The following is a 71,115-nucleotide window of genomic DNA, read 5'->3' as shown; positions in this document are numbered from 1 at the left end:
AAATGTGTGTTTTAGTGTGCTTATGTGCAACAATAACTCAGTACCCTAGTACAGAGAAATTAAATCAGTTTTAGCAAGCCACAAATACCAAACAGCTACACGTAGTGCAACACTGAAAACAGGAAACAGGAAACGCCTTACCGCCAGGGAGCGTCAGCAGTTAGCAAGAGGGCTCCTGCTTATTTGCAAATGGGTGAACTGTATTAGATATGTATATAAATACTGTAACTCACTACCAGCAGATGTTAATGTTAATTACTATGTATGATGCAGTCTTAGGGTACCTGAATGGCAGATAATAGAGAATAATGTGTTTTGTGTGTGTCGATTAATGAAATAACCAAAAAGACAGAAATCTGGAGCAAAGGGGAGGAAGAAAGAACACTAGAAGAAGGAAGATGGGAGATAAAGTGTGACAGCATTGGCTCCTCTTTGATGTTTTAAAAAATCACAAAGGAGAAGTCTATTTTCTGCCTAGCAACAGCAGCAACAGGCTAATTAAGGTTTTATCTTTAGTTGTAATGCCCTTCTCATTAGGTGTTAGTGTTCCTGCAGGACAGAGGGAGAGAGAGAGAGAGAGAGAGAGAGAGAGAGAGAGAGAGAGAGAGAGAGAGAGAGAGAGAGAGAGATGCTGCTATCTGATGGTTTATGGGTGTAACCTGCAGTTATGGTGGACACACACACACACACACACACACACACACACACACACACACAATGTGGATGTTTAAACTCACAAAGAGCAACTATTTTTATAGAGACTCGGACTGATTAAAGGTTTCAGCAGAAATAGGATGAATAAAGCACGCTCTGAATCAACTCATCTGGCCGGAAGGAGAATGACAAATTACAGACAGGAGCATGGGACAATAGACAGGCAAAGTGGTAGGGATGGAGGTTAAATAAATCATGAAGGAGGATACATAAAACGAAAACAGTAAATAAAATATAAGAACAGAGAACTATTGGGATAAACTAAGAAAAATAAATGTTTATCTTTATAAGGAGTCACTTTTATGCTTCTGCAACAGTAACTGGTTAGTGACAGCGTCAGATGTGAACACAAAATCAGTAAAAACAAATATCGCCTTTCTCAGTAATTGCAGCACTTAAAACAACAGAAGTCACGGTCTAATCAAATGAAATGGTTTAAAAATATTTGGTGAAGAACAAAAGATTAGAACCACTTAAACCAGTTCTGGGAATCTGGGCTGTAATCGGAACCAATGCGCGTGGGAAAAAAAGTGTGCCCAGAAAAACAAAGAAGGTTCTTTAATTAAGGAGTGGAACAGAATGCGTTCATGTTTATGCGTTGGTTATTTTGTCCTCATCAAGGCTGCTTTAGTGCTGCTTTTCTCACATGTAACAAAAAATTCCTAAGAATTAAATAAAAATCATCCTCTGTGTGGCAAATAAACCCGAATTGTGTCATTTTGAACATTAAATGTGTTGTTTCAAAAAACAAAATGTTAGTGCTGCAATGTCTGAGGTATACGTACCCACACAGCAGTAGCAGCAGCAGATATGTCCTTCTAGGGTGGGGGGAAAGGGTCTCACGTTGATGAAACACAGTTTCTTTCCCTTTTGGCAGATAAAAAGCAACTATTTTCTTTGTGTGTACCCATTTTTGTCTGCAAGTATGTGAAAGTCAGATATACAGGAGTTTGCTTCTCTTATTTCTCCTCTCCCCAAAACATGCTTTTGGGTCTTTTAGGTTCTTTCACGTTACAGTAAAGCAGCATAAATGAAACCAGAGACCAAACAGGAGACAGAATACACTCTGTACACATTCACATTCATGGGTTTGATTAAATGAGTGGATGAGGTAAGGGGAGTTCATGTGTGTCAATGGCAAACATGTTTTTATTCTGTTTCCTCACTGGTTCACAGAGAAGATGAGAACATTTCTACAAATAGAAGTCTTATTTCACAACGCTGCAAAACTCAAACCGAACAGAAAGAAATTCAGAGCAGCTGAGTGGAGCCACCAGGAAAACAAATCTGGTTTTGTTGCTCAAGGAGAGACTAAATGTAAAAAACACTCATTCTGAAGTTTAACTGCTGGATTTTTAAACGAGGGATTGTCTTTCACCTTTTTCACTCTTTTGGAATCAACTTATATGATTTTTATTAAAAGAAAGATGGCTTCTTTGTTTCATCTATAGTCGACACAAAACACCTTGTTGTTTTCGAAGTACCTTTCATCGAGCCGTTTCAGGGCTCTGTCTCTTTACAAAATCAAGATGGAGCTGGCCATGCCCAACAATCCCCTGCTTGGGCTACTATAGGCTGAGAAGCTCAGATAAATGATAAATGGCCCGCACTTGTATAGTGCCTTTCAGAGGACTCCAAAGCGCTTTACACTACAGTGTATCATTCATTCATTCACACACTGGTGGTGATGAGATACATTGTAGCCACAGCTGCCCTGGGGCACACTAACAGAGATAACTGGGAGGGTCTCAGAAGAGTTGTTACTCCTTCAGCGGCAGCTCTCTCTTGCACATGATATGTAGCTGTATGCTAAATTCCAAATTCGTGACATCGCAAACGGGGACTTTTTGAAACAGCTTGTTTTAGGCACACAATTCCTAAAACCAAAAACTGACAAACAAATGAAGGGTTTTTAATCACATTTGAAGTGTTTATGGGGACATTATAGAACTGCGTGGAATCACAAAAGGATGCAAAATTTGAGATTTGTATATGCTCCCTTTAACATTTTCTCACACTGCGTGATCCCAGCTGTGTTACCTATAATAAGGAATTCCCATCCTCATTTATTTCTGCACAGATCATCAAGCAGATTAATAAAAACCTTCAGGGGAGTGAGCTGCATGTCCTGCATGAAACAGTTGCTCTTCTGTTCCAGTTGCAGAGCAGACATTTGAAGGATCAGTTCAGTGCACAACATCAAAGACCTCACCTGATTTGACTTCAGTGGTTCAGCAAAATTAGGCTCAGGCTGCAATGTGAGTGTCTTAATAACTATTCTAAAGACAAGGGAAGAGCCTGAACCGTGTCTTAAGCCACAACTTTAAATCCCCATCGCTGATGTTCTGACCATCCAGGAATTCACCCTGCTCATGAGCAATTAGAGAGGATATTTATACGCACAAGCCTCATGCAGTCCTTACATAATTTGTAGTTTCCATCCTCTCATTACTATTTTTCCTTCTCAAGTCTGTTTTATTCTCTCATTGTCTTGTCAATTTTTCCCCTCTCCAAAGATTGCACCACTGTTTAGTGCAAATCCAGATGGGCTGTAAATTGAATACCACTTTTCACAGCCAGTTTCGAATATATGAGGCCCAATTTAACCACACTTATCAGTAAATTCACTCACTTTGTGAGTGAGGGTTTGTTAGTCCAGGATTAACACAGATTATGTTTCACTACCTTGCACTCCTGCCAATGAAACAGATGTTTTTCTAATGCTACTGGAGTGGCCGCTGTGAGCATCTGGTGCATGTCCACATGCATTTCCCAGTCTGGTTCAGTCTCTGGTTTCCACTCAGACCCAATGGAGTCTCACAGGTTATGATGTAACTCTCAAATTCAGAAACAGCAAGAAGGGAAACAAAGCTGCTTTTACATTTTATGCACTTTCACACAAAATCCTCACAGGAAAGAAGTTTCTGAACCACAGCTAGGCTAAGACCAAGGGACACTGAATAAACCCAGACCTATAACTTTATAAATGATTGAAGTATCAGCTCCCTCATTTTACACAGCATAACTTATTCTGACTAACTTTAGAAGTAGTTTCCATGTCGAGTTTGGAACGGATCAGTCGTCAGGGCTTCTATTTCCAATCCAGTAAATCAGAGGTAAGTCTTTTTTAAAGTTTTTGCACAACTGTTCTTTTTCCTGGATCATCCACAAAATATGTTTAAGTAACACTGAGCAGTTTTTGGCTCCTCCACCCTACTGGTTGAAAGTGGAATCACAGCTGTCGTAAACAATCCAACTGCAGCCTGGTGTAGCTAGTGCTAACGATGAGCTAACGCCTACATGAGCCAACGAATATTAAAATAAACCACAAAATAAAAGGGTTCACATTGTTGGACAAAAAATATTATTACTCAAAAAAGTCCAGCAGCAACAAAGCCAGGTCACAAACAGTCTGTGATTGTGTAGCCACCTTTAGCTCCCTCAAATTAGTGTAGGCCATGACCATGTTTACTCTGGTTTTAGCTCTTTCAAAATAAAATAAAAAATAATTTTTTGAGTTGGGTAAACACCTTAGAAATAAATGCCCTAGGGCCATTTGGAGAACCATCCAAAATGGCCACTACGGCAGCTCAAATAGGCAGCGCCAGTTCACGGAGCATCTATGTATATGATGTCCAGAGGAAGAAGAGGAACAATCTTTTTTTACAGTGCCTCCCAAGATAAAAGTGAGAAGTAAAAACTTGTGATAAAAAAATGTGAGGAAAGACAAATGTAATAAGAAAGAGGTAATCAGTGGATCCAGGGCAAGGCAGAATGGGTAGAAAGAAGTGAATAAGGAGAGGGTAGTGAGGAAGAATCAACCAAACGTCACACAAAATCCAACCTGAACAAGTGAGTCTTCAGCTGCTTTTTAAAGGAGTCCACGGAGTCCACTGATATCAGACTTGGGGGAGAGAGTTCCAGAATCTGGGGGCCACAGCAGCAAATAATCTGTCACCTAAGGTCTTTAGCCTGGTGCGCAGCACAACAAGTAGGTTTTGATTACTGGACCTCAGCGACCTGCTGGGGGTGTAGGGAAAACGAAAAAAGTTCTTTTTCAATGCTTTTTACTGACGATCCACAAACTGAAAACGCTAACCGCTAGCATCACAGCCAACAGCAGGTACAGAACTCCCCCTATAAGGCACCTATACCCACTCCACAAAACTATTAAGTGTGGTGATTGGTTAGCAGAGGGTTGCAGAGTGGTATCAAATATGAGACTGGTCAACAATCACTGAGATCAATGTTAGAGCTCTAGCTTTAAAAAACCCTATTGCATTATTTACAAAAAGAAAACTTTTTGCACCCTTTTGGAAAAGTTACCGACATGAATTAATACAGATTTTCTGCATCTGACTGCGTTTTCATGCATGTTTTTGTCAGTATTTTTTGCATTAAAAAAAGTAAAACCACTCATCCTTTTCTGATCTCATCTTGTAGTGTTCAACGTGCAAAAACACGTGTACAATAAGGCTGCTGTTGAGAGACACAACAGCAAGCCTACAATTCCCTCAAAACATCTGTAGTTATACCTCTATTTAGATCATTATGACGACGCATGACTCAGATGCTTGAGGGAGGTGAACATTTCCCAGATCTCCTGACGTTCCATGCCTTCTGTGCTCAGTAACCATTTTCCTTCGGTTCATCAGTGACTCAGTACTGACCAAATCCAAGCAGCATTCATTTGCATGGTACTTTCTTTCACTGTCACATTTTTCCTCCCTTCTATTACTTTTTCCTTACCCCATAAACTCTCACCCACACATTTGTGTCTTCCTGCTCTGGAGTTATGACTCTGAGATTCCTCACCAGTGTTATGAGGTATCCATGTCAACCGTAGTACGACATCTCCTTGGTGTTTACATAAAAGCTTTTGTTGTCACACGTTTTATGTTTTATGGAGTAAATTAGATTTTGTCTGTAGAAATTGTTAGGACTAATAGACCGATACCTCATTAATCATTAAGGTTGGGTTCAGATTCTTGTAATGAGAATCTTAAAAAGGTCAGACTCGGGACACGGGGGTCCTGAAAGTCAATGTCTGGTTAGTCCATCTTTGCTAAGGAGTTCAACAACCGCATTGCGCATTCGTTCTGATTCATGCTAAAGTTTCTCAACCCAGCAAGTCATTGTTGCACTTTATACTTTGTTAAATGTACATTTTATAAGGAAATCAATCAAGATGAGAAGCTTTTTCAAGACATTTTCTAGTCTTCATGTGTGTGGGAGGCTTAGAGAAACAAGATCTCCTGCTTTCACTAATTTACTCATCAAACAAACCCTTTCAACTCTTTCCAAATCCAATTCTGAGTGTTAATCAAGAATTACGCCTCATTCTAAGATGCAGTTAATTATTATTCAGACAAATAAACAATTTCCTGGGCTGTGGCAGGAAACCAAAGCACTGGGAAAAAATCCCACAGATCCAGGGAGAGAGGTCCCTTCTGACCAACAGCTTCACATGAAGAGAAAAACAGTCACTGCAAGAAAAAAAAAGAGTCACCGTCAAAACAAAAACTTTTACTCATCTGTTAAAAAAAAATAAAAAAATATATATACATACATATACATACATATATATATATATATACATACATATACATACATATATATATATATATATATATATATACATATATATATATATATATATATATATATATGTATATAAATATGTATGTATATATATATACATATATATATATATATATATATATATATATATATATGTATATAAATATGTATGTATATATATATACATATATATATATATATATATATATGTGTATAAATATGTATGTGTATATATATACATATATATAATATATACACACACACACACACATACATATATATATGTATGTATGTATGTATGTCTAAGAGCAAATACATCAATCTTCCACTTTTATCGAGATATTTTTCAGTCTGAAACTCTTGCTGTTTTACTGCTTGAGTGGAAAAGCTGATTGTTGGGTCTAAAACACGCCCCTCCACCCACATGCAGGCCAGTGTTCTCCCTAGAGACCCCCTAAACTTCCTCCCATCCAGCTCAGTTCCCCATGGAGGTCAAGAGCCCATTGCATTATGGTCTGTCTGTCGCCATGAGATAACTACATGCTGCAGTGATGGCATCATCTGTCTGCTTGTTTGCATGTGGGGGTGGTCACAAGGAAAATAGGAAATGTAAGGATCTGAGAGTTGCGAGACTATGTTGGTCATAAGCTGCTGTAGGAAACAAAACAAATGAACCAAATGTAAGAAAAACCTTAGAATCGACTAAATTAAACTACTTTCCCTCCTTGGCTTGTTTAGCCCAAGCTGAATTAAGTGAATAACCAAACACTCGCTGTGTTTGCTTTCAGAGCTCAGATGCTGAGACTGCAAACGGCTTTTATAATTAAATGCTGCATCAATGTGTGTATTTTTATTTGAAGTTAGAGGAGATGTCCGCACTGGTTGTTTTAAATCTTATTTAGGATTTCAGCAATGTTCTCCTGTATGAGGGCATCATCATCATCATCATCATCATCACCATCATTTATTTAAAATAGTTAATCTACAGTCTGTAAAGTCCACTATCAACCAGTGGTGAAAGAGTACTTGATTAGATGAAAGGGTTAAAAAATACTTTAGTGAAATAGTTAAAGGATTTAAGAAATATTTAACTTGAGTAAAAATATTTAAGCATGTATTTTATAATGTACTTCAAAGTAAAAAGCAAAATTTAAATACGAACTGTGTGTGTAGACGTGTGTGTCGGACTTGGGGGGTTCGGACATAATGGAAATAAATACGTTTACTTTTCAAACTTTTCTGATAATGTAGTAACTTTTATGGACAGGATTTCTAGGTGCAGCCAAGGTGCTGAGGGGATCTGTTTTGGTGGGTCTCTGCTTTTTGCAGATGATGTGGTCCTGTTGGCCTCATTAGAACGCGGTCTTGCTGGAGAGGTTCGCAGCCGAGTGTGAAGCAGCTGAGATGAGAATCAGCTCCTAAAAACCCGAGACCATGGTCTTGACTTGGGAAAGGGCAGAATGCCTTCTCCGGGTCAGGGATGAGGTCCCAAGTGGAGGAGTTTAAGTATCTCTGGGTCTTGTTCACGAGTGAGGGGAAAGATGGAGCTCAAGATCGATAGGCGGATTGGTGCTGCATCTGCAGCGATGCGGGCGTTGTACCGGTCTGCTGTGGTGAAGAGAGAGCTGAGCTGGAAAGCGACGCTCTCGATTTACCGGTTGATCTACGTTCCTACCCTCACGAGCTTTGGGTACCAAAAAGAATAAGGTCGCGGGTACAAGCGGCCAAAATGGGTTTTGCCACAGGGTGGCTGGGCTCTCCCTTAGATAGGGTGAGAAGCTCGTTCATCCGGTAGGGACTCAGACTCAATCAGCTGCTCTTCCACATCTGGTTAGGATGCCCTCCCGATGCCTCCCTGATAAGGTTTTCTGAGCACGTCCAACCAGGAAGAGACCTAAAGGAAGACCCAGGACACGCTGGAGGGACTATGTTTCTCTGCTGGCCAGGAAACAGCTTGGGATTCCCCCCAGAGGAGCTGGCCTAAGTGACTGGGGAGAGGGAAGTCTGGGCCTCTCAGCTTGAGCTGAGCGGATAAGTGGACGGTAATGAATGGATGAATGGATCGTGGAGTAGAAAGTACTGATTATTGCTTTAAAGTGTAGTACCGTAAAAAAGAAGAGATCACTAGCTTTAGTGATTTTAATAAATAACTAAGAGTATTTAAATATATAAAACTGCTTTTCGTGAGGAAGTGGTCAACGAGACATTTGGTTTCATGTTTAATGTTGCCACCAGCCTACGTGCTGATGTTCTGGTCAGAGAGCTGATTCACTCGTGTCTGAGGTGGAGCAGATGGTTGTGGAGGTGGCTGAATATATTCTACTAACTTATGAGTTTTTAATTCTTTTTCCACAATGATTGTGAAAGAGGCCAAGAAGAGGGCGGAGCTTCAAACATAACGGTGGTCACCTCCCCCAAATATTTTATTTGTTTAAACGAATCAAAATCATTTTTAAAGAATGTAATCGTTCAAGAATTCCAGCTCTTCGATGGGATTTGTGTGAAACAAACTGAAGGTTTTTTTTTCCTGCATAAGGAAAACTGCATCTAGCTGTAATGAAACATTTCACGTGGGGGGAGATTTAAAGATATCTAGAACTAACCAGCTGGAGAAAAGGGTCTAAGACTCTAATCACTCCATCTTTCTACTGACCTCATTTCCCAGGAAGACATGAAAGAGTGACGGCAGAGGTAAAGAAGCCAACGTGAGATGGCCAAGATTAAAGATATCTGTTTTGTTTCTTTCAAGGAATCTGACTGTGCACACGCTCAAGAGTTAGACTTTTGGTTTAATCGCTCAGAAATAGCAAAATGGAGAAAAGCATACAGGAGACTCACAGGGAAACTAAAGATTTTGCAACTTTAGCCTCTTTTCTCACACACCCTCCCTCTTATGATCTTGTGTACTAAAGAGTTTAAGCTGGTTTTGTCAGCATTACACCACTTTTACTTCTTTAGTTTCCACCTTATCACTATTTCTTTTATACCTCCCCCAACGGTTCCTTAAATCAGTCATTCCTCCCACATAGTGTAAACGTTCACTTCCTCTTTAGGCTCTTTGCCAACAGGATTATTTCTTGCAAACACTTTAATTTTTCTTTCTGAGAGGTTTGAAAGTGATCTTTTTACAACAAAATAGAGGAAATGAACCTTAAGTTTCTGTCTTGCTGCATTGCTCCCCCTGCGTCAGTTTCCATTGTAACCATCCTGCATGATTCACTTTTAAACAGAAAATTTCCACCTACAGCCAATCAACCTGACCATAGGAATGAATGTATTTATGCGAGGAGCCACATCAGGCAGTGGGGCTGCACAACAAAGCCTGTGAGCTGGGATTCATCATCACCGGTCACAGCTTCGCAGTAGCAGATGTGGTTTCCAGATCGTAACCACGGAAATAAACAGTCTTTACCACTTAGTTGGAGGGTCTAGACGACGGATTACTGTTTTATGAATTTGTTGCACATTTCGAAATAATTTATTTGGAATATTTTTGTGGAGATTTACGTTTAAACACAAAAAAGTTTGTAACTGATGAAAAAAGTCAAAGTAACATCCTAAATTTGCTGGTTTCTTGTCTAACATGACTGCATAACAAATCAAAAGCATGACTACCTTGTTATATTGGATTGGCATAAGCATTCTGTTTTTACTGCACAACAAATTTGTGTGTGTAAGAAATAATTTTTCCATCCATGAGACAAACGTAACACACGTTGTATCAGAGGAATGCCTTAAACTCATTCTCCTGGTGTTAAACTAGTGGGACATAAAGAGTTAAGTCAGAAAAGATGGCATAATATGGGATGGCTGGGACCTCAAAAAATGTGTTCATATTCCACAAATTTTCTGATGCAAATAACATAGTGGTTACAAAGTCCTCTCATATAGATTGATTGGCTTAATTTTGCAGCTGACTGAAGTTTGACCAGTTGCTCTGCTGTCACAGCTGAGGTCATGGCATTGCAGAGGAAATATTGACTCCCAGTGAGTTGCTTTTAATTGCCAATAGACATGTATCATCATGCAATCAGTTGGTTTTGAATGCACATTTCATCAGTGTTTTAATCAAATTTACAGCCCGTTTAATTACTCTGTGGTATTTTAAAACTCTTCATTTCTATTGTTAAACATGAGGTTACCAGATTTTAGCGCTGGCGCAAAAGGCTCTGCGGAGCACAAATGTTGGGTCGGCTTAAAGAGGGTTCAGATTTCCCCACCACCCAACAAATGTTATTTTCTAACCAAACAGTTCTGGGGGCTTGCTGAGGATTTGGAGGGACTGAGGAGTTGCACAGAAACAATTAACCTCTCAAGGCCTCGTCTCGGATTACATCAGTGTTTAATGCAACCACCAGCCAGCAGATAGTAGGTTTGTGAAAATCTTTTTGTGACATTGTTTTGTTCACTGTTACGGTGGCTTTTTTACATGTGTACAGCATTTGTACAAGTTGTTGGGTAATTACATGAACTGGTGTGCTGTTTATATGTTCACTTAGAAACTCATCTAAACCAATTAAGGCAAAGTCACAGAAGGATCCCATCAAACTGAGAAAGATGCTGAAACGCGATGTGGAATGGTAAACAGCCTGTATTTGTATAGCACCTTCTCAGGGTTCTACAACCCCCAAGGTGCTTCAAAACACATTATGCTGAAGGGTTTTGTTAGCTACCCGGAAGTTACTTTTAGCACTTTCACACTAGCACCATGTGCTCGGAGATGAGCTCATGACATCACAAGCCACAGACCACCCATGTACTCAATCAGGTCCGCATTCCTAAGGCAGTGTGGAATGGACGCGGCCAGGCTGAGGCCGGTGGAGTGGAGTGGAATGGAGCCGTTGCTAGTGTGCAAGTGGTATTTGTGTACCCATAAGAAGCCACCTTATCCTTTTGTTTTACTCTAATATCAAGTAAAGAAAGCTAGAGGCTAACGTTGAGCTAACGGTGAATCAGAAACAGTCGACTCTAAAAGAATCTCAAACTAATTTTTCAATTACCAACAACTCAATATTGCTGGGAAATGTATTCATCTCATCAACTTTCTGTTTATGATTAGCCTTCGCTTGTCATCTAGAATCTTCTGGTGGTGAGCCGTAGCTATAGCCTGGCAAGTCATATGTGCGAATATAGTCTAGCCACGACCCATAGACCGATCTCAGCCAAAGTCCATTGGCGGCTCTTTGTCGTGGGGTTTGATCTACGGTTGTTTTTCAAACTGTTTCCACATGCGATTGGACAATGAAAAAATTAGCCTACATACTCACCGCTTCAAAGGTCAGTCAACAAGGCACTCTGCCATAGACTGTTGAAGAAGATGCAAGTACATCTGGACTTAAGCACCTCTATCTGTTCTTGAGTCCAAAATTATTGCCAAAGCCATTTGAAACGAGCCGTACCAACTTTGTTATTTTGCTCAGTCACAGTATCATCCCACCCGCCAAACTGAGAGAGCGCTGTGATTGGCAAGACAAAAAACTGTTAGAGCCTGCTAAGGCGCCAATGGAGCAAGGCTAGACCAACCTGCAGAGCAAAAGCTTTTTGCTTCTGCTAAGGTTTGTCTATATTTCTAGGCTACTTTAGTTGGCAACAGCCGTCTAAATCACAAATAAATAAATAAATACTAAATAAATAAATAAATAAAGAGTAAGTCACCCATATGTTTAGAAAATGGCATGCAGTAATCAAATTAGACCACACAATGTCATTCTCATTTTATTCTTACATAATATGCATCTTTAAGGCTAAAAAGAAGAAAACAATGAAAAGAAAGTGATTTTTTTTTACATTCAACAGATGACATGCAAACATCGCAAACAATAGTGTGGCTTTCTGGAGAATTGTTCTAATAAAACACCTGGTCACATAAACACTCCACGGCCCTGAAACTCAAGCCCACTGGAGACTCTCCAGACAATGACATCATGTGACCCAATTCCTGCAGATCACTGCTCAGAATCATAAAACTGAGATGAAATGCAGCAATGTTCACTAGAAAAGCCCAGTCACATGAATTAGAGGCATCAACACAATCAGCTCTTAATTGGGATTATTTGACATTTATTGTCAAAGTTGAATTTATTCAAAGCCTCCAGAGCTCTGATACAGGTGAAACATTGATCTAATTTAGTTTTGAGGGTTTTTGTTGTCCGTTTTAAAACCTTTACCCCACCCTATTCCTTTGGGGGTGTGGAGGTGGGGGCTTGTCTGCTTCGCGCGTGGGTAGTCGCTCTCCTCCTTGGACCTCCCTTCTCCGCCTGAAACGAAGCCATGCCCAGATAAATCACTCCCAGCACTCAGTGGTAAGCTGCACTCACTCAGGGGCTGCAGGAGATCTGCAGGAGGCAGACAGGCGCGCGCTGGAACCATACTCTATCAAATAATTACGCACCATTTCTCCTTTTATGCTTATTTTTAAGAGGAACACCTTTAACCTCGTTCTGCAGCTACAAAGCGGCTTGATTTCCCCACGATGTCCGGTCAAGGCACCATAACCGGTGTGCTGGTCGCTCTCTGCATTGGGAGCGCAGTGAACAGCATGCCTCAAGAGACGCGCAAGACTCGGCGTCAGGCGCAGCAGTATCACGCCTCCTCAGTCTCTCAGGGTAAGATTCATCTTATTTTACTGAGTTATATGTTGTTATAAGAACACATTTCACATTTTTAAGATAATTGTAAAAAAATCACGTTTTGCATTCAACTTTATCAACCTAATGATGACATCAGTATTTAATGACCCTAATCAGCCTCAGCTTTGGGTCACAAGACTAACCTTTAACCTGGACCCTTCATCTTCATCCATGTGGAATCTGGAATAATCCAAGATCACACAGAGAATCTTGTCATCGATGTGAAGGATGATAAAAGAGAGCAACAAGATGTTCATGTGATGTGAAGTGGAGCTGTGCCTGGGGTGGGTGGCGGGGGTGAAGAAGAGTGGAAGGCTGATGATTTATGGCATTTTAGGACCTTTGAATGGATTTTACCACTGCTTAAGTTCATGTCACTAAGGGATCATTTTTAAGAGGATGCTTTAAGTCTTTGTTGTTTGATCAGCAGTAGAGATCTGTGTGAGGCTTTGTTTGGAGCGAGAACACTTTCCAATAACTTCATTTGTCTTCCAACAAAAACCTCCCCCACTGTCTGTTTTCTCTAATCCCCTTGTCTCTTCTCTGCTCAGATGGTTGCATAGATAACGGCCACTTCTACAACATTAATGACCACTGGGAGCGTTACTATTTGAGCAACACTCTGATCTGTACCTGCCTCGGCGTTGCTGGGATTGAGTGCAAAAGCAAACCAGACGGTTAGTTTGATTAATTCAACTATTTAATTTTCTCAATTGCATTTTCTCTATTTCACACAACATTCATATTTTATTTTTTGCCACGCAGCTGAAGAAAAGTGCTTTGATAAGCTCAGCCAGAGGTACTACAATGTGGGCGAAACCTTCGAGAGCCCCAAGGATGGCATGATCTGGGACTGCACGTGTATTGGATCTGGGAGGAGCAAGATCAGCTGCACCACTGCCAGTAGGTGTTGCTCTTGCAGCTTCTCTGTTTAGGGGTCACCTCAGACCACTCAGTGCAGTGTTTTTGTCCGTGTGTGTCAATCTGGTGGCAGTAACCCGTTTTATTTCCAGCTGATTATCAACTGGCACCAAGCAGCTGCTTTCAGTCGGATAATGATGAAGATCTTTTATTTCCCCTTCTTTATTACTGTGTTTACACGAGCTTATAAATGAGAGGTATCCAAGATATTTTCCCCTCTATCCAACCAGATCGCTGTCACGAGGGTGGGTCTTCATACAAGATCGGAGACACATGGAAGAGACCCCATGAAACGGGCGGCTACATGTTGGAGTGTGTCTGTCTGGGTAATGGGAAGGGTGAATGGACCTGCAAACCTGTTGGTGAGTCAGTCAGACTGATGACTAATAAATCACTGAATCAATCAAGAATGTATCTGTCAATTCGTGTTTTTTCCCCTAAAATACTGTTAAATATTTTGTACATTTGTATCGTGCACAGATAAATTATCAGTTATTCCAGCTGTAAGTGAGTTTGTAAATGTTGCAGCTGAACGTTGCTATGACAACACGGCTGGAACGTCCTACGTTGTCGGGGAGACATGGGAGAAGTCCTACCAGGGGTGGATGGTAGTGGACTGTACCTGTCTGGGAGAAGGAAGTGGACGGATCACATGCACATCCAGAAGTAAGACCCCCCCCCCCCCCCCCCCTTTTTTTTTTCTTTCATCCATTGTTTTGCCAGTAGTCATTTGATACCCATGTTTGTTGTCTGAGAGTTAAAAATGTATGTTTAAAATCCAGCTTTTTAAAAAACGATACATGTAATAATAATATGGGCAAAAAAAAGTGCTGCTATAAAAGCAGAGAAGAGCAGCTGAAAGTGTCCAAATGCCTAAGCTTAGAGACATTGCGATTCAAAATAGGCTTTCAAGAGTGTCCATGGATGGAAATGAAACTACGTGGGACGATATAACTAGGTAGCCTGGAAAGCCATCCTATAAATGTAAATATATATATATATATATATATATATATATATATATATATATATATATATATATATATATATATATATATATATGCTGGCCACGGTCCAATAACTGCTCTCTGTCGTGGTGCAGGATCTACAATTGTCTTTCATGCATGCCACTTGATAACAATGTGACCTACTCACCACTACCAATGTCAGTCAATAAGGCAGTCCACTATACCCCATCAAATAAAATATAAATACATTTTGTAAATCAACTGAAGTGCCTCTATCTGCTCTTGAGTCAAAGGAAAGCCCAAGTCAAAACAGTCCAAAGTGAATGCCAATGCTGTTTCAAATGAGCTGTCACCCTTTTTGTTTTCCCACTAACATTCACTCACCAACAGAGTGCTGTGATTGGCCCACCAAACCAATAGAGAGCTCTGATTGGACAGCTACGGATGTCAGTCAACAGGGCAGTCTGCCATTACATCATGGAAGAAGACATAAAACATGAAAAACACAGAAGACAATACATAGTTTTTCTAAATAAACGTGCTGTGATTGGCCAGCCACAATACTGGTCTGGGCTGCGGAGGTATCAATGGAGCATTGCTAGACCGACGTGCAAATTAAAATAATTTTGCCTCGGCAAATGACGGTCTAGATTCGAAGCTAATAGCTAGGTCCCACACCACCAAACAAATGAAAAAAATGGAAGTGTATATCTTGATGCACGTCATATGCCATCATTTTATTTTGCCTTCATTCTGACCTCATGGCAAAAGTTAGAAGTGTGTGAGTGTGTGTGTTTCAGTCCAAATGCAAGACAAAATCAGATTGAATAAGCAAAATAATTATACAATGACCACATTTTAGTGATCATTTGCAGTCTAATTAAAAATTATTTGGATAATCTTTTAAAGATTTTTTTGTTATAATGTTTAGTTTGTTACTGTTGGAGGTTTTCAACAAGTGGTGGTGGAGATGCTTGACAGTTGTGTCTCCAGTTCCGACCGTTTCGTGTGTCCTTAATTATGCCGTCTGATGCAACAAATAATGACGAATGTAAATGCTCATTAGCTTGTTGTTGCTTGACAGACTTCATGGTGACCTGTTGGAGTTAATTCTCTTTTTTTATTTTATTTGATGGAGTTCATCACTACATTCCTCCATGTGCACAAGTTAGAAGCAGTGTTCACGGCACAAATGTGGAAACAGCTGGTGAACAGGAGGGATCACTCCCTACAAAGTAACTGCAAGTCTTTGCAGATAAAATCTGACTGTTAGGGTTTTGTATACGTTGCTCACCACAATACGTGCACCAGATGATGCCGTCGAGTTTCTATCATTTTCACTTTATTTGTCCTTTTTTGTTTAGATCGCTGTAACGACGAGGATACTCTCTCCTCCTACCGCATTGGTGACACATGGACCAAGACAGACGCCCGTAGTCACCTTCTCCAGTGTCTGTGTGTCGGGAACGGCCGAGGGGAGATGAAGTGTGAACGATACTCCTCACTTCACACCACTGGCCTGGGTGAGAACTGATAAAATCCATATCATTTTCCTCTCCCTTCTCACAGCGTGCATGCAGAAGAATGTAAACCAAAGACAGATGTTGGGAGGAGGGAGAGATAAAAAGTGCCAAGTGTCCGAGTGATGACATGAGGAGACACGTGTCCCATGACCTCATGAGTTGGAGAGGCATTGCGTGTGGGAATGGGAGACTGTTGGGAATGTGCAGCGATTAAATGGTATTGTGGGGGTGTGATGCAGAAAATGGATTTATGTAATAAAAAGTTCATTAAAATCAATAGAGAAGCAGCATTGTATCACTTTTTATGACGCATTCTAGTTGATTTTCAGTAGACTAAAAGGCGTGGAACACTGACAATATATTTTTTTATCATCATTTCTAATTATAATCAGTCAGAGTTTTTCATGCAGGCTGAACATGAAAGTAGTCTCCTACACCTATCCTGCATTAGCTTCTGATCGAAAATAGATGGTGAAACTCTAGGATTAGAAAAGCTTTAACCTTCATAGACTCACCCGTATTGTCTCGTGACGAGGAAGGCTGTTGTTAGCTTAGCGTCCAGGAAACATCAGAGAACATCTAGGCTAATAGAAGCTAACTGTTAACATTAGCAACTCCACCACACAGCAGAACACCTCAGGCTTGAGTTTTTTGCAGGGATAAAACATCAATGTCGCAAAGCAAACGGAGTCGGTGGTAGAGTTGTGTTGCTGTTAACTAATCCGAGAAGAGATGTCCAGATGTCAGGAAATAAGACTCCAAATCCTTCCCTGTTGAGCTCTTCTCTGTGGCATTCTGCTAGTTCCTGAAACGAGCTTATCTGAGCTTTTCTTCCCCCGTACGACTTACAAGGCATTCATTATTACTAGAAATCCCTGTAAACGTATTGATTAAATGAGTGTCCCACACCATTAAATATACTTTACTTGTTTGCATATTTATTACTCTTTTAAATTTGGGATGAAACACTTCGTACTTTGATCTTTGAGTTTTATTCCAGTTTAAATTAAAATTGAAGGCTCTACTTGCAACATTTCAAGAAAATGAATGAAACCAGCTCTTTCAACATCATTTCATTTTCAGTTTGATGTATCCAGATTTTCTTGTAGCAGCTTGGGAAATTCTTACATATTTTCTGATTTTATTTCATATTTTTAGGCCACAGCTCTCATGTGATCACCAACATTCAGCCTGCCGTCTACCACCCCATCACTGTGCCTGAGCTGTCCCAGGAGGGAGCCTGCAAAACCGACACAGGACTAGCGTACCATTTTGGACAGCGCTGGATAAAAAACCAGGGAAACACACAGATGATTTGTACTTGCCTTGGCAATGGAGTAAGCTGTGATCACTGGGGTGAGAGCAGGCTTTTTGATTCCCCGAGCCCCACCTTTGGAGGTTTCTCCAGTTAGATTAAAGATCTGTAATGTTCTTAATCAGTAGCTGCAGGTGTTTTCCTAACTTTAATGTTTCAACATCTTCAGGTGGACAGACTGCTGTATATGGTGGAAACTCTGGAGGTCTTCCCTGTGTGTTCCCCTTTGTCCACAAGGGAAAAACCTACCACTCTTGTACTTCTGAAGGACGTAGTGATGGGCAGCTGTGGTGTTCCACCTCATCTGACTTTGATAATGAGCACAAATATTCTTTCTGTACAGAAAAGAATGGTGAGCTCCTGGTGTGACAGACTACTTTAATTGGGACAATGTCCTTAGGAGTTTTTAGCTCTGACGTTTTGAAATTTTCCGTTAACATTACCAAACGTCTGAATTCACATGTTCTTCTGTGTTATTTGGAGTCATGTGGTATCAGGAAGAATTCTAAAAATAATTTGTTTTTGCTGTGTGCAAATGAAAAAAAAATGCATATACGTTTGAGTGAAATTGCAAGGATGCTCAAATTTATTATCTTTTCTTTTTCACAGTCGTCGTGGCGACTCGAGGCGGCAATTCCAACGGTGCTCTGTGCCAGTTCCCGTTCCTTTACAATGGTAGAAACTATACAGACTGTACCGCTGATGGACGGAGGGACGGCATGAAGTGGTGTGGGACCACGGAAAACTACGACGCAGAACAGCGTTTTGGGTTCTGTCCAATGAGCGGTAAGCGAGTGCAAGTAGAAAATCTGTTTCTGCCTGTTTACCAGTTTTATTACTGGTTTAGTAAATTAACTAACCAGATCAACAGTTTAATTTTCTTAATGTTAAATAACCCACCTAGCTAATTGCGGGGACCCTCCCAGGCCCGTTTCCACCATCGGAACTTCTGGGTAATTTTACTGGACCTTAGCAGCAACCAACCTTGTCCCTAAACAGCGGTATGCACTCAGAAATGGCTCGGCAGAGTGGCTGGGTGGAACTTGTGGTTAACTCATAGTGATTGGTTGAACTCGGTAATGATATTGCCTAACAACCGGCATTTGTAAAACAGGAAGAGTTGCTGGTGAAGCAGAATGGAAGGAAAAGAAAACGGGCAGTGTCGATCCTGCTTTAAAAAGCTTTCTAAACTCCCAAAGCTGAAGAATGAAGCGGAACTGCTTCCACAACTCCATCGTTTCGATTGCTTTCTGGTCGTCATAAAAAAAAAAACTAGGCTTCCTCTGGTCATTGAATGCAGCTTTTTCTGTCACACAGCTGCTCTCCCGGGTCCCTTGAATGGATTAAATTACAGCGTACTTTGACAGAATAAAACTTTCAGTGCCATTAATTTGTCCCTAGATGATCAATCATGTCGAGCTTTCCCATCGGTGTCGCCTCAGCTCAGCCCTTGTAGGTTAATTGTGTTCACATCTGAGACATCTGTGTGTTTTCCGTGTGCAGCCGGCCGGATATTTCAGACCTGCTCCCGGCAGTCAGCTTCGTGCGGAGCTTTTTTGCCCTGCCCTCGTGCTTGGAGACATCCACCTTCCCGAGAAGGCTGTGTGAACGAAACCTGGTCACACAGTGGTGGGCCGAGATGGTCTGAGCTAGGCCAGATGTGAAAATGCAATTTCTACTGGAAGGGTCCAACCATATTGAAGTGTTAGAAAAGTCCTGTAAGGGCTGATTGTCTGTGGAAATGCTCAGCAAAGAGGACTGAGTTATCATATTTTCCCCTTCCTAGTAATTTGCCATAACCCCTGTAGTGGAAACGTGGCTATTTATCCCCAATAGGTCATTTTTATCAGGAACACAGGAGACGTGGTCTCATTCGCAACTCTATGACCTTTTATTTACACCACAGCTGCATCTAAAATGTAAGAAATGAGATGAGGTCATTGTTTGCATGAGGTCAGCTCAGATCTGTGGTGAAAAGAGCCGCCTGTCTAACTACCTCACGGGTATTGTTCAAAACAAACACTGATGCTGAGATGTTAATGGTGTTTACACTAGCCTGGGGGGGCCCTCTGACTTCTCCTCCGCCCCCTGCAATCACCCTTAAAGGTTGTTAGCTAAACCGCTGGTTTTGACACACACCTGGGATGGTTGCACATCTGGCACCACGTGTGGCTTCACACTCGGGCCACACTTCCAATTATGCAAGTTCAAACATTTACGTTTTGTGGTCGTCTACCATAACCTAGAAACCAGAAAACAAAGCTGGAGTTTAGAGAATATTGGACTGTCATTAAGAGCTGGTTTGTTTAAAATTCAGCAAAAGTTTAATAAAGTCCTCTATTCCCTGAGCAAGTTGACATATTAAACGTATTCTGTCTAAACAACCGGTTGATTTTGTTTCGATTTGGAAAATATTTGGAGAAAGAGTTTACTCGCTTTTATCATTCTGGTTCTTCAAAGGCCTAAAAGGTCCTCGACTCGTCTGCTTGCATTCCGATAGTGTGTATGCGTGTTTGCCTTTCTGTTTGCCAAATACTTTCACCGTCTCTGCATCTTCAGTTATTTATATTTTTTTGTCTGCCATTCAGCCATCGAAGCCTTATTTCTTCCTCCAAGGATTCCTGATCCAGATGTTTGTTATAATCCACATCATCATCGTTTCAAACGTCAGACATTTTGTGTGACTTGTTAGTCTGTTTTTACACCAAATCCCTTGTTCTGCATTCAGAGTTCATCTAAGTTGAGAAGAGCTAAAAACCTGTGTTCATATTAAACTACTTTCCCTCCATGACTCCCAAAGGCTGGTCTCTGCTTGCCGTGGACAAATTTACAAACTTTCCATCTCTGATTCTCACTTTTTAATTAACTGTGAATATATGGTGACCACCCACAGTCACCCACAAACATCAACACAAGACAGCTGGTTTTAACTGTAAACGTCTTTTCCTTCCCAAGGACAGGTGTTTCGTGAACGTTGGGTTGACTCGTATTTCCTGTGATAATTACAGGATGAGGATCTGTAAAGGAAAGCATCGAGCAAATCGTGGTTTTATTTATGAGCGAAGCGGTTTCATGCAGGATTGTCACAGGTGTGTTAATGTTTGTGTGTTCATGTGTTGTAGCTAACGAAGAAGTGTGCACATCGAGTGAAGGGCTGATGTACCGCGTGGGTGACCAGTGGGACAAGCGGCATGAGGTTTTAGGTCAGATGATGCGCTGCACTTGTGTCGGCAACGGACGCGGAGAATGGAGCTGTGTTGTTCACTCCCAGCTGAAAGGTGTGTGTGGAAAATAAAATACATGGTTTTGTTGTATTTAGCTCATGTCTGTGGATGTTTTATCAATTATTTGCGTATTTGTGACAGATCAGTGTCTTGTGGATGGTCTGACTTACAAAGTTAACCAAACCTTCACCAAAAAGCATGAAGAGGGGTACATGATGAATTGCACCTGCTTTGGACAGGGCCGAGGTCGCTGGAAGTGCGACGCCGTTGGTGAGTCCTTTGCATTTTGCAAATGTCGCTATCCGCGTATGTTTGTTGTTAGACGCTTACGTTGTTCAGCCTGACAGATAATGCTACACGTGATTTTCTCAGACCACTGCCAGGAGCCAGAAACTAAAGCCATCTATCAGATTGGGGAGTCCTGGGACAAAGCCATCCATGGCATCCCGTACAAGTGCTACTGCTATGGGAATGGAGTTGGAGAGCACGGCTGCGAACCCCAGCAGTCATTCCCTGGTAGGACATTAATACCCAAGATTTCTGTTAGCCTAGAAATCTAGACCGTCAGTGGCAGAAGCAAAAAGATTTTGCTCTGCAAGTCGGTCTAGCCACGCTCCTTTGGAACCTCTGTGGCCCGGGTTACTCTGGTGGCTGACCAATCACAGTGTTCTATCAGTTTGGTGGGCGGGATGATGCGACTGAGCCAAACGAAGATGGTGACGGCTCGTTTGAATCGGCTTCGGCATCAACTTTGATCCATTTTGTCTTGGGCTTTTCTTTGAGTCAAGAGCAGCAGCAGCAGAAGATCTTTTATATAGCGCCTCTCAAGATAAAAATCACGAGGCGCTTCACAAAAACACACAAAAAAATGAAAGTATAAAAATATTTAAAAAATGATTAGAAATATGTTTAAAAGGAGAAAACAATATAAGGAAAGGAAAAGAGAAAATGAATGGGAAAGAGGGAAATCAGTGGATCCCGGGAAAGGCGGAATAAGAACAGAATAAGGAGAGGGTGGTGACGAATGTCACGCCAAAGCCAGCTTGAACAAGTGAGTCTTCAGCTGCTTTTTTTGAAGGAGACCACTGAGTCCACTGATCTCAGGCTCAGGGGGAGAGAGATCCAGAGTCTGGGGACCACAGCAGCAAATGATCTGTCACCTTTGGTCGTTAGCCCATTTTAGCAGATTTACTTAATCTACGTATAAAAAGGATGCGTTTTCGTCTTGTTCGATCGTGTGTGGTGGACTGCCCCGTTGACTGACATCTGTAGAGGTGAGTACGTCATGTTACCACGCAGAGACAGTTTGAAAGACAACCGTAGATCCCGCCCCACAACCGAGAACCATCATAAGGTCATGACCAGACTATTCATAGAAGCTGTTTTTACAGGACCATAGCGTTTGCAAAGCGGGATTTGCCACGGCTCCCTGGGGAGGATTTTGGCGTTTATAGTAGCTGAAACTGAAGCTGAATATCAGGCACCTCTCAAACCAAGATGGGACAAAGGGAGGTCGCTGCCCCCCCCCCCCCCCCCCCCCCCCCGCATTCAGCGTCAGACGGAAGACACGTCAGACTGATGAAATTTCTTTTTCAGGACCTTTAGCTGTGATGTGACCTGCTTTTTGTCCCGCTTGACGCCTCGCTCAGCCAGTGCTTTCACCACTCTGTCGAACAGCTGGCTGTCTCTCACCGTCCCCGTAAAAAGGCGACTAATCTGTTCGTCAGCTCGCAGGGCCAAAAGCTCCATGGTCTCCGCGTCCGTCCAGGTTGCCATGTTGTAGGTGGTTGAGAGATACTAGTGAGAGGCCATGTTTATCTGTGTCCATATCCCTTCTGGCCGACACTCGGTGCGCTGTATACGTCACTAACGCCACCACCCTCTTTTGCGGGGGGGGGGGGGGGGGGGGGCTCCCACAGTCGCTCCAAAGGGATTAGCAGGGCTGGCACGCGTTTAGCCGTCAGAGGCGAGGGGCTCATGCGGCTATATTACTACGAGGCTTAGTGCATCCGAATCGAGTTTTATCACCTTTCCCCTTTGCTCCTTGCCGCATTTACGAGACCCACATATTCGGATTTATCACTGTAATGACGCGATGGTCTGTCTCATAAAAGAGGCAAGAGATAGGATGGCCTGCCGGGATAGATTTCTGCAACATTTGTTTCGCATTAAAATAAACAGCGATTATCGTACCATACCTTCGGCTTCGTGTCCTGCTGTGTGGACAGGTGCTCAGACACACGGCCTTCCTCAGATTCCCAGCTGTGGGAGCACATCTGCTTTTGAGAATCTCACTGAACAAAATGCGACTGAGGAAAGCACCCTGACTGCTAAGAATTTGGTATCGATTCATGACAACAAATAAGCTTTAGATCAAATTATGGCATTTTGACGAGTCGGGCGATGGTGAACACTTGCACGACTACATAGTTTAATAACGACTCATCTACTTCTAAGTATGTTGCACCAACTTTACTGACTTGGCCTTTTCCAAAAAGCTGTGGATTTTACAAACTGTGCTTCAACACTTAAAAGGTTTGTTTAAACCACCTTGGAAATGAAGCCTTTGACTTTGATGTAAACCAGACAGTTATGGAAAGGGAGCGTGAGTTCCGCTTTTACAACCCCACCCCCCCCACTTTGAGTCTTTGTTCCTGCCAGCATGTGATTCATCTCCCGTGTTGTTACCACAGCTGCACCAAACACCACAGCCCGTATCATTGGATAAAGCTCCGACACTATTACCTACAAAGAACATGTGCTGTTTAGATTTGCAAACGTCAGCCATCAATTTAAACCGTTTGTATCCAGCCCCATTAGATCAAAGTTATGCATGTCATCTTGTTGGATGGGTTAGCGCATGCTTTTGGCTAGGTTGCATCTCTGCACATCAACAGAATCCTTCCCGTACTTGTAATTTTAGCACAAAGTTCCCCCGGTTTGAGGGATTTTCCTTGAGTCACACAGTTATTTTGACCTTATTTCTTCACATTTTTCCTAAACGAATAAAGTCGAAAGAAAAAGAAAAGAATAACGATCATTTGTCCTACAGATTTACTTTTTTGAGGGATAGCATTTCTAACACCATAAATACATATGACAGTATAGCACCACGCGGGGTCGTAAAACTGTTTAAGTGAAGCCAGATCCCCGTTTGTCAGGTCTTTAGTGAAACGACACTCCCAACTGTTGGTTGTTTGCTGAAGCAGGTTGATGGGAGATACAAAATCTATGGCACTAGGCTGTTGTAAATGACCATAATAGCAACCATCTGTGAATGTGTGTGTGTGTGTGTGTGTGTGTGTGTGTGTGTGTGTGTGTGTGTGTGTGTGTGTGTGTGTGTGTGTGTGTGTGTGTGTGTGTGTGTGTGTGTGTGTGTGTGTGTGTGTGTGTGTGTGCAGCCGTATAAAATACGGAAAACAAAGATTTGGGAGCAACGAGAGTCCCAGACTTAAATTCGGTTTGGTTTGACACCATAAAAGGTTAAAAAAAAAAACCAAGTTAAGCCTTTTTTTCTAAACGTGTTTTCACAGGCCTCTAATTGAGTCAAAACACTGATAAAATCTTAAAGTCTTACATTTTCTGCCATCTGTTTAAATCTTCCCTTGCCTTTAGTGATGTTTAATCTTGAAGGGATAACTTCCGTCGCCGCTCCCCCTTTACTCCTTATCACCGCTAAGCTGCACATCTGTCTGGATGCAGACGTAGACAAAACACTCACTCAGAGAAGCAGAGACGTACAATGTGCATGCATGTGTGTAGGCATGTGCATGAGCAATGCGCTTTAAAAACACACTCTGTCCACTGCAACCATGCATCTGTTTTCCTGCATGTTCCACATGTGATTCTCCATAACCCTTACCCTCACCGGTGGCCTGTGGGTCTGTAATAGCCAGTAATTGGTCCCAGATTGTTTTTGAGGTTTTTGCATTTGCTCGCAGCTTCTGGTTAACCAAGCCACTTGCTCAGAAACTTTGATTACAGGTTTGCTATTTAGGATAAAATGGTTAGAAAACCTCAGTTCTTTATAGAAGCTGGCTTTTATCAGACATCTGCTCACCACATGACTTCTGTTTGCATGAAAGGGGACTTGAGACCCTTTAGATTTTCTTTGAAATCTTTGCAGACACTGAACTGCTAACATGCTTTTTTTCCTGCACATTTAACTTTTTGTTGTCAGTGATGCTTGTTTTTATTTATTTTTCTACAACACACGGAGTAACCTTGGCAGTAAAGTTGTTTCCCCCCTAAAAATATCCTGATCATCTCCTTTAGTTTTGTCATTAAACACAGGAAAAGTAGGATAAAGGTCGTTGGAGGAGTTTCATAAACCCCTGAAGCTAAGTTGAGAGAGTTTTGGTGCGGTAGAGGAGTTCAGGAAGATTCTGTTTGCTGGACAGTGTTAATTGGGCACATTTCGACTTCTGTAAGTACAAGAAATATTTGAAAAGTTGGCGAAGTAGAAGAAAAGGAGTTGAGGTCTTCTCTGCTCTAGGAATGGAAATCTGTGCTGGAATCTCACAGGAACCTGCTAGTTTTACCCCACCCTGCCGGTCTTCTGTTCAAGAACACACACACCAAAATTCACCGTTATTGAAAGAAAATTGGAATTTTTACATTTTAAACCACTGAGCAGAAAATTTGCCAACATTATTATAAATTTCTATTTCACTTAAACCGTGAAAAGGGGTGCAAATGCCTCTAAAATTCATTCTTAATTTAATGATACAAATGAGCCTTTGATAAGGTGTCCATCCCTCTCACAGGTGGCCATCGTCCTGTTCAAGTGATCATAGCAGAATCCGGAAGCCAGCAGAATTCCCATCCCATCCAGTGGAACGCTCCGTCATCAGCTCACATAACTCAGTACATCCTCAAATGGAGAGCGGTGAGTTTTCCGATCAATCAAGGAATCAAAGAAAAACACCATAAATATTCAGTCACTACATATAAAGCTTCCTCTGCTGCACCACAGAAAGACACACACAACCCGTGGATGGAGGTGTTCATTCCCGGCCATCTGAACTCCTACACCATCTCTGGTCTGAGACCAGGCCTCACCTACGAGGGTCAGCTGATCAGCGTGCTTCGGTTCGGGCGCAGAGAAATCACACGCTTTGACTTCACCACCACCTACGGGTCATGTGAGCTGAGAAAACTGATTGATCTAATTACCCATTCTCCAGTTTTGTTTGGTAAGATGTGGACACATTTCTCCACAAAACCTTTTTTTTCTGTTTTCTCTTTCTCCCTCTGCAGTGGCCACATCACAAGGAGAGACCACCCCTCTCCCACCTTTCGTTGGCATCTCAGAATCAGTGACAGAAATCACATCCAACAGCTTTGTCATCTCTTGGGTGTCTGCGTCTGACACCATTTCTGGATTCAGAGTAGAGTATGAGCTCATTGAGCAGGGACAAGGAACGGGGCAACCCATGAGTCTAGGTGAGACTCAAAACATTTATTTATCGTTTGGGTTTTGTGTGCTTCTGAGTTAAGCTACGGCAACAATCAAGCTAACACCTCAACCAGAATGAGAGTCTTTATCCTAGTTTACATGTCTCTTAGAAAACCAAATTATTGAATGAAATGTGTTCAACTTCACAACAGTACATGCAACGTTTTATGTTGGCATTCCGGTTAGTCTATAGCAACACAAATATCAGCAAATGTCAGCAGAATAAAGCAGATGGAGTAAAAGCAGCAAATGCAAAATGGCAGAAGGAATTGATGACGATGTTGCAGCACTGTATATTTGAAGCCTAGTCCACACGTAGCCGGGGTTTTTAAAAACGAATATCCGCCCCTCCAAAAATTTGCATCCACACCACCTCGTTTAAAAAAAAAAAACTCTGTCCACACGTACCCGGATAAATACGTTGTTAAGGACATGCCAGACCTGTAGGCGGCAGTACTTCCCCCGTTCTTAACCTCGTCCTTCATCTGTGGTCTTCCGCAATGAGCAGTAATTCCGCTTGCAAAAACAAACAAGCAAAAAGCGCTTGGACAATTGATAAAGCGAGCGCAGCTCTGAGGGCATCCATGCTGTCGGCTAGTGTAAACACAGGTCGCACACGTGATGTCAGCATTTTTTTTGTCACGGAAAGTGACGTTGCGGACCTTAAAACTCCGGTTTTGTCTGTCCACACGCAGACACCCAAAACGGAGAAAACGCAGATCTTCACTTTGGCCGGAGTTTTTAAAAAGATCCGTTTTCGTGTGGATGACAGGCCAAAACGTAGAAAAATATCTACGTTTTGGCAGATCCCCGGCTACGTGTGGACAGGGCCTGAGACTCGTTGTACTGTTTGTGTTAAAATGTGGTGATGATATTATCAGAAAAGACCCCTTCCACCGCCTTGTCACTTCCAGACGGGGGAGTCCAGGCCGACCGTAGCTTGGCTAAGCTGGTTTTTTGTTCACACGCAGATAAATTTGGATTTCTAACCACATTATCTGGGTAAAAAAGCTTGATTAGCAGTTGTCCAGTTCAGTCAGAGTGAGGGGTTTACATGCATTTGAAAAGTCCAACTTCAGTTGGACTAAAGCAATAACTCGGATTTCTGACATGTTTTGTTTTTGCCCCTCTTTCTACAGATTTGCCCCGAACAGCTACCTCAGTGAACATTAACGAGCTTCTTCCTGGTAGGCGATACAACGTTAATGTTTATGAGATTACAGACGGAGAGAATGACAACCTTATCCTCACGACCTCACAAACAACTGGTGAGTAGGCATCAAAATCAGTATGGCTTCGGTGATAGTGGCAGATGAGATCAGGGCCCACCTTGTAACTGGAGGGTTGCAGGTTTGAGGCCCGCTCAGACTGTTGCACTGGTTGTGTCCTTGGACAAAACACTTGGTCGTAGGGACCGGTGGTGCCTGCGTTTGGCAGACTTGCCCCTGTCAGTGAGCCCCAGGGTAGCCTTGGCTAGGTGGGTGTGCAGTAAAATGCCTTGGGGGGTTGTAGAACCCTAGAAGACACTATTTACAGTCAGGTCATTGTATGTTTTTTTTTTTTTACCTGAACTAAATATTACATTTTCTTAATTTGAGTAAATATTATCTGCAAGTGGGGTAAGCAATTATGCTTGACTAGAAGTCTTAAAACAAGCTCTTAAAATGAGTGTTAAGCGTGCTTGATTGGGCTGTTAGAATTTTTTATACACGGCTTAAAAATATGTTTCATTTATTACAAGGAAAAAACTGGCATTTAGAAAATCTTTACCTAAAATGAGTTTAACGCTTTGTTAAACACTGTTCTAGAATAATTTGCTTAAAGATTTCACAACTTAATTTAGATTTCATGTTAACACAGAAAGCTTACTAGATAAAATTTTCAAACGTGTTTCTTGAATCAACTAATTATATACAAGCTTAAAACTACAACTCAGTAATAATTAGCAAAAGTGGCTGAGAATAAGGTCTCATTTGTTCTAAAAACATAAAAAAGAACCAATTTTATCTTAAACCAAGACCATTTTGTCAGGATTTAGTTGGTGTTGGACTCGTGGAGCAAGTGAACTCTAATGAAAACCAGGAACTAAAGCAAACCACTACTGGTCAAGAAAACAGGACAAGCATTAAGCATTAAATGGTGTCTAAAGCAGTGGAGATAAGAGAAACTGACATTTTAAACTGTGGGATGGTGATTACCAAGTGACAACAGGTGAGCAGATTTGCTGATGAGAAGCAGGTGTGCAGAGTGTGTGACTGGGGAGCTACTTATAAGCTAGAGATTCCAAACATGGCACTGATATTTACTGATAATTTAATAGGTTTCACTCATATTACAGCATACAGTTATGAATTATTGCCTGAGTGTCATTGGACTACACATGTACTCACTAGATGAATTAGAAAGGTTTTAAATGGATGGATGGGATCATAAAATTATTGTTTTGGATAGTTTTGTGTAAATTATCACCAAGCAAGAACTGGCAAATCAAAAAGATGAAATGAAAGATGAATGAATTAAACATGTTTAAAAGTGAATGAGTTGTGCTGTTTGCTGGTTTTTTGTAAAAGGGATTAGGTTTACCACGTGCTTGGAGTCTTTCAGCAATTTATTTATGCAATGTGGGGGGAAACTTCAGCAATTCAAACTTTTGTGTCATTGAAGGTGCAGTATGTAAGAATATAGTGAGAATTTTAGAGTGAGAAAATCCCCAAAAAGTAATATTTCAGTAATTTTGGAAGGAAGGTTTTACTGAAACATATTTCATACTGAGCTGGCGGTGGGCATTGTCAGTTTTTCCCCTTTCAAAACAAAGGAAGGTGGGACGTAACTGCAGTTTACCATCAGTGAGTGTGGGGTAGGCGTGGCTGCTACTGCAGCGCCGACAATTGTAGTTAGACGACGACTGGCAAAAAGCTCCAGAGTTGTTTAAAGTGGTTGCAATAACCAAATTTTACCGCTGGATGCCATTTTTACTTCATTTCTACATAATGCACCTTTAAATCAATTTCTTAAGTGGAGAAATTGATTGAGTGGCAGTACTCTTTTACTCTTAGCTGCTGAAAGAAAATAAACCAGGAAAAACTTGCTAACCTTGCTTGTCAAGGAATGTATATATATATATATAGTATATGTATATATGTATATATGTATATAAATGCATATGTATATATGTATATATATATATATATATGTGTATATGTATATATGTATATATGTGTATATGTATATATGTATATAAATGCATATGTACATATGTATTTATGTATATATATGTGTATATGTGTATATATATATATATGTATATATGTATATAAATGCATATGTATATATGTATATATATGTGTAAATGTATATATATATATATATATGTGTATATATATATATATATATATATATATATATATATATATATATGTGTGTGTGTGTGTGTATATGTATATATATATATATATATATATATATATATATATATATATATATATATATATATATATATATATATGTGTGTGTGTGTGTGTATATGTATATATATGTGTGTATATATATATATATATATATATATATGTATGTATGTATCTATGTTTGTTTGTTTGTTTGTTTGTTTGTTTGTTTGTGTGTGTGTGTGTGTGTGTGTGTGTGTGTGTCTAAAAAAATTCCTTGACAAGAAAATTGTTGTTACTTTCTTAAAAATCGATCTTTGCAGTCTAATAAAGTTTGAATTTCTCGTAGCACCTGATGCTCCCAAGGAGCATGAAGTGGAAGAAGTGGGAGATACCTCCATCGTGATCAGCTGGGACAAACCGCTGGCTCCCATTACTGGTATGTTTCAGCAGCCCATCTAGTTTAAAGTGTGCTACAATTCTTTTGTGTGTTTCTGTGAAATGTGAACTTAATTTAATCTCTCCATGCAGGCTATCGCGTTGTCTACGCACCCTCAGAGGAAGGAGAGAGCACTGAGCTGACTCTACCAGATACGGCTACTTCTGTGACTTTGAACAACCTTCTGCCTGGGAAGTTGTACAACATCAGCATCTTTTCTGTGGAGGAGAGCCTCGAGAGTGAACCGATTTTTGTACAAGTCAACACAACTGGAGAGCCGCTGCCAGGTGAAAGACCACAGATACTACGGAGCCTGAATGAAGGCGACCAGCACAACTGTCAGTTAAATCTGAATGTGAAAACCAGAGCCCTCATTTATCAACCGTACTTACAAACAGATCTGTGCATTTTTCATGCGTACGACCGATTTTACACATTGTGTGGTGTTAACCTATTTGTACTTGTGCATAGAAATGTTCCTAAATATTAGAACAGCTCTGACCATGCATACGAACCGCATCTAGTGATAGAATGGTGGGGCCGCAGTACCGAAGGTCTCATTCGTCCACACATGTTCCTCATCCATAAAGTATTTTACCCGATGAATAAAAACAGCACTGGACTGGCAGACCGGGGTGGTGGTCCCTTTATTTAAAAATGGGGACCGCAGGGTGTGTTCCAACTGCAGGGGGATCACACTCCTGAGCCTTCCTGGTAAGGTCTATACAGGGGTTCTGGAGAGGAGGGTCCGTCGGATTGTTGAACCTCAGATTCAGGAGGAGCAATGTGGTTTTCGTCCTGGCTGTGGAACACTGGACCAGCTCTATACCCTTAGGGGGATCCTGGAGGGTGCGTGGGAATTTGCCCAACCAGTCTACATGTGTTTTGTGGATTCGGAGAAGGCGTTTGACCGTGTCCCTCGGGGGGCTCTGTGGGGGGTACTCCAGGAGTATGGGGTACCAGGCCCTCTGATACGGGCTGTTAGGTCTCTGTATGACCGGTGTCAGAGCTTGGTCTGCATTGCCGGCAGTAAGTCGGGCTCGTTCCCAGTGAGAGTTGGACTCCGCCAAGGCTGCCCTGATTCTGTTCCTAACCTTTATGGACAGGATTTCTAGGTGTAGCCATGGCGTGGAGGGCATCTGTTTTGGTGGCCTGAGGATCAGGTCTCTGCTTTTTGCAGATGATGTGGTCCTGTTGGCTTCATCAGAACATGATCTTCAGCTTTCGCTGGAGCGGTCTGCAGCCGAGTGTGAAGCAGCTGGGATGAGAATCAGCTCCTCTAAATCTGAGACCATGGTCTTGATTCGGAAAAGGGTAGAATGCCTTCTCCGGGTCAGGGATGAGGTCCTGCACCAAGTGGAGGAGTTTAAGTATCTCGGGGTCTTGTTCACGAGTGAGGGAAAACTGAGTGTGAGATCGATAGGTGGATTGGTGCAGTGATGCAGGTGTTGTACCGGTCTGTCGTGGTGAAGAGAGAGCTGAGTCAGAAGGCGAAGCTCTCGATTTACCGGTCGATCTACGCTCCTACCCTCATCTATGGTCATGAGCTTTGGGTAGTGACCGAAAGAACGAGATCGCGGATACAAGCGGCCGAAATAAGTTTTCTCCAAACAGTGGCTGGGCTCTCCCTTAGAGATAGGGTGAGAAGTTCGGCCATTCGGGAGGGGCTCGGAGTAGACCCGCTGCTCCTTCACATCGAGAGGAGCCAGTTGAGGTGGCTCGGGCATCTGGTCAGGATGCCTCCTGGACGCCTCCCTAGTGAGGTTTTCCGGGCACATCCAACCGGGAGGAGACCTAAAGGTAGAACCAGGACACGCAGGAGGGACTATGTCTCTCACCTGGCCAGGGAACGCCTTGGGATTCCCCCGGAGGAGCTGGCCCAAGTGGCTGGGGCCTTAGGCTACTGCCTCCGCGACCCGACTCCGGATAAGCGGATGAAAATGGATGGATGGATGGATAAAAACAGCTTTTTCACATAATAGGTTCTAAAACCAATAAAAGATGCATGTGACCGAGGCTGCTCGTTGTTGGAGAATTTGCACTCTGGAGGGAACGTGTCCGTGAGCGCGTCGATCTCCCTGAAGGACATCCTTCTGGAGCTTTGCTGTGATTTGTGACTCTTTGTGGAGCGACAGATAAACCGCACAAGTCCGATTCCAGTTCATATTTTACAACTACGAGAATCCTCCAGAACCTCCTCTGCTACCCGATCATTAACACTGCGTTGTCAAGGTAACCAGACTGCAGGACAGCTCAGAAGAGGCTGTTACTCTCAGACATTTCCAAACAAATCTTAACTCCTTACGTTTATTTTATTCCTGACCAAATATGGTTAGTTGAGGGCGTTTCTGTAAGTAAATGACTGAGAACGGGCATGAGCACCTGGGTACACACGGGTGGGATTTACTTTATTTATTTTTATGAATGTCTGATAAACGAGGGCCCTGGATTCTGCTAGCTCTATGAGTTGGTGAAGCATTACCAAAAATGTGTCAGTCCATGAATGACTTTTTTTTCTTTCTTTTTTTTTTTTTTTTTACCTTTAAACATTTCTGACCACACAGGAAAAAGCTCAGGAACTGGAACTGTAATTTATTGCTTCAGTCACAGAAACCCTCTTGAATCAGTCTGCAAGCCATCTTGCAGCTCTAGTATTCTTTAAATTATTCACTTTGCAAAGTTTCCAATTCGCTAATACAAAGAAGAGTTTCTGATGGAAAATGAAGTCACCGAGTTCACAGCTGGTCGCAGTTGTCTTTCTGCTCGACTGGGGTTGTTTCATTCCGCCAAGTGGAACGTTTGTTTGGGCCAGATGTTGCGGAGGGTTTGTGAAAACTCGTTTGTACAGTTTGGGAGATGGATCGAAGATGTATGGCCTTGTTGGGGGAGTGTGATCTCATTTTTGGACAGACAAGTGAACACCATCTGCTGTGAATGGTTTCCTCACATCAACTTTGTTTATGCACAAGTTTGCGATTAGATCCAGATATTTATCCTCAGTCGTCTTGACCCATTTCCAGTTTAGCCCACCTCATTTCTATTTTGTCCTCATGTTGGATTAGATTGAAGTTAATTTAGTCTCCACTGCTGTCTTTATTTGTCTTTTTTACATTCTTTAACGTCTACTTTTTCCCTAAATGTGACAGATTGTTGGTTATCTTCTAAATTTGATTCCCCACCCCTCATTTGCACAGATGAGGTGTCTTCTCCTACAGACCTGCAGTTCTACGAAGTGTCTGACAAAAAGATAGTTCTGTCCTGGTCCAACCCAGACGGTGGCGTCTCAGGTTACCGGGTCACCGTGGTTCCCGTTGATGACTCTGGCTCCCCTCAGAGCGAGTTGACTCTGCCTGTCGGTCAGGACTCATACATCGACGTGACTCACCTGCAGCCTGGAACGCTGTACCGCTTCAACGTTTACACCGTTCACAACGGAAAGGAGAGCTTACCTCTGATTGGAGAGCAAACAACCAGTGAGTTTTATAAATGGCTTCACGCCAAAACTTCTGTGAGATCTTTAGATCTTTAGATTTTCTTTAGATAACTTCTTGGTAGAACAAAACTGTTGCATAAAGAACATGGATTTCAAAGTAGACGTCATATTTTCTTTCCAGGATAAGCAGCCAGCGGTTGTCTCCAAGCGTTTTGGAGATCTTGTCCTGGTTTTTCCACTTTAATTCTTAGTGGCTCAATGCTGAGATCAGAACTCGGAGTGGGTGATGCCATCTGTTGTAGGGTTCTTTGTTCTTTTTTGTTTGTTATGGCTTTGGGCTCAATGTGTCATTGTCATGGTGCAGAACGAATGCGGCTGATAAGACGGCTTAGCACGATGAAAAACACTGAAAATACGTGAAGTGCTTCAGCCTTTACAGGCCACCACAGTGTTGCCATGTCTGTAATGTAAATCAGGGTGTTTGCTCATTTTTAAGTATAACTCTCTGAAATATCTCTGTTTTAGAGCCAGATGCGCCCACGGACATCCATTTCGCCAACGTGAGCGACAGCAGTGCAGTGGTGATGTGGTTCGCTCCCCGTGCCAAAATCACCGGCTATCGTCTCTTCCTGAACATCGAGGGGTCAACCCCCAAACAGCTTCGCCTGCCTGCACGCCTGACAAGTTACACCCTCCTCAACCTGAAACCTGACTCAGAATACACGGTCACACTGCACTCGGAGCAAGACAGCACACTGAGTTCTGGAGAGAGTGCCGTGTTTACCACTAGTGAGTTCATGAACGCCTAGAAACCACCAGGTTTAGTTTTAGTAGAACAAAAAACATACAGTGGTTCCCAAACTGGGGTGCAGGATCCCCAAGTGGGTCCCCACAAGATCACAGGGGGTCCTCACAGTTTTTTCTGTGCTGATGTTGTGAGGTTAGCAAGGTTTTATTTGTAAAAACTGACATTTATAAAAACCCAATAAAACACCCTACAGTATGATCAAACGTCCTTGTAAAAGTTGTAACTGTATAAAGTTTGTAAATGGTCACATTTAGGGTTGAGGGAACCACTGCCCCAGATCATTCATGGAAATGTTTTATTGCTGTATGAAAGCAAATGTAATTTCATAAGAACACACCTTTTTCCTGCTGTGTCTAGACCCATCGATGGGTAACGCTCCTCAGTTCAACACGGATGTGACTGATACCTCCATAGTGATCTCCTGGAATCCAGTTCCCAACATTGGCTACAAGGTAATCCGCAAAAGGAGCCTTTGGATTTTGTCACTGAAATTCTAGAAATGTGTTGCAGCTTGAATGCAACTGTGAAGCAACCCAAGACCTCAGAGATGCATGTGACTGGGTGGAGCATGTTGCATCACATATAAAAATGTTTACTTGGCTTCAGTTTTCTTGGGAATACTGACACCCCCTGACCTTCACCTCCCCTATACCCAGTTTATAGCATTTCCTCCTTCTGACTCTGGGTGCGTTTGTTTTTCAGCTGACAGTCCGGCCCAGCCTGGGTGGGGAAGCTCCGAGAGATGTCGTCTCCGACTCGGGAAGTATTTACGTTTCCGGTCTGACACCCGGAGTTGAGTACACCTACAGCGTGCAGCCAGTCGTTCACGGCCAAGAACAAGGCACCCCAGTAACTCGACGTGTTGTAACACGTAGGTATACAGTACATTTTTACTTTACTTTTCTATTTTTGTCTTCTGCTTCAACTTTTTTTTTCCCCAAACCTCAGCTCTGTCTCCTCCCACTGATCTGAACTTGGAGTCCAACCCTGGCACCGGGGAGCTTGTAGTTCAATGGAACGGAGCGGGTACACCAGGTACACTCTTAAAACTACAAACCAAACGAACGCCAAACATCAACATGTAAATGTCTGACTTTCTCCTCATCTCCTGAAGACATCACAGGCTACAGAGTCACATGCACTCCCACCAACGGGCAACAAGGAAACAGCTTACAGGAGTTTGTGGATGCTGAGCAGAATTCCTGCACCCTGGAAAACCTCCGTCCAGGTGTGGAGTACAACGTCAGCGTTGTCACTGTTAAGGATGACATGGAGAGCTCTCCTGTTTCAACTGTCATCACCCCAGGTGGGTTAAAGTAGTTTCTAATAATAGTCTTTTATTGGGGGGGATTAACGAAGATCTGTGTAAATAAGTCAAAGCTTCTTTTGTTTTGTTTTTGGAACTTATTTTAAACTAACATATCAAATCAAACACTTTCTTTTTTAATTCCTGTTTCATGTTTCTACCGGCTGCCAATGAAGCGGTTTCATTGATTAGCTTGAACAGCTGCTAACATAATTGAGAAGCCAGCTTGCTTTCTCTCTTCCATCAGTTTGATTTGATGTCAAAACGCTGGAAGCGGACAGTTTCTAAAGCCTAACCTCTGCTTTTTACTTTTTCTCTTGTTTCTTTTTTTCCCCAAACGTTTTGCTTCTTTGTTTGTTTCTGCTTTTTGTGCGTGTTTGCCCTTCCCTTTCCCCATCACCGGTCCAGACGTGCCACAGCTGCCCGACCTCACTTTCGAGGACGTGACCGACACAACAATCAGCCTCCGCTGGACGCCGCTCAGCACTACGGCCGTCACCGGCTACAGGGTCACGGTGGTCGCAGCTGGAGAGACTATCCCCATATTTGAAGACATGGTCTCACCGTCCACCAGTCAGTACACGGTGTTCGGACTGGAACCTGGTATCGACTACGACATTAGCGTGACCACGGTTACAGAGAACGGCGAAAGTGAACCGGCTACGTTTACTCAACAGACCTGTAAGATAGTCTTTAAAATGGAATACTTTGTCTAATAAGGGTTGTTCTCTTCAGTCTGATGTTGAATTTTAATAAAACCTGATCCGGCTTCCTACTCTGTCAGCTGTCCCATCACCCACCGATTTGAGCTTTGGGGAGGTGGGACCAGACAGCATTGAGGTCAGTTGGATCTCTCCTCAAGTCCCAAATACCGCCGACATCAACAACTTCTTCATTAGGTACGAAATCAAAGATTGTGTCGACCTTTAGGAACATTTTACTACCTTTCCATCCAGTCTAAAGTTAATTTGTTCCTGCTTTGCAAATAACTCAGGTATCACCCCGTTGACGACGAAGACGAAATTACAGAAGTCAGTGTAGAAGGAGAGACGACTAGTGTGGTGCTAAAGAGTAAGATGCTGCAAGCACAAGAGTTGCAAAACAAGATTCAAACACACTGCTGGCCCCAATGAGATTGTTGTTCTGTTTGCTGTTTTGTAGATTTGCTACCTAACACAGAATACATGGTGAGTGTGGTATGTGTATACGAACAGAGAGAGAGCTCTCCCGTCGTCGGAATCAAGAAAACAGGTGATTTAATATCTGTTGTAGAATTAGTTAATTCGTCGTTTTGCCAAAACATCACAATCTCTTTTTTCCTAACTTGTATCCATCCTCGATTCTCTCCAGCTCTGGATTCACCAGTTGGTCTGCGTTTCTCTGAAATTGTAACCAACCTTTTCACCGTCCACTGGCTCGCCCCGCAAAGCAGAATCACTGGTTACCGCATCCGTTATCAGATGGTCAGTGGTGGGAGGGCCAAGGACGAGCGGCTGCCCCCGTCCAGGAACCACTTCACCGTGACGGGCCTCATTCCGGACACGGAGTATTTGGTTAACGTCTACGCTGTGAGCGGGACAGAGGAGAGCCTGCCACTGAGCGGGACACAGAGAACAAGTATGAAAGAAGGCGTCAGGAAAATATATTTGTATTCTTCTAAAATGTTTTCTTGAAAGTGTTTTAACGGTGTTAAATGCCTTTTTAATGTATTTTTTGGGGTAGTAAGTGTTAAAATAATGTATGACGATGATAATATTGTATGTGTATGTACTTGTTTTCAGGTATTTAACCTTTTTTTTAAACGTCCCTTTTGTTTTTAGAATCTCTTTGGTTCAAAAGTTTTTTTTTTTTTTTTTTAGTTAAGTTTAGGTCAATCCAAAGAGGTTCGAATGAAGGAAACTGGACTTCTTTGGTTTCTTGAAGATGTTTTCTTGTCATCTAAAGAGCTTTGTTATTTCTATAATGCAGCTCTGAACCTAATTCCCAGTTTCAGTCTAGAGCCCATTTCAGATAGACTTTCTGGAATATGTGTGGACAATTCAAGGTTTTCAGATACACCACTTATGTAGGGGGGGGGGGGGGGGGGGGGGGATCGGACTTATGTTAAGCATAATTCTGCGCACACAAAGATGCATAAGAGACCTGGATGATGAAGCTCAATGGTTAAAGGAATCACTGAAGCGGTGTGAAGCGCTCCGTCGCGCGTCTAGACGGTACCGTAGGAGGTGAGCTGCCATGGTTCGCCGCATGCTACAGCAGCGAGCTATCTAGGTGCGCACAGCGTCCCCCGGTCCCCTCCTCCTCCCCCTCCTCCCTGTCCGGAACTCAACCTCACCAGTCTGAAGCAGCCACCTTGTCTGTAACAAGTCCGGACCTGTTACTAGGGGCGTCGTCCGGTTAAATTACGGAAAACGTTATCCGGATGTTTGTATTCAGACACAAAGGTCTTACGGACAAATTCCGGAACATTTCCATTTTTCATGGCCTGTATAAAAGGGGGCTTAGGTCACAAATCTAATCAAAACAACGATTCCCACACAATAGAACCTAACGACTCCAACGACTCCTAAGGGGGTAGGGAGAGGGGGTATTCATGGGAAGTTTCTGCTCATTAAGTAACAATAGACAGTATAAGCTTGACACTTCTATATTCAGAATTGACAAAGCAAAATGCCCTCAGGAAACCAAAGAAGTCCAGTTAACTTAACTGACTGATCTGCTGATCAGAGTTAATCTTCTTCTTTTACATGTTTTTTCTAGTTTCTGATGCTCCTACTGACCTGGAAGTGCTTGACTCAACTCCCACGAGTATCACCGTTCGCTGGGCCGCTCCTCTGGTCACTGTGCGCTACTACAGGATCACTCACGGAGAGTCAGGTATCCACTGCTTTATAGTATTTAGGACTACAAATTCACAATTTACAAATTTTTTATTAAAAATGAATTTATTCTACTTTTAAATGATCTGTCATTTCCTCACTTTTTTACTCAGGAAGCCACAGTAATCCTAAGGAGTTCACTGTACCTGGCACTCAGTCCACTGCTACGATCAGTAATTTGAACCCTGGCACGGACTATACGATCACTGTCTATGCTGTGACAGGCAGAGGAGACAGTCCTGCATCCAGCATTCCCATCTACGTCATGCACAGGACAGGTGCGGACATGTACACCAATCCAAAAGCATACCATCAGTACAAATTTGGGTGATTTGCTCTGAATTTGGCTTCTTGGCTAAGCTTTTTTGTATTTTCTCAGGTGTTGACTCTCCATCTGGAATGGAAGTGATGGATGTGAAAGACAACAGCATCACAGTGAGGTGGAATCCGGCTCAAGGTCCGATCAAAGGTTACAGGGTGACTGGGAGCCTTAGAAATGGACAGGAGACAACTTTCTCTGAAGAGGTGGCTTCAGGTATGCAGTTCGATTTCAGATTTTTCAGTATGCGGATGCTTGATTTCTGGGTGACATTTTTTTTTGTCTCCAGATCAGACAGAGTTTACGTTTTCAGGCTTGATGCCTACAGCAGAATATGTTTTTAGTGTGTACGCTGTTGGACAGAATGGAGAGAGCTCCCCGATGGTGGTGAACGCTGTGACAAGTAAGAGTTTTACTCGACATCTGAGCGATTTGTGCGATGTTTAACCTGCACAAACTAAAACTCAAATCTCTTTAGACGTTGACCGTCCAAAGGACCTTACCTTCTCGGACGTGGACTCCACTTCCCTGCGGATCACCTGGGACAGTCCTGAGGGAAACGTTACGTCTTACCGAGTCAAATATTTTAGCTCAGAGGAGGGTGAGAGGGAGCTGTGGCCAGCTCCAAAAGGCGACGCTGAGTCGGCTATTATCTATGGACTCCAGCCTGGAACGGAATATACAGTAAAGGTCATCGCCATGCACGACGACACATCCAGCGTGCCAGTGATTGGGACTCAAGCTACAGGTGGGAATTGTTTTATTCCTAATAACAGAAGGTGGAAATCTTTCACATGTCAAAGACCAGGAGCCATATTAGAGATGATAATTGTGGACGTTTGTTATAGAATTTTTCATCGGTATGCAATATTCAAATGTAGACTTACTTTTAGTTTTTGATACCGATGAAAAGAAAAAAATAAATCCTTTAGGTAACCAAAATCACAGATCCCCTATCATGTATACTTGGGATTTAAACATTATCTATGCAAAATATGACAACTTTAACCCCCAAATTCCACTACCTCCGCTCCGGTCCGCCCCCGCCTTCCGCAGCCGCTCGCTTACGAACTCAATTTTTACTGGTACCCGCTCTACAACGGCTCCGCTCCGGTGCGGAGACCTGAGGTGGGCAAACAAGCATGCGCGGGATTTTCGAGATCTTGCGATACAGTCCGAGCAATAAACGCGGAAGTTAGATCCAAACACCCGTTGTGTGGGAGAAGCATCGGCATGAACTCTTTAATCTGCCCATCATTTGTGTTGAGAGATCAGCAGTGTTTGGACCAACAAAGTGTGACTACTTTGATAGTGGAAACTGTATTTATGGCTTACTTTTGTGCATTTAAACTTCAGCCGCCATTGATAGTTGTTAAAAGTTGTTAAACCTGTGCATATGAAACAAAAAACGCCTTTTGTTTATCGATTTATTGTGAAAAACGGAAGTTGTGCTTGCTCCCTTTCCTGTTGGGCTGTTGTGATTTCTATCCATTTACTGCGGAGGTGCTCGGGCGTCCGGCGAAAATAGGATCGATTCTGTTTTTGCCGGACGCCGGAACAGAGGGAGGCGGACTACGCCGCACTGCCGGAGCACGGCCGCAGTAGTGGAATTGCTCTGATTGACTACAACGGGACCGATTTTGCTCCGGCGTTCGTGTCGGAGCGGAGCGGAGCGGAGGTAGTGGAATTTGGGGGTAATTCTTAGCTTGTCCAGGTGTCCCAAACAAACAAAAACATCCCAAAAACTAAACCTCGAATGTGTGATATTTTTACATTTTCAGGGAGGGAACAAGAAGCTGAAGAGTTTAATGTAGAATATGTGAATGGTATGTAAAAGTTGTGTCAATGAAAGAGTGAAAACCGTTACCAATATTCTCTGAAGTTACATTTTAAAGGGCACGTTCACTGAGAAGCCATTTTTTACTGATCATTTTTTAATGTGAAAATAGTCTTCTTCCCCAATTTTCTGCATTAGCTTCTGGTAAAAAAATAGAACGGAAAAATGATGGATTCAGAAAAACCTGACAGATCTACATCACTCTGTCATTTAACATTCATGGACTCACCCATTTTGACGCACAACGGGGGAAGGCTACTGTTGGTTTAGCATCCAGGAAACAGCAGAGAATGTCTCAGTTAGTAGAAGGTAACCTTTAGCATTAGCAACTCCACCACCCAACAGAACTCCTACAGGCTTGTGTTATTTGTGGAGATAAAACAGCAGCGTTGCAAAACAAATGGAGTCAGTGGAAAAGTCGTGTTGCTGTTAGCCAATCAGAGGCGAGATTGTCCAAATATCAGGAAATAAGACTCCAAATCCCGTCTCCGAAGCTACTCTCTCCTCTGAATGACACCTAATTCTTCAACAACTTTTTTCCTCAGAAGGATTTACCGGGGATTCATTCCTACCAAAGACCACCGCAAATGCATTAAAATATGTGTAAAGTTGACCTTAAATGACAATAATGGACATCACTAATAATATTTTTGTTTTGGTTTTTTTCTCCAGGTATTTCTTCCCCCTCTAACCTCCAATTCTCCCAAGTTGGTCCCACATCTTTCATCATGCGCTGGGCAGCACCGACACAGGAAAACCGAATCACTGGCCTCACAGGCCTCACTGGGTATCGCGTGGTGGTGAACCCGAAGGACAAAAGCGGACCCACCAAGGAGATCAACCTGGCCCCGGACAGCACTCAGGCACACATGTCTGGACTCATGGTGAGAAGGAACAAAATCCACTCTGCAGTCAGAGTCATGATGCATAAACATAAGATTGCTGCTGTTTTAGTATCTCTGTCTTTTGAAGGCTCTAATTTCATCTTCCTCAGATTGCAACCACCTATGAAGTCTACGTCTACGCCCTGAAGAACTCTCTGACCAGTAGACCACTCCAAGGAGAGGTCACAACTCTAGAGAGTAAGTCTGTGAAGGTTCTCAGTCATCCAGGTCTTTGTAGTCTAAGGAGCTTTGAAAGCAAAAGCATCTGGACTTCTTTGAGTTGCTTGAAGACGTTTCACCTCTCATCCGAGAGGCTTCTTCAGTTCTAAGGTCAAATGGTGGAGAGTCCCAGATTTAAACCCAGTGGGAGTTTCCCCCTGAAGAGGGAACAAAAGACCCCCTGATGATCTTCTACATAAACACATTGAGGGTGGGTGTGGGTCCTATTCAGCCAGAGTTTTGGGTGAGCTCATAGTGAAGCCTGGCCCCACCCTATCATGTGAATTCCTGAGGTCAGATGGCCCAGGATATGCGTGGGCGTTGAGGCATCTGGGAAGGGATCTCAAAACTGGATTATAGATGGCAGACAGTTGGTGTCGTAAACCACCGCCTCTGTTCAAAGATGGTTGCTCACAGTGGACATAAATGGCTTCCTTTACTCCTCTTTCAAACCATCTGTCCTCTCTGTCCAAAATGTGAACGTTGGCATCCTCGAAAGAGTGACCTTTGTCCTTTAGATGCAAATGAACTGCTGAGTCCTGTCCCGTGGACGTGGCTCTTCTATGTTGTGCCATGCGCTTGTGAAGTGGCTGTTTGGTTTCTCCGATGTAGAGGTCTGGGCATTCCTCACTGCACTGTACAGCATACACCACATTGTTCAGTTTGTGTTTAGGAGTTTGTTCCCTCTTCGGGGGGAAACTCCCACTGGGTTTAAATGTGGGACTCTCCACCATTTTACCTTAGAACTGAAGAAGCCTCTCGGTTGAGAGGTGAAACGTCTTCAAGCAACTCAAAGAAGTCCAGGCGCTTTTTCTTTCAAAGCTCATTAGACTCTAGAGAGTAAGCCTTTAACTTGTTACCTTTTCATGCATTCTTCTTGAACAACATTGTTCCAATAATGATGTTTGGTGTCATTCATCCACATGAAGATATCAGCCCTCCTCGACGTGTACGCATCTCAGGTGTTAACGATTCATCCATCAGTCTGAGCTGGAGGTCAAAGACTGAGACCATCTCTGGGTTCCTGATCGAAGTCACTCCCACCGCCTCTTCCCAAAGCTACGTACCTGTTCAGAGGACAGCTGGACCCGACGCACGCTCCATTACCATTGCAGGTAAATAATCAATCACAGTCTTATAAAATAAACTGAAACCTGCAGGTTGAAAAAATACATTAAACTTTTTAGAAATGTACGCAAATGGATTCAAACACAGCTTTTGTGTTTTTAGGGCTGGAGCCTGGCACCGCTTATAAGATCAACATCTACACGCTGAAAGGAAACGGACGTAGTATACCGTTCACGCTCACTGCGACCACAAGTAATGCTCACGCTTTACTGATGCATTATAACTTGTTCATGCTGCTGAGAATATAATACATTCAGTTTGTTTTCCTAAGCAACAGTTCGCTTGTCCGCCTTTCAGCTCAACCGTTGGTGATCCCACCCACAAACATCCAATTTACCTCCTTGAATCCCACCAGCATCTCATTTATTTGGGAGCCATCGCGCAGCCCAAGGGTCACGGGTTACTATATCACCTATGAGGAGGCTGGAGGTTTGCTTCGAGAAGTCAGTCCCAGACCCCACGCAGGCCAGAGCTTCGCCACAGTTGATGGTGAGTGTTTATAGGAAAATCTAATTCTAATTGTAAATCGTGATAAATATTTCAAACTTTTCCTGACGTGACTTTGTTTGATTGTAGGTCTGAAACCAGGAACAGAGTACATCATTAAGATTGTTGCACTGCAGAACATTTTGAGAAGCACGCCTCTTGTGGGCAAAGCCAGAACTCGTAAGTACAATTAGGTGATATTTTTATTAATTAGGTGAATTCATTAAAAGGAGATGGGTCTTGTTTTCTTTTCTTGTTAGTTTTATAGACTTTTCATGTTTTGTTGTCACAGTTGACATACTGTCAGTCATGAATTAAACAGAATTTGACATACTAAATAAGGTGCTGTGTTCTAGTGACTGCAAAGCTAACTGCTACAAAACTTTCTTAGAAATGTACAGTATTTGGTTTTATAAATAAAAGAATTAACACTCATGTTTAAGCATTGAAGTCTACTCATAATGGTGACAGTATTGCAAGTGGTTAAAGTGACAATTTCAAATCTGCAAAACAAAGTAGTCTCTTAACGATGTTATAATAATAATAATGTAACTATGAATACTTAGTGGAGATGAATAAAAAATGAAATGGTTCTCTCACCTTTGTCTAAAAACATCAGCCAATAACACGGTTTGGTTTGAATCCAACTGTTGAACCAGGTTGACTCTCTCGCTGAAGCACTGCACTTCCACACTCCCCTGGCTCCTCCTTTTGTTACGCACTCACGTTTTTAGCAACAGAACACCTCTGGTGTGAGAGGATCTCCACTCAATAATATCAGAGAAGGAGAAACAGCCGGCTGCTACCACTTCAGCTTTAGGACACTCTACCAGAATCCCAAAAAGAAAAACACCATTTGAAGTCACGGACAACAAAAGATGTTGTCACCTAGAAAACAGTAACTGGAGTTGAGCGCTTCATCTTTTACTCTGGCAACGCGTGTTCCAGTTTCAGGTGGACGATAACCAATGGGCGAGATGAGAGTTCTGTGATCGTTTAAGAGCTAGCTTCTTCTGCAGAATTACCATTGCAGCTTTATCAGTCAGTCTGTAATCGGTGGGTTGTGGCAGAATTTAAATACAAATGTCCTCGCTGCTGCAGTACGCTGAACCTGCGAAATACTGATGTACGAAAGGTTTTCTGCATTTCTCCGTTCATTTATTCCACTTTAAATCAAGCGCCACAATTTCCAGTTAGTGGTTGTCTTGCTCAGCATACAGTGACTATAAAGTCATTCATTCATTAATCCATCCATCCATCTATCCATCCATTCATTCATTCATTCATTCACATTTCTGTCCTTATATCCTCAGAACCAGCTACAGACTACTCCACCATTGATCAGTTGTTGGTACCTGAGCTGCCACAGCTTCCTGTTCCTCATAGACCCAGCACCGACATCCTGGACGTTCCAGAGTCTTTCAATGATAAAATGTAATGATCACATAAATTTTATTAAATCAACTCCTTAACTATCTTCTTATGTTTTGTGGTTATATTCAAAATTGAACTGAAAGCTAGTTGTTCATCCACCTTTTTTCCACACCCAGTTTTGACTCTAACTTCGTCCACCTGGCTGGTACGAGTGGCCAGAACCAACCGGGGCAGCAGGGTCAGCACATCTACACAGAGTACCAGAACTTGGGCCCCAATAATGGTTTTAATGGGCCCTACGGTGGACCTAAAGAGGGTCAGAGACCCACTCTCAGGGAGCCCTTGGTTTATATTCCTGTAGCAGGTCCTGATGGAAACAGAGTACCTCTGGTCAAGGTGTGTGTGACTTGAATTGACATAAATATTTAAATTAAAAGAAACAAATTGCAATGAGTGATTAAAGTCATTGTGTTTGACCCATAGGTGAGTGACAACCCTTTGCCAGGTCTTGCGTTTGGCTTCCCTGACAACGAAACAGACATACCCCAAGAGGCAAAGACTGTCACAACTATTTCCTGGCAGCCGGTCCCTGAGACGTCCGAATACGAAGTGTCCTGCAACCCTGTCACACATCTGGAGGAAAGAGGCTTCCAGGTACTCTCACTAACATTTTTTGTGAGCTTACATCACACATTGAAGAAGAGGCTGACCTGACGTTTCCTTTCGTTCTCCACCCAGATGCGTCTTCCTGGCACCTCCAACAGCGCCACGTTAATTGGACTCACATCCGGAGCATCCTATAACGTTGTTGTGGAGGCTATGAAGGACGGGAACAAAGAGACGGTGCTGGAGGAGGTGGTAACCGCTGGCAACGCGGGTATGGTTCTCACTGGTGGAGGTTCGAGAGCTAAAACCAAACTGATATTTAAACAGTTTTATTTTCTTTCCTTTACTCAGTTCCAGAGGACCTCCCTGTGACCGCCAGCTTGGATGTGTGTTACGACACGTTCACACACACGTACCACGAGCTGGGCTCAGAGTGGGAGCGCATGTCTGAGACAGGCTTCAAGCTGTGGTGCCGCTGCCTGGGGCTCGGCAGCGGCCATTTTAGGTGTGATTCATCCAGTGAGTGGCTTACTAACCCAACTATATTGCGCTTCGCCCAACAAACCATAGAATTACAAAACACCAATAATTCTATGTGACTTACTCAAGAGGAGTTTACAATGATTTCACTCTGCCAGCAGGAGAACCAATAAACAAACACCACAAATTCCTTTGTAAATGTTCCAAAAAGGATGACATCTAGTTGGCGCTGTATGAGCTCAACGATGGAATAATAACATAATGGTTCTGAAATTCCTTTAAAGTTGGTTACCATTTTAGTCATTGTGGATGTTTGAGTGTGGCTGTTGGCAGATCTCTGTACTCTTGTCTTTAAGCTGTGAAAACATCAGTTAGAAGGCAGTAATCAAGGCTAACCTTTGACCTCAGTGATTTGTATTGTCCATTACTGTCCATAACTAATATGACAATACCATGAACTGAGACCATTTGCCTAAAGCCAGGTTCAGTCACTGGCTGACGTGAACATGTAAGGGTCTGACTGATAAACACCCATCTCCTCTGTTATCTCCCTTCCACAGAGTGGTGCCACGACAACGGGAACAACTACCGCATCGGTGAAAAGTGGGATCGCCGTGCGGAGAACGGTCACATGATGAGCTGCACTTGCTTGGGCAACGGCAAGGGAGAATTCAAATGTGAACCCCGTACGTTTGCTCTGGTTCACACAAATTATTGGGATGCATTTTGTTTATTTGTGACCAGTTTGCCTAGCTTAAAAGTCCGTGCACGGTTTTTATTATTTACATATATTTCTCTAGATGAGTCTACTTGTTATGATGATGGGAAGATGTACCAGGTTGGAAAGCAGTGGCAGAAGGAGTACATGGGTGCCATCTGTACCTGCACCTGCTATGGAGGCCAACAGGTAAGTTAACTGCAAGGTTGTTTTTTTCCTGCATTAGCTGCTGAAAGAATATAAATGAGAAAACACTCGGGTCAAAAAAAAGCCACTCATCTATGTCACACGGAAAATTAGCATAAGCGATAAGGCTTTTTCCCTGACAGAGAACAACTCACTAGAGATCACAGCTAATTAATAGAAGGGAATGAGCGATTTAACTTTTTGCTGTTTAGGAACAGGTATTAAGATCAGAGAGCTTTCATCAGTGATAAGTACATGTTTGCTCAAAAGGGCTGGCGTTGTGAGAACTGTAGAAGGCCTGGAGTACACACTAACGTGGAAGCTGACCTCCTGCAGCCTCTTCCCTCAAACGCTTTCGAACGCTACAGAGAAAATGCTCTACGTAAACTGGTCAGTGTAAAACATTTGTCAAAAACATGACCGAATAAATACATTTGTAGTCAGAATTTTTTTAATCTAAGCTGCTTCTCCTTTTTATTTATGTTTCCTTCCAGAACATCCAGTGCCCGATTGAATGTTTAAGTCCAGAGCTGTTGGCAGATGCTCAGAGTCCCTCAGAGTTGGAGAAGAAGTAGAAATAAAGGAGGGATCAAGAAGTGAAGACCCACATGCAATGTCATCACTTCAAGAAGGGCAATTCCTTCAGGTGCTTTTAAACACCCCTTCAGATTGGTGCCTTTAAAGGTTTTTCACCACAAGGTGGCGTGCCTTACAATCCGTGCCTCAACCAAAATCTGCTCAACTTTTTAGCTGGGTTTGATCCACATCCGTCCAACTGAAAAAAAAAAGTTTCATTGCTGGATTTGTTTTCTTTAAACCAGGGGCGTGTCTAGGGAGTGGCCTAGGGTAGCACACGCCACCTTTGGAAACTGACTGGCAACCCTAAGTGCCACCCCACTGAATTCCATTTAAATAGATTTTACATTGTGAAATAAAGCATAACCATTGATGCCACCCATACATAAAGAAGTGCCCCTCCTGAGCCACCCCATTTAAATGGGTCTGGACACGCCACTGCTTTAAACACAAATATGCCACAGCCCATACACTGCTGCTTTGTCACCATTAAAACAGACTATCACACACACACACACACCGTACGTTTTTGTACATTTTATAATATTTCTATCTTTTTTTTTCTTTGGACCAACAAAAGCAAAGATTAAACATCTCCTAAAATAAAAGACAGACTTTTGTTATGTTCACTATTATTACTGCATTTTTTTCACAGTTTCCCATTAACTCATTCACTGCCATTGACGACTAAAGTCGTCATTTTAGATCCAACCGTTCACTGCCATTGACGACTAAAGTCGTCATTTGCATTTTTTTTACTGTTTGAGCATCGGAACGAGCCCCCGCGCTGAGAGAACAAACATCTCAGCCCTGAAGCCGATCTTCATCCGCATACGTCACAGATCACATGATCAGGAAGCAGAACATCCATGTGTTAGGAGATCGTTTTGGGCCGTTCCTGTAAAAAAAGTGAGGCGCGAACTGGAAAAACGTCTGCCAATCACAATTCGACAACGGATTATGAAAGAACGGATAACGCTCGAAACGCGCGGACTCTTCCTGATGTAAGAGGTGAGTCTCCTCTTTGTTTTGGTTGTTTTGGCATCGACATCATGCTAGCGCGCAACGTTCTGTGACTCTTAAAAAAACGGTGAGAAACGCTGGCAGCGAAGGCCGTTAGTGATCAAGAAACAGCTTGCAGTGAATGAGTTAAAGTGTGCATTCTCACGTTCATTGTGAGTCATTTGTATTCAGATTACATTGAGATAATAAGGATCATCTATGTGTTTTGAAAGACAATTCCAAATCAGAAATCAAATAAAAAGCCATAAAGTATTTTTATTGATCCCTGAAACTACTTAAACCAATAAATCTGACCCAGACAGACATAATTGTCAACATACTTTAGGAATAAAGTTTGATAGATTGGGAAGAATGTGCTGATTTTTGTGTCCTATTGGTGTTCCTGTGGTCAGTGCTGCTACTCTGAGCTCCTGGTAATGGATCAGCATTTAATTAAATAAAAGAAAACCACAAACTTCTCTTTCAATATTAAAGCGCTGTTTCTTTTCTTGGTATTTTATTGTCCAACTGTTTCTAATGTACACACCTTTCAGTTTGTGTATATGTGGTTCTGTAGACTAGGCTTTTATTCTTTTTCTTTTCTTTGTTTAAATTAAAAAGAGAAAAATCACCGGCACGATGTGTTAAATCCAAAGCTTACTGACCAAAAGCTGAACTGTTGGAAAAAAAGTGCTATGTTTCTTCCAGTGAAATGTATTTTTGATTAAATGTCTATATTTTTAAAATGTGTCTCTTCTATTTATCCCCCTCTTGTTTAGGCATTTTGCTCAATGCTATATTGGGGTGTACACGTGATTTTTGATTAACTTGTTTTTTATATTGTTGGTGCCTGACTCTGAACTACTGTGGACTAAATCTTTTTAATAAACTCAAAGAAAAATAAGTATCTTTTTTATTATTGAAATATGCTTTAAATTGTTCTGCTGGCGAGGTTTTATTAAAAAACAACAACTTTGCGTTGAACTAACCTTTCAAAAATATGTAGACAATACACATTTTTCAATGGATTCTGCTTATTCTGGTGGGCACTTGTCTCCCTCTAGTGGATAATTTTGACCTGACAAGTTAAAGACTTTCAAGAGGTTGATAAGTGTTATGAAAAGAGAGCTGTTGATTTTCAAATCTCATAGACACTATAGATATTGTAGTTTCTAGAAAACAGTTGGTTTATGGTTAATTTGGAATGGTGCCATGCAATCTGCCCCACCTGGTGTTTTTTCTGGTATTTAGCTTATACTTAAGTTATTTACCTTGTAGTTGTTTGATGAAGTTACAACTTACTTACTTATTCTTGAGCATGTTTAAACAATGTATCTATAGTCTGTTTTCTCAGAATAATTCATTAAAATAAATAATTTTATTTCTTTACAATAGAGAGAGAAAAAAAACATTTTTTAGAAACATTGGTATATGCATAAATGGTGTGTCCTTTTAAAATATTACTAATTTGATAGCATAGACTTTTTTTTTTTTTTTTAATTTCATCAGATTTTTGTTTAAGCAATTAACTTACTGAGGTCCTGAGAAAGATGGCGACCGTGATAGACGTGCTTGGTCTCGCGAGAGGAGAAGCTGTTTGATTTCCGGGAAAGTATTTATATAATAAAATAACAAACATTAGAAATTATGCATTTCTTTGCTTCTAATCAATTTTTTGTTGTGTGTTGTCTCCCAAATAAAAATTTATCTGTTTTCAAAAACAAAAAAGGCTTTTAAATGGTTGGTCCAGTGTACTTGCTATACGTCACCTCGTTTGATGATTTTATTGTGAAAACGGAATCGGAAGTTTTTATTAGCTTGCTACGATCAAGAGTAGCGTAGTTAAAGTTTCAGAAAGTGGTCCGCAGAACGTGCGTAGTGAAAAATGAACGACATTTCTGTTGACAGTTTGATTCTGAAGCTTCACGATGTGAACGCGGTGAAGTTTGGAGAATATAAGCTAAAGAGCGGCTTGCTGACACCGATTTACATCGACCTAAGGGTTCTGGTCTCCCACCCGAACCTCATGAATCAGGTAAACACGTGCTGCTTTCGTCTTTGCCTTGTTTGAGTTGTTCAAATACGGTGTTATAATACAAGAGCAGCTGCAAAACACATATTGGAGCTTTATTTTTTTATTACACATATGTGCTTTACTTGTGTTTTTTAAACGATCTTCCAGCGCATGTGGGTGTTTCATCACTCAAAAGACCACAATCAGTCAATCGATTATCAATAAATCGCAACATGAAGCTTGAAGCCAATGTAAGATACACCATTTCTATTTGTAAATGTTAAGATCAGCAGTAGATGTCAACAATAACAAATTTTGTCCATATAAGAGCGGTGGAATGAGGATTTTACTCTTATTTAAAGGCTTAATCTATAATATGTTTTAAACACGATGCGTTTAACCATCTAGGTCTAATATGAGGAATGCTTATGGAAATTGAGATTGCAATCAACTTCTGTGCACTCAAGCATTTTTATGAGCAAGTATAAAAGTAAAGTCAACTGAAAAATTAATATATTGGTGTAAGGTTAGTTTTAATCAATCAATCAATCAATCAATCAATCAAAATGTATTTGTATAGCGCCTTCCACAGCCTTTACAGAAGCCCATGGTGCTGACACAAAAACAACAAAAGAGCAAAGAGACCACAAGACAGTTTAACAATGTTTTTGTGTTAATATTTGCACCAAAAGATTTTATTATCTATTAGGAATAAGGAATTTTCCTTAAATGCATCAAGGAGCTTTGCAGAAAGCCAAATGACTCATAATGCTCCAAATGTGAGCACAAGATGACCTTTAAACCCCCAAATAATGAACTTTATTTCTTGACCCTAATTGAGGGCTTTAATCTTTAGGGGAGGAGGTATTAGGCCCAATCTTGCTTTCATTAAAGGAGCAAAGTCCTGAAACAGTTTGTGTGAATGTGCTTGTTGAAATGATGCACCAGATCCTTAATTTTATCTTATAGAAAGACCTTTTGTCTTTCTCCAAAGGTGTCGAGTCTGATTTACCAGCGAGTGCAAGAAGAGAGCCTTCAGTTTGACTCGGTGTGCGGAGTCCCGTACACAGCCCTGCCTCTCGCCACGATCATCTGCTCCAGACACGAACTGCCCATGCTCATCAGACGCAAGGAGGCCAAGGACTATGGCAAGCAGAGCTACTGTTTACACTTTACTTTAACATTGTACAGTTTTGGGTCAGTTTGTCTGATCCTTCTTATGTGACCTCTCTTTAGGAACCAAGCGGCTGGTGGAGGGGTCGTTTCATGTGGGTGACACGTGCCTGATCATTGAGGACACGGTCACGAGCGGCAGCAGCATCCTGGAGACAGCAGAGGTGCTCCACAAAGAAGGACTGAAGGTGCAGAGTCACATACGTTTCAAGCAGATAAATGATTTAGACGTGGTTCACCACGAATCCAGACACACGGGGATGCTTCTAAGCAATTTCCTTTTTTATTTACTTAAGGTGACAGATGCTGTGGTGCTGATGGATAGAGAGCAGGGCGGTGCGGAGATGTTGGAATATCAGAAAATCATTCTCCACCCGATCATCTCCATGTCCAAGCTGCTGGATGTGCTGCTTGCAGCCAAACGCATCGACGCTGAAACCGACCGGACCGTCCGCAAATTCATCCAGAGCAACAACACTTTCAGGTACCTTGAGCCGTTTTCACCTTAAACTCTCAGCCATGTTTTTTCCTGGATTTTTGCAGCTTTTATTCATGTTTGGGCCACATTTATGTACGTTTAATATTTTAAAAAGCTTCACAGTTTCGTTATGATTCTGATCTTTTAGGCCCAAGGAGGAGAATGGCAGTGCCGTTCCAGCAGCCAAAAGGCCGTGTGTGGAACTGAGACGAGGGTTGAGCTACGCAGATAGAGCTGCGCTGCCAAGTTCGTAGCGTCTTTTTTTATTGAATCAGATTTTAACAAGTTAGGGGACGCTAAAGCTTCTTTTTACCTACAGACGTCCACCCCTTGGCATCGAAGCTGCTGAAGATCATGGAGGAGAAGCGATCCAACCTCTGCATTTCTGCTGACGTGACCAGCGCTAAGGAGCTGCTCCAGCTGGCGGAGTCTCTTGGTCCAAAGATCTGCATGTTGAAGACTCACGTGGACATCCTGAAGGTAAAATGTAGCAATCTGTTAAATGTTAGCCTTGTTTTGACCTAGTAAACTCAAAGCTGTGAGTGCTAACAGGACTACACGGCAGCCTTCAGCCAAGAGCTCCAGACCCTAGCTGAGAAACACAACTTCCTCATATTTGAAGATCGCAAGTTTGCTGATATTGGAAATACAGTGAAGCATCAATATGAGGGTGGGGTAAATGATTTATTTTTTTATTATAAACTTTTTTACCGAGGAGTAGTTTGACACGATGCCTCTCTACCTGCTCTGAAGGTGGTGTGTTCCAGATCTCGTCCTGGTCTCATCTAGTCAATGCCCACGCCGTCCCGGGGCCCGGGGTGGTGAAGGGTCTCGGGGCTGTGGGGAAGCCTCTGGGACGAGGATGCCTGCTTATTGCACAGATGAGCTCCCAGGGTTCTCTGGCCACTGGCGAATACACAAAGTCTGTGGTAAGCATCGTCTGCCGTGGTGTTTTTTTCTGCGTTGGGTCACCGTGAGTCCACAGCAGATAACACCTGCTCTGTCTCCACAGCTGCAGATGGCAGAGGAGCACTCCGATTTTGTGATTGGATTTATCTGTGGCTCTGAGGTCACCGAGAGGCCAGAGTTCATCCACGTGACCCCCGGGGTGCAGCTAAAGACCGGTGGTAAATATGATTAGGTTCTGATCAGGTTTTTCTCGGTTAAATCAATTTAGCATAATCATAAAAAAAATCCTAAAATGTTCGCCACCGTGGTGGGACTAACCTTGGAGGCGGAGTCAGACTACAGGGATGAGGTTGAAATACTGTCAAAATGGAGTTCAGCCAACAATTTTCAATTAAACGGCTCAAACACCAAAGAAATCTCCTGGACCTTCAGGAAAGACGGAGCAGCCCTTCCTCGCTACATCAATGAGGATTACGTGGAGAGTTCCCTCTATTCGATTCCTGGGAGTGGAGATCTCTGGCAACCTCACCTGGACAGACCGTACCGCCGTGGTTGTAAAGAAAGCCAAACAGCAGCTCTACTTCCTGAGGGTTCTCAGAAGACACGACCTGGAAAAGAAGTTCAACGCACCCACAGAGAGCATCCTGTCACCCTGCAGAGCGCTGTCGTACACAGGCAGCTCAGCTTGCCTCTCATCCTGGAAATCACCTGCTGGAGCTGCTACCCTCGAGACCGCGCTACAGGTCACACAGAGCCCGGACTTTCAACCTTGTAACAATAAACATGAAATATGGTAAAGAGCATAACAAATAACCACTCAAATACGGTGCAATGAATCTGCCTCCATTCTGCATTTATGTGCTAAATGCTGAATCTCAGAAACGGAAAAACAACGGTGACATACAGTGAAAAAAGCTGCTTCTGTTTTCCTCTCCGCTGGTTTTGCACTTTTCCGATTGCACTATAGCTGAAAGTATGGTTACCAGTACTGTACATTATTTTACTTGTTTTATTGGTAAACGCTTAACTCAACAATAATAAGCTATGGCTTGCTGATAACTTCCTCCATCTTAATGACTCCAAGACTGAGTTAATCGTTTTTAGTCCTTACAGTACCACGGCGACTCATCAACCTGACCTCAACCATCTCACCTAATGTATCCTCTGTAATCTCCAACCTTGGAGTAAAAATGGACCAGGCTCTGAAGATGGTTGCCCAGGTCAATAACACAGTTAAATCATGTTTTTACCAACTAAGACGCATCTCGAAACTAAAGCACATCCTGAGTGTACGTCTTCTGAAATCGGTGGTCCACACTTTTATCACCTCAAGGCTGGATTACTCCAACTCCTGCTTATATGGCATCAGTAAAGCAGCTCTCTCTAGACTTCAGCTGGTCCAGAATTCAGCAGCTAGGTTGCTGACTGGAGCTGACAGAAGACAACACATTTCTCCAATTCTGAAATCTCTCCACTGGTTGCCCGTGCAGTTCAGGATAAACTTCAAAATTATGCTTCTGACTTACAAATCCTTGAACCATCAAGCTCCTCCATATCTGTGTGAACTTGTCCATTACTACAACCCTCTCAGGTCTGAAGATAAGCTCCTCCTAGCTGTTCTGAATGCACGTTTAAAAAGCCGTGGAGCAAGGGCTTTCTCTGTCTGTGCACCCAAGCTGTGGAACGCATTACCACTGCTAGTGAGGCTAGCACCAACAGCTAGCATTTTTAAATGACGCCTGAAAACTCACTACTTCAACCTAGCGTATACCACATAATTATGAACCTCACTTACAACTACATTGTTTAAAAATGGAATTCACAATATCAATATCAACTTCCGTATTATTGAGGTTCTTTTTAAAATGTTTTTCTTATTTTTTATTCTGCCTGTGTTTTATTGATTTTTAACTGTTAGTTCTAGGAATTTTGTTGTTTTTCCTTTTTATCTTTCATCTCTGTTCTACATGACGGTCTGACGCCGATTTAATTAACTAACATTTTTAGTGCACAGCGCCTTGTTTGGTTGTAATGCCTTGTTGAATGCGCTTTACAAATAAAATGGTATGGTATAATGTGGTTTTTACATTTCATTGCTACTCATTTGCACTGCTCAGCATCTTGAACTTTTAGGTTGACTAATATAGCTTATTTTCTCCATAGATGTAGATGCTGATTGTTTATATCTTATATTGTATTTTACTGTATTTCCCTTATCTACTGCAAGGAGTAGCTGCTCAGATTGTTGACAAACAATGACAGTAAAGGTGATTCTGATTCTTCACGTCTCCAACGCAAGGGGGCGCTGTTGCTTTATAAGTAACTGTTCCCCTGCTCACTCTGATCACCCATCTCAGTGTTGTCCCTCCGCCCTCCAGGTGATTCGTTGGGCCAACAGTACACAACCCCAGAGGAGGTGATCTACAGCAAAGGCTCTGACATCATCATCGTGGGACGAGGAGTCCTGGAGGCTCCTGATAGGCTGGAAGCTGCCGAGTCATACAGGAAGGCAGGCTGGGATGCTTACATAAAGAGCGTGAGCCAGACTAGCCAATAAGATCTCAGGCGTGCATCATTGTGCATCATTTCAGGTTTGATCTACAACCGAAGAACTTGAAACGTTTACCGACTCTTCAACCAGAACCCATCGTATTCTTATCCGTTTATTAAGGCGAAGACTGAAGAATTCTTCACTTTGCCATAAATGTTGTTAGATTCTGACCAGTTTTACAGTTTATTTGATTCAATTTTTTTTTTATCTAAACCACAAGTTTCTACAGATGATTTTATTTTCCATTAATGTTATTTTTTCAGCATAAACTACTTTGATGTGTTGACTGTTTTTCTGTGTCAAACTCACCATCAGACATGATTATTATAAATATGTTTGTATTCAGGGGAAAGAGGTAATCGCGCTCTAATTGTTCTGAAATTATTATTTTTTAACTAAGAAGAGGAGTGTTGTGTTATTGTTTGGTAACATTTTATATGAAAGTTGATCTCCAGCTGATAAAGGATCATAGAAATGTTATTAATGTGTGACAGTCGAGGCCGTTACTGGTTATGTGTCATGTTTAACTTTATTAGATGCCATGTTGTGTGAGGTGACTACGGCTGTGGGGACTAATCTAAGCTGTCCGTGTTTTGTTAAAAAGCTAAAATCAGGTGAATTGTGACCGAGATTAATGGTCTGATTCAATAAAAAGGTGTTAGTGAAGCAGCTAATTATGTTATGTACTTGTTAATTTCTTCTTAGGTGTGTTTTGTATTAAAGTTACCAGAATCATAAACAGCTGCTGTTGATTATTAGGATCTATGCTAAACAATGTTGTGGTTATTTTTTTTTTACTTTTAGGCCATTTTTCAGAGGAGCAATAAGAAAGTGTTTTGTGAACCTGTGATTAACCAATGAAAATGATTCCTTTCTCTCAAAATCCTAATGGAATAAACATATGAGCATCCTAATTGCCTTCTAATATTCTTCATCCTTCTATCCATTTTCCTCCACTTGTCTGGGGTCGGGTCGCGGGGGCAGCGGCCTGAGAGGGCCAGACATCCCTCTACCCAGCCACTTGGGCCAGCTCTTCTCGGGGTCAGTGGCCTAGTGGTAGAGTGTCCGCCCTGAGACTGGGAGATCAGGGTTCGACTCCTGGTCGGGTCATACCAAAGACTGAAAAAATGGGACCCAATGCCTCCCTGCTTGACACTCAGCATTAAGGGTTGGATTGGGGGGTTAAACCACCAGATGGTTCCCGAGCGCGGCTGTGTCTGCAGCTCCCCGCTCCCCGAGGGGATTGGTCAAATGCGGAGAACAAATTTTGCACACACACCTGTGTGTGTGACAACTAATGGGACTTTGACTTTTGACTTTGGAATCCCAGCTGTTCCCTGGCCAGATGAGAGACATAGTCCCTCCAGCGTGTCCTGGGTCTTCCAGTCGGTCTCCTGGTTGGACATGTCCAGAAAACCTCACTAGGGAGGTATTCAGAAGGTGTCCTAACTAGATGGCCGAGCCATCTCAACTGGCTCCTCGATGTGGAGGAGCAGCAGGTCTACTCTGAGCCCCTCCCGGATGACCGAGCTTCTCACCCCATCTCTAAGGGAGAGCCCAGCCACCTTGCTGACAAAACTCATTTTGGCCGCTTATATTCACAATCTCGTTCTTTCGGTCACTACCCAAAGCTTGTGCCCATAGGTGAGGGTGGGAACGTTGATCAACCGTTAAATCGAGCTGACTCGGCTCTCTTTTCACCGCAATGGATCGGTACAACGCCCGCATCACAGCAGACGCAGCACCAGTCCACCTATCGCTCTCATGCTCCATCTTTCCCTCGGTGATGAACAAGACCCCGGGATGCTTCAACTCCTCCACTTGAGGCACTTTTTTATTTATTATTACACACATTCCTTTTTTTGAGTTAAAAACCACTCATAATACTTCTGATGATTTAATAAAACTTCTAAAACGTCTCGCACCAAAGATCAAACAACGACAAACCTGATTAGCATTCCAGCGTCCCGCCCGTGGGACGGAACGCATTGGGAAGGGATGGAAAAACGCGTTGATCCACTCAAATTAATGTTTCTTTTGTTGCGGTGTGGATTTTCCCTTCAATGACAGGTTTCTCCTCACATCCCCTTATAGTCACATACAGTAAGAGTCCCTGCACTGATGCGCTCAGCATCAGAGGTATTTGCAAAACAAAATGTATGGAAATGACGTCCAAACAGACGGAGGCTTTTTAACAGTTCAGTGGAGATGCAGGAGCCACCTGTCATTGTCTGGTGCACGGGAGGAAGAGGAGGACTGGGGAGGAGGAGGAGGAGGAGAGGGCACATCACCGCTCCCTCTTTGTGTCAATATTAGATCAGAGCAACGCGCCGTGTGACAGGTGTATGTGCTGCGAAGGGGAGGAGAAAGTAGAGCAAAGGGGGAGAGGGAGGGCGAGCAGAGGTATAAGAGGTGCGCACCTGTCCCAAAAGGCGCACTTTCAGCGCGTGTCACAGGTGAGGACAGAGGTGGTGCATCACCTGTTATTTCATTATTCTGCTAAAAAGGTAGGCTGGGAATGTTTGCAGATGATTATTAACCTCTCCACATGTTGCTTTCTTTTAACTAACTTTCTTTTTATTGTTTTAATTTTCCCTCTTTGAAAAGCTGTGAGGAGATGAGCCAGCTGTTCCACATCTGGAGCGGCACCACCACTGCGGGCGAGGGGGATTCTTTGTGACTTTTCCCAATTTTGTCCGTATTTGCTTCACGTTGAGCCTCACGCACAATACCTGAAGATGAAGTTTTGTTCGTTCGGCTCGCGTTACGCAGGTACGGGCTGGCACCTGGAAAAGTTTACACAAGAGGAGAACGCTAACTAAATCCTGTTCAGAGAGAGAGAGAGAGAGAAGGGGGAGGAGGGGGTGTTTTCATAGTTGGTTAAAGGAAAAGTCTATTAGAAGCCAATAAAACCCCAGGAACAGTGATTTTTTAAACATAAGATGATAAAACATCTAGTGACTAACGCAGCAGGTGTGCTGCAGCCTTCTGAACAGGTAGATTATCTTATTTGCATACAGCTGGCTGCAGACAATGCTCCAAAGACAGCAGCAACTCAGAATGTATGACCCAGGATGTTCAGCAACTGGTTTTTACTGCATAAACTGGGAATCATGGTCTCCCATGAGGCCATGTGTTGATGCAAAATCAAAAAAACAACAAAGATCTATACAGATAGCGACCAAAGGTCTACATCTGTACCTGTGTGTGTGTGTGTGTGTGTGTGTGTGTGTGTGTTGTGTGTGTGTGTGTGTGTGTGTGTGTGTGTGTGTGTGTGTGTGTGTGTGTGTGCGCGCAAGATGCACCAAAAGGCCTGACATTTACCAGGACAGGGGTGATAATCTCTTCATCTCCCCTTTGACGATAGTTCTCCCATTTGCACATTCATGATGACACCTTGTCATTTTCCACTGGGGGGGGGGGGGGGGGTCTGTTCATCACTAACCATCTCTGACGTCACACATCGAGACCTGCAGGCAAACGCCCGAGTGCAGGAAGATGGGCTTAATGGGAGGTTTGCTAATCATTAACTAAACATTAAGCACACACACAGATGCAGAGATGTGATACGAGCCATCTGTCGCCTGGACGCTGCGATGAAGAACTCAAGCACCTGTCTGGGCTTCTTAAACGTGCAGCAAACTAAAACAATGACTCCAGGAAAACTCCATTACCTTAACTCTTCTAAAACGGGGAATAGAGCATCTAGACAACAAAGTTTCTCTTTAAACAGCACAAAAAAATTTAAACAATAAGCTATTTGGTTGTGTACCACACTGAGCCACAAGCAGTTGGAATAGTTGATGAAAATATGTAAATAAAGTGTTTTTGATGCTTTTTAAGCATTTTTTGTGTAAAAATCAAACACCTCTGGCCACATTTAAATCTAACAAAACCATCCAGCCTACAATAGATAATAATGCACTTATTTATGCCCCCTCCCATGTTAAACCAGAATCACCATTCATTATGTCACAAAAGACCTCAAGTATGTTTCACTACCTGGAGAAAGCAGCCCCCCCAGCCCTCACGCCACTCCGTACCTGAGCCCATTTGCCTCTGCTTGAATCTCCAGTCAATATTTGTTTAAAGCCAGTGAACAACAACGACTCACGGTCCTTGGTATCCTGGTTACGTTGCTCACATTTCAAACGGCCGTCCCAACTGTCGTGCTGCTGCTGCACCTGCCCGTCCAGCTCCACTGAGATAAAGCCTTCTATAATCATTAGCTTTCATCCTAAGCAAGGGTAGTTATTCCCATAATGATAATAATTATAATAATAATAACAATAATATTATTTGTTATTTCTCTCTCCCTCTCTTTCTCTCTTTACACACACACACACACACACACACACACACACACACACACACACACACACACACACACACACACACACACACACACACACACACACACCCCTCTCTCTATGTTGTTTCTGCCATTGAACATATTTGTATAATTCAGCAATATTGTTGCTGAATATCAGCACTGGTGTGATTCGGTCATAGATAATCACACCAGTGCTGATATTCAGCAACAACGCACGACCTCGAGTGCGATATTGCTTTTATACAACAGTTCTACCTGCTCATTTTGTTTTTATAACAACAACAAGCAACAACAGATTATGATTTGTTCATTTATTTAATCATTTATCCGGCTCCGTCAACACAAATAGTCCCAAAACGCAACAGAGACTCAGACAAGGCTGTTGCTAGGCAACACAAACATTTTCTACAAAGCACTGTAATAACGAACGGCTGTGCACAGCGGAGTGATACTGTTTGTAAACAGTCCCAGTGCTGTTATAGTCCAATATCAGCACTCTTGGAAAGTCTCTTGACCAATCAAATCCCTCGGTCGGAACTAGCTGTTGCATAAAAGACTATAAACTAATTTTAAGTGGACCAGGGATAACTGAATATTGCAGCCAAACACGTGTGGCTTTGACACATTTTATAAATAAGTTTAAAAATTTCCAAATTCATCTTTCAGCATCTTTTCTGTGTATTCCTAATCTTTTTTTGTTGTTTCTTTATCATATCAACTGCTTTTGACAAAAGATGCATCATCTCTTCCATAAGCCACCTCTCTCCCTCGCCTCTGCCGTGACCCCGTGAACCCGATCCTGCCGGGCCACGCTGAAACAGTGCTGTTTATTTATCTGCTGCAGGTACATAATTGCATTTGTGGTGCCTGTCTAACTCTTTTGGTGTAATGGCAGAGGAGAGAGAGAGAGAGAGAGAGAGAGAGTGTGTGTGTGTGTGTGTGTGTGGTTGTGTGTGTGTGTGTGTGTGTAATCGGTTGAGCCGCCTGTAGGCAGAGTGCTGTTTCCTCTGACAGTTACTGATAATGAGGACTCATGCAAATGCCCGAGGCCTATTTCCTCAGTCGGGTGGCTCCGCCCCCACTTTTGTTCTCAGATGTTTTGATGATGAATGAGCAGAAATTCAAAAGTCAACATTTATGTTCTAAAAACCACCCACCGTCGTTTACTTCAGTCTGTTTTAGATACAGCCAACTGCAGAGCGACGTGGTCTGAATGTCTGTCGTCACTACAGCTGATGGCCCTTCTGGCTTCCTGTTTACCACCCTGGCGATGATTCACCGAGGCCTCCATAGAACATATTTTCATCGTTATGAGATTTCTCTGTGTTTTCCTGTCCAGATGCTTAGGTGTCCAGTCAGAGAAGAGCGAGGACAAGCGGAGGCGGCACGAGCAGATGTCCTGCTCACATCATCCATACCTGGATTAGTCTCCATGGTAACGTTCCACCTGAAGGAGGACATTAATTCAGGGCAATGTGCGTGTCAGCATGTGTAGATAAACAAACGCATGATGTGTGTGTGTGTGTGTGTGTGTGTGTGTGTGTGTGCGTGCGCGCGCGCGTGTGTGTGTGTGTGTGTGTGGCGATTTGCTGTCAGGCTTTGGTATCATGTACTCATGGTCACTTTTGAAGTATTCAAGGTTCTTTTATAAACTTATGTTTTATTTCTAAGGGAGAAAACCAACAATGAAAGCTTTCCCTACAAAAATCCTGGGAAATAAGATAGCAGCTGCTTCCGTTCCTGCAAGATTTAAATAAAAATATGGAAACAAGGGGAATTGTACTAACTTGTGTACGTGAAGGAATGTCTGTTATTGTGTTTTTTAAGCACAAAATTGCAGAAAATTGGTAAAACCCCCTTTTTTACTCGTTTTTTGGTGTTTTCCTGTTATTGTTCCAGCGGTCAATGGGCAATCAGGCGGGGTACACCCTGGACAGAGAGCCAGTCCGTCGCAGGGCAGCTAATTTGTTCATTTTAATTATATTTCTACATCTGTTGATTTTACGGTTCTGCCGCGTCACAAAGCTGAACTTCTGCTGCTGAATTTAGTAGAACTAAAGCAGAGACGCTGACGATCCACAAAGAAGCTTCCTCTGGAAACAGATGTGCAATACATTTGTGCCAAATATTACCAAGTACAGCAGATGAGTCATTTGAACTGCTTAAAGAAATGAATGGACGTGTCATGCAGCCAGATAAGGATTCAAAGCAGTAGCACACAGTAGTGGCTCTGTACCCGAGTACGCTGAGCCTCCACGTATGCAAATCCCTTCCCCTGGCTGTATTTCACTGGGAAATGAGATGTGCGTGAGCTGATGTGTGTGTGTGTGTGCTCATCTGTATTCCTTTCAGTGGGAGATTTCCCACCAATAACACTTTATCAGAGACTGATGTTCACAAAAGGGTGAATCTACAATCCTAGCAGGTCAAAGTATTACAGGTGAAACTCCAACAAGTTTGTTTAGTTCAATAATTCAGTTTAAAAGGTGAAACTAACACACAGGAATGACTCATTTTGTGCAAAGCCGTGTTTTTCCAGTTTCGCCCGGGTTTTTGGAGATTTTGGTTTGGATTAGTTCAACGGGCTACTCAGTTTGAGTTTATTTCACAGGCATGGAGCATACAATCTATTTTACTGCTGTTGTATGTTATTAGTGCTGGGATTTGGGTCCAAGATAATAAAAAAACAACATATTCTGTGTAGGAGATCAAATGCTTTGTATGGACTTCTTTTCATTTTAGTAACTGCATTTATGCCTAACCCTAACCATGAACAATGTATTCCTGAACCTAACTAACTCTATTCACGTCTTACCTCTAAACCCCACCCCTAAGCCTAAAACTGGGCGTCCACCGTATCAGGACCTGGTTTTGAAGAAGAAGAAGAAGAAAATATCATTTCTATAGTGCCTCTCAAGATAAAAATCACGAGGCGCTTAAACAGGGAGGTACGTCCTCGGTGCATGTGCGCACGCACACACAGACACACACACACTGAACTCACTTCAGGGAGTATTGAATCTAAATGTTTTGGTCCTAACACGGCCCATCGGCCTTCAGAAGTTAAGGGAATATGCCAGTTTTGGTCCTAAGTAGTTAAACAAGTACACACATGCACACAGTGTGACGGCAGTAGCTCAGGAGGAAAAGCGGGTTGTCAGTAATCAGAAGGTTGCTCTCCTGCTAGAGAATGATGCTGTAGTGTCCTTGGGCAAGATGCTTAAATCGCCTTACGTGCTGGTGGTGGTCAGAGGGACCGGGGCGCCTGTGCTCGGCAGCCTCGCCTGTCAGTGCGCCTCAGGGCCGCTCATCATTACCAGTGTGTGGATGTGTGTGTGTATGGATGGATGACTGACTGTGTTGTAAAGCACCCATTTACCATACTAGCAATAGCTAAGATTGTAACACACACACACACACACACACACACACACACACACACACCAGCTCAGTGGCCTAGTGGTAGAGTGACCGCCCTGAGACTGGGAGATCAGGGGTTCGACTCCTGGTCGGGTCATACCAAAGTCTTTGAAAAAATGGGACCCAATGCCTCCCTGCTTTAACACTCAGCATTAAGGGTTGGATTGGGGGGTTAAACCACCAAATAGTTCCCGAGCGCGGCTGTGTCTGCAGCTCACCGCTCCCCCAGGGGATGGGTCAAATGCGGAGAACAAATTTCGCACACACATCAGTGTGTGTGACAACTATTGGGACTTTAACACACACACACACAAACACAGTATGTGTGTGTGTGTTTTAACTCACTTCAGGGAGCATTGAATCTAAATGTAATGATTCACAAAACAGTGTTTTCCCATCATGTGGACGTGCTTTTATCTGTAAACAGGAGGCAGGTTGAAACTGTGTGACAAGGTAAACAGAATTATACCTCTCACCATGTGTAACACGAGTACACACACACACACACAGACACACACACACACACACACGCACACACGCACGCACGCACACACACACACACACACACACACACACACACACACACACACACACACACACACACACACACACACACACACACACACACACACACACACACAACATCTGTGTCTATATAAACCCTTCACCTGCTCATCACCTGCTCCCAGGACAAGCAGGGTGGCGCACACTCATGCACACGCATGTAGAGACACCCAATGAGCAGGTTAGCAAAGAACAAAGAGAAAGCTGTTCATACAAGTAAACATGTCCCACAGGTGGAGCACATGCACAACCACACAGACACACACACACACACCTGTCTTTCTATCATATTGAGGACCCTCCATTGACTTCCATTCATTTTTGTGATTTCACCATGCCTAACCCTAATCTTAACTAGAACTGAATTCACACCAGACCTCTAAAACTAACTGGTAAGCTTCTAAAAAGGTGAGGACCGAAAAATGTCCTCACACTGTAGGGAACATGGTCAAAGTGGTCCTCAGTATGTAGTATGTACAAGAACACACACACACACACACACACACACACACACACACACACACACACACACACACACACACACACACACACACACACACACACACACACACACACACACACAATTAAACAGTAGTATTCAGTCAGAAGAATCGTTTCAGGCTCCTTTTGTTGCTGTTTTCATACATTTTCGCAACAGGAAGTTTAATTAGTTCTAATATTTTTAAAACGATTTATTTGAAAGTCCACAAAGATGGAAAATGAATGATTATATTGAAAGAACAAGCTGCCTTTTGTGCTCTTGATGCAGTACAGATATTGACCACTAGATGTCACTGAAGATACAGAAAAACAAACAGCTTTTCTTGTCTCCTGGACAGCTTTAGACGTTCTCTTTGTTAAGCTGGCTTTGGAAAAATAATGTTACAAAACTAATTCACGAAAGAGTTTATAATGAAAATACATTTTCATTTGATGTCAAAGGTAAATGTAAAGCTCAGGATGACAATTTTGTTAATCTGTAAATCAAAATTACATGTTTGTTCACATGCATTTACAACATAGAAATGGTCAGTTTACTGTTTTCTGTAATAATATAATATAATAATATTCAACAGCTCTTCAGACATGAAGATCATTTTCTAAACCCATAAATGCCCCAAATTCACAAATTTAAAATGGAAAAGTAATTAAAGTAAATAAAATTCATGCCTTGTTGAGTTAAAAAAACACACATATCATTTTGAAAATACATTTTACATGACTTATCATTCAGTCATGATTTTATTTATCAGACATTTTATTTTCTGTGTATCATAAGCAAACAAACTTAACGTAAAAAAATCACTTCTTCCAACTATTTCAAAATCCTCAGGAAAAGCAGGAAACATCCTCTCTGCATGACATTCGCATCATTTCTCTCTAGTTAAGGACGCCATTGACCCACAGCAGAGAGGGAGACAGTGAGAGAGAGGGGATCAGCTCCCAGAATGCGTTCATTATCCAGCCTCACCAATCAAACTGTTGTGTCAGTGCGTTGCCTTTGTAAAGTCCCGGGTCAGGTTGCCACTGAGCATGGCTGCCATAATGATGACTAAGTCAGTTTGGGGCTCTGAGGACAATAGTGCTCTGGAGCCTTCACAAAGCGTGAGGCTAATGCTCCCCTTTCAGCCGGCCGGCTCAGCTGCTGAGTGTGCAAGGCTGCTGGGCAAATGGAGCAGCGCAGGTCCAGGGGGGCCCGACCCTATAAAAACGCAGGCTAGGGTCTCTCCCCCGACATTGATATTACTGGATCTGTCCCACCTCAGTACCGTCTGTAAGTATTTCATGTTACCTCATACTTAGCTGCAAGGATGTGCAAACAGGGGGTTAGACTGGGGTGGAGTTCAGGTGACGGCAGGATGCACTTTGATGTGGTTAGAAGAAAAAATGCATTTGATTGAGGGCAAAGAAATCATTTTTATGGGATTCTTTCATTTTTGTGTTTTTGTTTTGCGTGCAAACAAAACAGATACGACCTAAAAACAATCAGAAAATTTGGGAAATAAAATAATAATTAAAATAAACCACAGGATGTTTATATTTTTATTTGCACATTTAAAAATTTTCTGTAGTTGCCGATTTGATAATTTAGAGGCTTAAAAACATTCTGCAGAAAGAAAATGGACCGTTGATGGATTTTTGGAAAGTTTTCTCCAAATATTTGCTTAAAGCTGCAAAAATATCAGTTACAGTTAAATTTAGATAAACCCTCAGGTTTCTGGGCTCAGACGTGCATTGATGCACTCTTTTGAGTTGGTTGTGTTTTCTTCAGAGAGAAAGCCCCAAGGGGAGACACAGCAGCCATGAACACTCAACAGATGGAGCAGATGGGCCAGTTCAGGATCACCGTCTGGGAGGAGGAGAACTTCCAGGGAAAGCGCTGCGAGTTCATGCTGGAATGCCAGAACATCATGGAGAGGGGCTTCAACAAGATCCGCTCCATCAAGGTCGAGAACGGGCCGTAAGTCGGCCCCACTGGGTCTGCTTTTTTCCTTTTGCACCCGCTGACCTCTGGAAGGATGATCAGTTAACCATGCTGGGCAAAAGCATTTAAAAATCAGCCATTTTGCTCACTTTTTTTTTTGAAAAATAACAGTTAATAACTTTCATTTAACTTGCCTGAAATAGTAGGAATGAAGCAGTCATGGTTCAAAACGTACTACAGAAAAAATGTTTGCATTTGCAAATTACAACCTGCTATTTTTACAATTACTCTGGCTTGTGTGTGTGTGTGTGTGTGTGTGTGTGTGTGTGTGTGTGTGTGTGTGTGTGTGTGTGTGTGTGTGTGTGTGTGTGTGTGTGTGTGTGTGTGTGTGTGTGTGTGTGTGTGTGTGAGCACATATCCAAGTGTGACCCTGATGTGAAATGAGCTGGCTGTGTGCAGCTGCCGGCTGTCAGCCACAGAGGCTGCCTGACTGACTGGAGATCAGATAAGAGGCCCTGGGCGCAGCAGCAGCAGCAGCAGCAGTGCTTGATGTTTGCTTTGTGCCTCCAAGTGACAAAAGGAGCTGCATGTGTTATTTTAAATGAACTCTTTTATGTGGGTGTCCTGCTGTTTGTCACAAGATGACGGGTTTGCTTTACTTGTCGCAGATATGCTTAAAATGATTTTTGTTTGTGTTCTTTGTTTGTGACAATAACGTCCGTTGTTCCCATCCCTGCAGCTGGGTGGGCTATGAGTACCCAGAGTTTCAGGGACAGCAGTTCATCCTGGAGAAGGGAGACTATCCTCGTTACGAGGCCTGGAGCGGGAACAGCGGCTACAGAACCGAGCACATGCTTTCTTTCAGACCCATCAAGTGTGCCGTAGGTTCTCCTCTCATCACTTTATCTTTCAGCCCTAACCCCCGACGAACAAACGCATCCAGATTTGTTGTGCTTTTAAAATCACATGCACCAAAATATGGAGGATTCAGAAATAAATCAAATTCTAATGTTGTCTACTGGAGGAATGTCAGAATTTCATCTTTCCTTCTGCTGCAGAACCACAGTGACAGCAAGGTGACCTTGTACGAGTGTGAAGACTTTCAGGGGCGTAAGTTTGAGATGTGCGACGACTACCCCTCCCTACAGGCCATGGGCTGGTGCAGCAAGGAGGTTCCCTCCATCAAAGTCAACTCGGGAGCGTAAGACCCTCATCTTCCTCTCTCCTGAACGATCATTCTTTCAGATATCATTTAGAGAAATCCAACTATTTTGTAATTGCTTCAACGTCTTGCTGGTCTCAACCCATCCTCCCTCTCTGCAGCTGGGTGGCCTACCAGTTCCCTGGTTACCGTGGCTACCAGTACATCCTGGAGCGAGACAGACATCAAGGCGAGTACAGAAACTACAATGAGTACAGCACCCAGGCTCACACCAACCAGGTGCAGTCCATTCGTCGGATCCAGCACTAAGCTTCCACTCTGCCTGAAAACAAGTAAATAAAACGGAAATCCAACGCTTCCCCACCTCGAACCCTGGACATTCTTCTGTCACGGAAAAGCGGATGGAATAATGCTTTCTATCACTCTGTGGCTCTGGATGTATGGATATCAAAGGGCATACTTCTGCTACCATGCTGAAGCATGACCTTGAAATAGGAAATAAAGGCTTTTCTTCAAAACTAGAGACTTGTTTGCCAGTCTTCTTTTTTTCCACGGTAAATTTTACTATTTCAATTAAATAAAGAACAAAAGGTGCAACAAAAGTTCCTTTTGTTAATGACAAACATCACTGATGTTTAAGCTTTTACAAAATCAGAGCAGGTTTGATTCCGTTTGGCTTTAGGGTGTGTTCTGTTGTTCATGATGTGCTGCGTTCTTATTTCCAATAAACAAGAACATGAGAGTACATTTGTTTCTATTGTTTGTTTTGAAAAAAATTAATTCAGTTTATTCAAACAGCACTAGTTCACAACACAGGTCGTCTCGAGACCCTTTAAACAGCAAATATTCCAATTGAACCTACTTATCAGTGCATTGAGTTCAGTTCATTTTTCAATTAGTTAAAGTTTCCTATATAAGGAAACCCAGCAGATTGCACTGTGTCACTGACCTGTGTCAGAGGCTTTACAGCAATCCACATACTAAGCAAGCATTTAGCGACTGTGGAGAGGAAAAACTCTCCTCAACAGGTAGAGATGTCCAACTGAATATGGGTCAGTATGAGTAGCCATCTGCCATGACTAGCGATGAGTACCGAATTCGGTACTTTTTAAGGTACCGACCGAATTCCATAGTACCGACCGAGCAGCGATTCACGTCATTTCAAACGGTGCCTCGTTTCAGTACCCGTCCTTCATAACAAGAACTTGCCAAGACAGCTGCGCATGCGCAAGAGCGTTATGTCGTCGCTCGCTGCGCGCCAGTTGTAGACAGATGTAGTGAACCTGATTAGGCTCTTTTAATTATGTAGAGTAAAGGTTTATGCTCTTTTATGAAAGAGGAAACATCCTACATATTTTATAGTTTTAAGAAGACTCAAAGGTTGTTTTCATCGATAAACTGTCGATAATATCCGTGGGTCTGTGTTTCAGTTCAATGAAGAGACAAGTTGAAAGTTAAAATATTTAATTATTCAAATTAAACTAATGATTTTGAAATGACAAGCATATGAAACAACAATCAACATTGGCAACTTTGTTGAACAATCTTTAACAGTTGATATTGTAAACTTGCACAAATAGACCTGGTGTGGGATGTGCTGAAGGTTGAGTGTGATGTGGTTATCGATGCGTGTGTGTAAAATGTAGTGAGAATCGAAATTGAGGTGAGATGAATGCGTGTGTGCATCTGATTTTGCTTCAGAAAGAAACAGGTGTCTGAGTGAAAAGTGATGGTTTGAATAAACTTAGGTTTTGTTGGAAAAGACGCATCAAACGTTATCTATGTGTACTGCCTCACCGAAGTCGGACACTCTTTTAGATCCGGGACGCCAGAGGATGGTGATGTTTCATCCAGGTGACACCAGCGGCTGGCAGAGGAGACGTAGATGTCCGCGACCCGGTCCAGAGATGCCCGCGGTACACGTTGATGGAAAAACATTTGCAGATGCGTTTTCTTAAGCTTAGTTCACTCAGAAATCAAAAGACTTGAGGCGAGTCCGCGTTAGTTGTTGCAATTCAGCTATTCCTGTCTGACTTGGCAAGAATAGCGGGGGGGGGGGGGGGGGGGGGGGATGAGCCGATCGGCTCTGTCCCCCCTTTTTCGTTTATTCAGGTCTTCTCTCTTTCAGGGTCAAGCACGAACTGAATCCTGAACTGAAAACTTACCAAAAGCCTTTCTCTTCTCAAAGCAAAACGTGTGCGTCAGCAAATGTGTTTTGGAGTTTACTGTGAGAGTCTGTGTGTGTGTGAGTGTTTGAGTGTGTGAAGGTCACCACTAAAACATCTTCAAACATTATTTAATTAAGTATGGATTCATTATAGTTATGATTACCCAAAGCATAATAATCATTCATTTGATTAAAACACATTTATAATGAGTAAAATGGTAAAATGATTATTTAGCATTAATAAACAAAGGAAGCGTAAGCCTCTATTATGACTAGCTTTTCCATGGGAACACATCTTCTGGCCCTGCAGGTGTTCAGATGTTATGGTTTCTCCCAGACTCGCTGGCGTTCAGGTCTTAATCTGTGGGTGAAAGTTCTCAGCGACCCAGCTCTTGACCCAGCCGAGTCAAATGACCTTTGGCACAGAAAACCCATATTTCCTCACGTTGCACAGAGCAGCATGGTAGAAAGAATGCACGCTAAAGCTTGGGTCCACTTCACTAAATGTGATGGGTAACTTGGTGATGATGAAACCAGCGACAACGATCTAAGTGAGACATCCTCATCTTAATCTGCTCCGGTAGGTAAATAAAATGTTTAAGATAACATTAGCTTGATATGTTAGCTTCCGTTTCGCTAATGGTGCATTCGCCTTCTCCTCGGAACTCCGAATTTCTGACTAGAAGAACATGAACGCGCTCTAAAGTTTGGCTTCACTTTACTAAATGTGACGGGTGATTGGGTGAAGATGAAACCAGTGACAACGATATAAGTGTGAGGCATCATCGTTTTAATCTGCTCCAGCAGCTAAATAAACTGTTTAAGATCACGTTAGCTTGATATGTTAGCTTCCATTGTCACCATTGTTATCAGCTAATGGTGCGTTCGCTTTCTCCTCAGAAATTCTAACTTCCCAGTAGGAAAAATCAAATGAAAAAAGACGGCAAAACGAATGAAGATACACAGTAAATGTAGTTCACTGTAAAGATGTTTGCTTCAGTTTAATTATCAACTTATAAAACTACAAGGACAATGTTAAAATACAAACAGTTGAATGTTATTTATCGTGATATTTATCAAATATTGTTATATATTGAGAAAAATATATATTTAATTGTAAAAGAGAATTAAAATAATAAACACTCAAAAGTATCGAAAATTGGTACCGTTAAGTACCGGTATCGATTCCTAGGTACCGGGAATTAGTACCGGATCGATTCAAATGTCAAAGGTACCCATCCCTAGCCATGACTGACCGGGAGTTTGAGAAGACAGAACAGACAAAATAAGCAGATGAACTAGTAGTAGTAGTTTCTGTGTGAAAGACAATAAAAAGTCTAGTTCTACAGCAGCTTAACTACAGAGATAACCCCACCCCCACACGCCTTTCATCAACTGGGCTAACATCACTCAGAAAAGTGAAAATTGCAACTTCACATGTTATTTTTCACTTTTTCACTTTATTTTTCATGTGCAGGTTAAATGTGAAAATAATATTCTACCATTATTTCCTGCATTAACCAC

At 42.4% G+C, this 71,115-nt stretch overlaps 3 protein-coding genes across 3 annotated transcripts; all 3 read left to right on the top strand.

Annotated features, from left to right (window-relative positions):
• Positions 1–12,621: 12,621 nt before the first annotated feature.
• On the top strand, positions 12,622–47,972 carry fn1a (fibronectin 1a). Its single transcript, XM_015966758.3, has 49 exons — positions 12,622–12,899; positions 13,475–13,600; positions 13,689–13,826; positions 14,075–14,206; positions 14,373–14,510; positions 16,177–16,335; positions 17,494–17,691; positions 17,820–18,002; positions 18,260–18,436; positions 20,773–20,928; positions 21,016–21,144; positions 21,247–21,390; positions 25,641–25,762; positions 25,850–26,018; positions 26,134–26,319; positions 27,472–27,600; positions 30,065–30,154; positions 30,247–30,441; positions 33,349–33,627; positions 34,113–34,376; positions 34,753–34,847; positions 35,098–35,266; positions 35,344–35,430; positions 35,510–35,701; positions 36,110–36,382; positions 36,486–36,600; positions 36,696–36,772; positions 36,863–36,952; positions 37,052–37,318; positions 38,462–38,578; positions 38,694–38,858; positions 38,960–39,115; positions 39,189–39,302; positions 39,378–39,647; positions 41,409–41,620; positions 41,731–41,818; positions 42,769–42,954; positions 43,070–43,159; positions 43,265–43,456; positions 43,544–43,633; positions 44,767–44,887; positions 45,004–45,223; positions 45,311–45,481; positions 45,566–45,704; positions 45,785–45,952; positions 46,474–46,599; positions 46,714–46,820; positions 47,088–47,207; positions 47,312–47,972. The coding sequence occupies exons 1-49, from the start codon at positions 12,767–12,769 to the stop codon at positions 47,390–47,392; spliced, it is 7,545 nt and encodes a 2,514-aa protein (XP_015822244.1). The 5' UTR covers positions 12,622–12,766; the 3' UTR covers positions 47,393–47,972.
• A 2,217-nt stretch (positions 47,973–50,189) lies between these two features.
• Positions 50,190–56,187, top strand: umps (uridine monophosphate synthetase). Its single transcript, XM_015966759.3, has 10 exons — positions 50,190–50,430; positions 51,404–51,557; positions 51,646–51,770; positions 51,879–52,066; positions 52,209–52,306; positions 52,380–52,540; positions 52,613–52,730; positions 52,814–52,989; positions 53,073–53,187; positions 55,348–56,187. The coding sequence occupies exons 1-10, from the start codon at positions 50,281–50,283 to the stop codon at positions 55,524–55,526; spliced, it is 1,464 nt and encodes a 487-aa protein (XP_015822245.1). The 5' UTR covers positions 50,190–50,280; the 3' UTR covers positions 55,527–56,187.
• Positions 56,188–65,502: 9,315 nt separating this feature from the next.
• cryba2b (crystallin, beta A2b) lies at positions 65,503–67,945 on the top strand. The gene is made up of 5 exons (XM_015966760.3): positions 65,503–65,611; positions 66,110–66,298; positions 67,002–67,143; positions 67,321–67,463; positions 67,586–67,945. Exons 2-5 carry the CDS (start codon positions 66,141–66,143, stop codon positions 67,731–67,733), a joined length of 591 nt encoding a protein of 196 aa, XP_015822246.1. The 5' UTR covers positions 65,503–65,611; positions 66,110–66,140; the 3' UTR covers positions 67,734–67,945.
• The last annotated feature ends 3,170 nt before the right edge of the window (positions 67,946–71,115 follow it).

This window comes from Nothobranchius furzeri, chromosome 14 (genome assembly GCF_043380555.1).
Source record: "Nothobranchius furzeri strain GRZ-AD chromosome 14, NfurGRZ-RIMD1, whole genome shotgun sequence".
NCBI lineage: Eukaryota > Metazoa > Chordata > Actinopteri > Cyprinodontiformes > Nothobranchiidae > Nothobranchius > Nothobranchius furzeri.
The sequence above is the reverse complement of the archived record's forward strand: the minus strand, read 5'-3'. Positions and strand labels throughout refer to the sequence as shown.

What these genes read in the sequence shown, in the direction of transcription:
- fn1a (XM_015966758.3), top strand. Translation starts at nt 12,767, where the DNA reads ATGTCCGGTCAAGGCACCATAACCGGTGTGCTGGTCGCTCTCTGCATT. An exon ending in AGTAAGCTGTGATCACTGGG is followed by an intron (nt 17,692 to 17,819) that starts GTGAGAGCAGGC and finishes CAACATCTTCAG; the next exon opens with GTGGACAGACTGCTGTATAT. An exon ending in CTACGTCATGCACAGGACAG is followed by an intron (nt 38,859 to 38,959) that starts GTGCGGACATGT and finishes GTATTTTCTCAG; the next exon opens with GTGTTGACTCTCCATCTGGA.
- umps (XM_015966759.3), top strand. Translation starts at nt 50,281, where the DNA reads ATGAACGACATTTCTGTTGACAGTTTGATTCTGAAGCTTCACGATGTG. An exon ending in CAGAGCAACAACACTTTCAG is followed by an intron (nt 52,067 to 52,208) that starts GTACCTTGAGCC and finishes CTGATCTTTTAG; the next exon opens with GCCCAAGGAGGAGAATGGCA. An exon ending in AGTGAAGCATCAATATGAGG is followed by an intron (nt 52,731 to 52,813) that starts GTGGGGTAAATG and finishes CCTGCTCTGAAG; the next exon opens with GTGGTGTGTTCCAGATCTCG.
- cryba2b (XM_015966760.3), top strand. Translation starts at nt 66,141, where the DNA reads ATGAACACTCAACAGATGGAGCAGATGGGCCAGTTCAGGATCACCGTC. An exon ending in ATCAAGGTCGAGAACGGGCC is followed by an intron (nt 66,299 to 67,001) that starts GTAAGTCGGCCC and finishes CCATCCCTGCAG; the next exon opens with CTGGGTGGGCTATGAGTACC. An exon ending in TCAGACCCATCAAGTGTGCC is followed by an intron (nt 67,144 to 67,320) that starts GTAGGTTCTCCT and finishes CTTCTGCTGCAG; the next exon opens with AACCACAGTGACAGCAAGGT.